Source organism: Molossus molossus, unplaced genomic scaffold, assembly GCF_014108415.1.
Source record: "Molossus molossus isolate mMolMol1 unplaced genomic scaffold, mMolMol1.p scaffold_m16_p_6, whole genome shotgun sequence".
NCBI classification, from domain to species: Eukaryota; Metazoa; Chordata; class Mammalia; order Chiroptera; family Molossidae; genus Molossus; species Molossus molossus.
The window spans coordinates 64145163-64217251 of record NW_023425399.1 but is presented as its reverse complement, the minus strand read 5'-3'; the positions used below and the strand labels follow the sequence as shown (position 1 = coordinate 64217251).

Here is a 72089-nt window from a genome sequence, read left to right as displayed (position 1 = left end):
CTAGTATTCTTGCAACAATTTGTAACTGTACTTTTTTGTTTTGACATGATTTAAGTAACTAATACACTTAAAGAAAATATTATTAGTTTAAAATCTAGAACTATTGTTACTTTCATTTGTAATTCTAAATATTATTTTCTACATAATGTAAGAGACTAAAGTATATTTTTTAATTTTATTTTCTAAATAATAGTTTATATTCAATTTTGTGTGTGTTAGTTTCAGGTGTACATCATAGTGGTTAGACGATCATATACTTTACAAAGTGCTGCCCTGATATTCCCAGTACCCACCTGGCACCATACATGGTTATTACACTATTACTAACTATATTTTTCTATGCTGTACTTTATATCCCCATGACTGTTCTGTAACTACCAATCTGTACTAAGAGATTAATACATTAAAGAAATTATTTATGTTCTGGGTCACATGATGTATAAAGACAGTAATTTTGTGAATCAAAAGGGATGAAGAAGAGCTTTTTATACGTTATGGAAGTTAAGCTAGTATAAATTTAAGTTAGAGTGTGCTAAGTTTAGGCTGTTCAATTTAATCCCCATGGTAAACAGAAAGAAAGCTATGGAATATAAACAAAAAAAAAAAAATAAGAAAGGAATTTAAATGTTTTACTACAAAAAATATTGACTAACCACCAAAGAATACAGTAATGCAGGAATTAAGGAACAGAAAAGCTATAAGAAGTATAGTAAACAAATAGCAAAATTATAGAAGTAGAACCCTTCTTATCAATAATTACTTCAAATGTAAAAGAGATTTTCAGAATAAATAAAAACACATGAACCAACTATATACTGTCTACAAGAGACTCACTTCAGATCCAAAGACACACCTAGTTCAAAAGTAAAAGGATATTTTTTTAAAAATCCATGAAAATGGTAACTAAAAGACAACAGAAGTATATATAATACAGCAAGAAAATATAACAATTATACACCTTTATGCACTTACTGAAAGACCATCAAAATATATGAAGCAAAATCTGAGGTAATTTAAAAAAGAAATAGACATTTTTACAGTAATAGTTGGAGATTTCAATATTCCATTCATGATAATGATAGAATAGCCACACACAAGAAAGTAAGAAAATAAAGGACTTTGACAACATAATAGATCAATTAAATCTAATAGACATATAAAGAACACTGTACCCAACAAGACTAATATATACAATTTTTCAAGTGCACATGAGACATTTTCCAGGATAGACCATATTTTAGGCCACATATTAAATATAACTAGATTTAAAAGATAGATATCATTAAAAGTATCTTCTCTGACCACAATGGGATAAAGTTAAAATTTAATAACAGCTGTAAAATTCAAAAAGTCACAAAATTGAGAAAATTAAACATGTTTTTACACTAATGGATTAAAACTTACAGGACACAGCAAAAGTAGTATTAAGGAGAAATTTATAGCTATAAATGTTTATATTAAAAAACAAGATCTAAAACCAACTTAAAGAACCAGAAAAATGAAAAGCAAACTAAACTCAAAACTAGCAGAAGGAAGGAAATAATAAAGAGTAATAAAGAGATAAGTAAAATAGAAAAACAATACAGAAAGTCAATGAAACCACAATTTGGTTCTTCAAAAAATTAATCAACACAATCTGAAAATCATTAGCTAAATGGAGTTAACAAAAGAGAAAATATTGAAATTACCAAAATCATAAATAAAAGGGATATTACTGCCAATTTTACAGAAATAAAAAGGACTATAAGAGAATACTATAAACAATAACATGCCAACAAATTAGATAACCTAGGTGAAATGAAAAATTTCTTAGACACAAACCTACTAAGACTAAATCACAAATAGAGAATCTCAATAGATACACCTATAACTAGGAAGAAACTTGAATCAGTAATCAAAAATCTCCCAACAAAAGAAAACTCTGGATCTCACACCTTCACTGGCGAATTCTACTAAACATTTAAACAAAAACCAATAAAATACTTCTCAAGATTTTCCCAAAATAAATTAGAGGTAGAACACTTTTTATCTCATTCTATGAGGCCAGCATTACTTTGATTTCAAAGTCAGACAAAGACACTATAAGAAAACTACATCAGAATGGCTGCCATCAACAAATCATCAAACAAGTGCTGGTGAGAATGTGGAGAAAAGGGTACTCTAGTACACTGCTGGTGGGAATGCAGACTGGTGCAGCCACTGTGGAAAACAATATGGTGTTACCTCAAAAAATTAAAAATTGAACTGCCATTTGATCCAGTGATCCTACTTCTAGCAATATACCCTAAGAAGCCTGAAATACCAATCAGAAAGAATATATGTACCCCTATGTTCATAGCAGCACTATTTACAATAGCTAACCTCTGGAAACAGCCCAAGTGTTCATCAGTAGATGAGTGGATAAAAAAGTCGTGGTACATATACACAATGAAGTACTATGCAGCTGTAAGAAAAAAAGATTTCTTATCCATTAAGACAACATGGAAAGTATTATCTTAAGTGAAACACGCCAAACAGAGAAAGACAAATATCACATGATCTCACTTATTTGTGGAATATAATGAACTAAACAAATGGATGAACAAAATAGACCCAGAGACATAGAAGTAGGGTACAGATTGACAATCCTCAGAAGGGGTGGGGGAGGAAGGGATAAACCACAGAACTTATATGCATGTATGCATAACCGATGGACATAGACAACAAAGCTGGGGATGGGAGGTGATGGGGGGATGGGGAGGAGGGTGTCAATGGGGGGAAAAAGGAAAAACATCTGTAACAAAAATAAATTAATAAAAAAATTAAAATAAAAAAAAATACAGACCAATATACTTTATGAACATTGATACAAAAACCCTCAAAAAAATACTAACAAACTAAATTGAGGAGCATAATAGAGGATTATACACCATAACCAAATGGTATTTATTCCTGGAATGCAAGAATGGTTCAAAATATAATAATTGATTGAAGTAATACACCATATTAACAGAATGCTCAATTTATGTAAGAAAAAAAAAAAAAAGCATTGACAAAATTCAAAACTATTTCATGATATAAATACTAAAAAAAAAAAAAAAAAAAAAAAAAAAACTAGAACTAGAAGGATAGTACTCAACATAATAAATATTACATATGAAAAGCCCGCAGTGAACATCAGATCAAGAACAAGGCAAGGATGCCTGCTTTTACCACTTCTATTCAGAACAATTTTGGACATTCTAGCAAGAAAAAAAGACATCCAATTTGGAAAGGAAAAAGTGAAATTATTCTGTTTACAGATGATATGATCTTACATGTAGGAAAAATATTCCTCAGGAAAGCTATTAGAATTAGTAAATAAATTTAGCAAAGTAGCAGGATAAAAAGTTGACACACTAAAATCAGTTTTGTATCTATACACTAAGTAAACAATCTGAAAAAATTACAAAAGAGGCTATATTTTTAATAGTATCACAAAAATGAAAAATTTAGGAATTAACTTCACCAAGGAAATAAAAGACTTGTACATTGAAAACTACAAAACATTGCTGAAGTAAATTAAAGTATACATAAGTAAAGGGAAATACATCCCGTGTTCATGGATTGGAAGACTTGCTATTATTAACATGTCAGAACTACCCAAAGCAATTTACAGATTCAATACAATACCCATCAAAATTCTAATAATGTTTTTTTTGTAGAAATAGGAAAACCCATCTTAAAATTTATATGGAATTTTAAAGGATTTTGAAGAGCCAATTTAATCTAGAGAAATAGCAAAATTGAGAAATTCAATTTTCTGATTTCAAAACTTACAACAAAGCTACAGTAATCAAAACAGTGTTGTACTGTCATAAAGAAAGACATATAGAGATGAATTCTGGTTAAGATAGCAGAGTGAGGAAATGCTGTGGTTGCCTCCTCCCATGACCACATTAAAATTATAACTAAACTCCAGAACAACCATTATTGAGAACCACCTGAAATGAAACAGAAGTTCTATAATGATAGATATTAAGAAGAAACCACATTAAGACTGATAGGAAAGGTAGAGACATGGAACAGCCTGTCTTGGTTCATACTAAGGACTTTCCTAAAATCTCTCAAAGGCTCACAAACCCTAAAGAAACAGCATATGGCCTTAGTGTGTTCCATACCTCTTGCTAAGGGCCCCAAAGCCTGGGACTAGTGGCAGCCAGCCTTGGTTCATAACTTAGCCTCTCCCAAGCACCTCTAAGCCCAGCACAAGTAGCAACCATCTGAAAATCAATTAGTAGTTCATACAAGGTGGTCCTGAGCAGGGCACAGACAATGGCTGAACTTGGCCTTCACCAGAGCCCCTTTCAAGGGGCCCCTGAAACAACACACTTGGTGGTCAGCTTCAGACCACACTGGAGAACCACCCAACTAATTCCACTAAAGATATACCCACAGGGTGGACTCAGCAGGCACCGGAGCCCAGCTAATGTGAATCCTATTCTTCAGGTCAGCCCCTGAACAATAGCTCCTGCACTGTAGTCATGGCCAGTGTTCACAGCCATTCCTCCCATAGACATGCCAACAACAATCAAGGTTCAACTACAACAGAAAAGCACACACTCCCACACAAGGGACACACCTGGAACACCCAGTTCAGGTGACCAGGGAGACTGTGCCACTGGGTCCCACGGGACACTTACTACATAAAGCCACTCTTTGAAGACCAGGAGACATAACATCTCTCCCCAATGCATAGAAACAAACACAAGGAGACAACCAGAATGAGACAAAGAAACATGTCCTAAATAAAAGAACAGAACAGAACTCTAGAAAAATAACTTTAAAAAAATGGATACAAGCAATTTATCAGATGCAGACTTCAAAACACTGGCTATAAGGATATTCAATGACCTTAGGGGAAAACTAGATGAACTCAGTAAGAACTTTAACAAAGAGATAGAAAACAGTTTTTCAAAGATAGAAAACAAAAAAGGACCAGTCAGAAATAAAGAGCATAGAAACCGAAATGATGAATATATTGGAGGGAATCAATAGTAGATTGGATGAAAGATATAATTAAACAAAAAATTAGAAGATAAAGTAGCAGAAAACACCCAATGAGTACAGCAGAAAGGAAAAAGAAAAATGACAGTTTAAGGTGCCTCTGGGACGAGCATTGCAACATTTGTATCTTAGGGATACCACAATGAAGCGAGAAAACAAGGAATTAAAGTAATACTGAACAGAAAATTTTTCTAAGCAGATGAAAGAAATAGACATACAAGTCCAGAAAGCACAGAGTCCCAAACAAGATTAACCCCAAGAGGTCCACACCAAGACACATATGATTAATATGTCAAAGGTTAAAAACAAAGATCAAATATTAAAGTACCAAGAGAAACACAATTAATGACCTACAAAGAAGTTCCCATAAGACTTTTGGCTGATTTCTAAACAGAATATTTGCAGACCAGAAGGAATTGGCATGAAATATTAAAAGTGATGAAAAGCAAGGACCTAAAATCAAGATTACTCTACCCAACAAAGCTATCATTTAAAATCAAAGGGCAAATTCCAAAATGGCAGCGGAGTGAATGGAAGCTACACAGACCATCTCCCAGGACCAAACTGGAATTACAACGAAAATAAAGACAAATTGTCAGGAAAAAGCAACAGAAAAGAAGCTTGGAGGACCATATAACCAGGGACACTGACTCAAACCAGGTAGGATTGCAGAGGTGCAAGAGGAGGGTTGGGAGCCCACGGACAGCAGCAGCCTTAGCTGTGAGCAGCGTCCTTGGGTTAAACTCCCAAGTGGCTCCACAGCGCAGAGCCGGGACAAATGCTAAAATAGCCACAGCCACTCACCTTGAGCTCCAGCAGAGGGAAGGCAGACTGGGCTGGAACTGTGTGGGAACACTTGGGATTTGGAGGGCGCTCAAAGCTTTTGCTGAGTTGCGGCCAGGCAGGACAGTGGTCATCTTACTCTTTCCCAGGGCTCTGGGGAGAGGTGGTGGCCCCTCCCTTGGAGATACAACCCCACCTGGTGGCCATTAAGATGTAAATTGAGGCTCATTAACAACCAGCATCTGCCCCACCTCTGGAAATTCTCTTATGCTGAGGAGTTTTTCATTCAACTGAGAAGCCAAGGCTCTTCGAGTAACTGTGATTAATAGCCTCCAGGCAAAAAGCTAGAGAATAACTCAACTATTCCTGGGCTTGCAACTCAGCCCAGGAAGGTAAGACTTGACAGTGGTGTTTAACATGGGTCCTCCCACACTCATCCAAACCCAGTTGAGAGTGCTACAAATAGCAAAACACCAATACCCACAGGGAAAATTTGACAGGCTCCAAAGACCACTGAGATAGCCAAAATGGTGAAACAAAGAAACAAATGCCAAATGAAAGAACAAGAGACCTCCACCGAAGATGAGATAAATGAGGTACAGTTAGGCAAGTTAACAGAACTAGAATTCAGAGCCATGATCTTGAGGAAGCTCAACAGCATGTGTAAGGACATGAGCACCATGAGTAAAGACAGAAAAGTTGGAAATTAAAAACCACCAAGAAAAAATGAAGAATGACATATCAGAAATAAAGAACACATTGGAAGGTCTAAACAGCAGAGTACAGGAAGCTGAGGACTGGATCAGTGAATTAGAAGACAGGGTAGAAAAAATCAACCAATCAGAAAAACAAAAGGAAAAAACAATTAAAAAACAGGAAGACAGCTTAAGAGAACTGTGGGACAACTAGAAATGTAATAATATTTGCAACATAGAAGTCCCCAAAGAAGAAGAAAATAAGCAAGGGTGAGAGAATATATTTGAAGAAATAGTGACAGAAAACTTTCCTTATTTGGTGAAGGAAGAAGTCATTCAAGTTCAAGAAGCACAGAGAGCCCCAAGTAAGAAGAACCCAAACATGCCCACACCAGGACACAAAGTAATCAAAATGGCAAAAATTAAAGACAAAGAGAGAATCCTAAAAGCAACAAGAGATAAGTGTAAGAACAAGGCGATGCTGAGTAACCAGAAGCGTGCAGGTTTATTGAGGGAAAGACCTGCCAGGCTACCTCTAAGGAGAAAATAGCAACCGGATTGTATAGACTAGGGATTTTTAAACTCAGGATTGAGGGGGTGGTCGTTCAGCCAAGGAGACATGGTAGTCTTTGATTGGTTGGGCCTGGGGTCTCCCGAGTTCTTGATTGGTCAGGGGCTGGGGTCTCCTGAAACTTGTTTTTCTTGTCGAGAGACCATTTGCAGTTTTGGGTGGGTTAGGGTGGTTCTGTCATTCCGTTCCACCTGACTGGAGTGATGAGTTTTGGTTTTCTGAAATGAGAGGCTTAGGTCAATAATATGGAAGTTAAGAGCTAACATTTCCCGACTCTTAGTTAATATAAGTTGAAAAAAGTTTGTGTTGATTGGAACTTTGGGTTGACCTCTAGGGAGGGCCTCTCAGGCAAGAGTGTTCTTCTGTAGCTACTTCCTGCTGTTCTCCCTATGGGTTGCTCCTCCTGGGAGGTCAACCTGGGGTAGTAGGGTGTAAGTTTAGAGTAGTAATTGGTGGTGGGTGACCCTGGAGAGCTTGGTCACCTGTGCACGTAGAAATTTCAGAAAACATGGGAGAAGCAGTAAGAGAAGAGAAATTATTATTAGTGGAGTTATAAGTGGGAGTAGGATGTTAAAGAGGGGGTTTGACCACCATTGGCTTAGTGGTGATGCTTCCTCGGGCCTGCGATTGTGGAGCCTCTCCTGGAGTTTTTGGAGAGAGTTAATATTTTCCTCTACTATACCAGATTTGTTGATATAGTAGCAGCATTTTTATTGAAGGAAAAGGCATGTACTTCCTTTCTCAGCAGTGAGGAGGTCCAGGGCCCATCAGTTTTGGAGGGCAACTTCTGCTGGGGAGGTGAGTTGTCATTGTAGGGAGGCAGCCGAGTTTTTGAAACCTCTGTGTAGATCAGCCTGAATTTTTTCAGTCATTTTAAGGCTGTAGCAGAGTCCAGCTTCCCCAATTCCTAGGGCGGCTATGGAGGAGAAGAAAGAGAGGCCTACAAGAAAAGGAAGAAAGATGGCCCGCTTCTGGCAGGGAGTTTGAAGGATTCCGGCTACTTCGTCCTCAGTGTAATATAGAAGCTATGGGGTGAGAATTGCCAAGATACATGGGCCCGGAGAGGTGGTGTTGATGTGGTTGGAGTGTGTTTACATCAAAAGAAAGTTCCCTGAGGACTTGTAAAGTCAGAGGTAATTTGATGAGTTTGATTGTATCTTGGGTGGGAGATGTCTTTATAGTAGCATAGATTATTGGTGTTATTTGGGGTGTATAAGGGCACATGGTCTAGGGAGAATGAAGAGGTGGGGTGGCATTTAGAAATGTTGAGAGGGTATAAGAGTGGGATTGCAGCCACTGGTGGTCGATCCAGGAAGGCACAAAGGAGCATTGAGAGGGCTTGACTTTCTGGGTTAAGTTTAGAATTTAGACTCCCTTTTTTACTAAGTTTAACCATGAAAATGGGGTTTGTTTGTTAGAAAGGTGCTCAGTTTGGGAAGTTTCCTGGGCTAATATTTTGTGGGTGAGGTCTTCTAGTTTCTGGAAAGATGTTTTTTGCGGGACATATTTCTGGCTGATGATTATATGGTATTTAGTCCATCCCTTGATAAGGGTTCCTTTTTGGCCTTGTTTCCACTTATAGTCCCAGGGGTCAGAAATGGAGAAAGTCCAGGGGCCGGTGGGTGTTTTTATATGCCTGTTGTCTCTTTTAGGACATGTGGTAGTTAGTATATAGTTGTTTTGGAGGGCGAGGTATATGGCAGAGGGTTCGCAAAGCTCCATTCCTTTGAATGGTTGTGTTTTGTCAGTGTTGGGAGTAATGGTGATGGTTGATGAGCAGCCCATGAGGGGGCAGTCTGTGGAGGCGATTATTTGGTAAAGGGTCTGGGTGGAGGATATATTAAGAAAGAACCTCCAAATGTAGGGTTCAGGCCTTGAGGTCAGAGGAAGAGATGTGAAGAGGACAAGAGAAAGAAGTAGGGAAAACATGTTAAATTAAAAGAAAGAGGAGGAGGAAGGTGTAGAAGTTGGTCTCCAAGGCTGTAAAAATCTCAAAGGGTTCCTTGCCAGAAGAGGTCTTGGATCCAGGTGAGGAGGTCGTCTATATTAGCATTTGGTTTGACGACAGGGAGGATTGGAGTGTTGTAGGGGGAGTTATTGGGGATTAGGAGTCCTGAGGCTAAAAATTTGGAGATGAGGGGTTTTAGGCCCTGTAGATGTTTTCGAGAAATGGGGTACTGGGATATATTAGAAAAGAGAGGGATGTTTTTAAGGAATATTTTGATGGGGGTCTGGTGAGTAGCTATGGAGGGCTGGCTAGTGTCCCAAACTTGGGGTTTAACAATAGAGGGGGGTATGGAAAAGGAAGCGGGGTTATGGGAGGAATCGGGGGTGTGGCTGTCATCCAGCAAGCAGAATATTCTGATATTTTGAGAAATGGTTGTAGGTCTCTTTGGAGGGAAGAGTTAGAGGGTAGTATGGAATTTGCTTAAGATATCCTGTCCTAAGAGGAGGGTGGGGCATTGGGGCATGACTAGGAATTGATGTATAAATGAGGTTCCTTCTAAAATACAAATTACAAGAGGGATAATAAGGGGGCAGGAGTGCTGATCTGAGACTCCCACTATGAAGGTTAAGAGCTGAGAAGGCCATTAAATTCTGGGAGGATGGAGATGGTGGCCCCAGTGTCTATGAGGAAGGAGATTTTCTTTCCTGCTATGTGAAGGTTCACCCTGGGCTCACTGTTGGTGATGCATACTGGGGCCAGTGTCCCAGGGCCTCCTCAGTCCTCTGTCTCCAGTCCCAGAAAGTCTGTTACTGTCTTAGGTGGAGCGTTGTTGGGGATGGTCAACCCGAATGCTCTTTGGCACTTGGGGCAATCAATTCCCCAGTGGCCCTCGTGGTGACAGTGTGGGGAAGGACCCGGTGGGGGGCGAGGGTTTGGGCACTGTCTCACCCAGTGGCCCATTTGTTTGCATTCGAAGTAGGAGCCAGGAGGATTTGACTGAGGATGTTGTCCCCTAGAGCCTCGGCCCCTCGGACCAGTGTTCCTTTGAAGGGCCTTCGCTAGCATAAGGTAGTTCTGTTGTCTTTTCTGTTGCTCTTCCCTCTCTGTTTCCTCCCGGTTGTTAAAGACCTTAAAGGCAATATGTAAGAGCTCTCTCTGAGGCGTCTCAGGCCCGTCCTCAAGTTTTTTGAGTTTGCGTCTAATGTCAGGGGCAGATTGGGAAATGAAATGGGAATGGAGGAGGGTGGTCCCCGCTGGGGTGGTGGGGTCTATAGGAGTGTATCTACAAAAGGCCTGGGAGAGTCATTCTAGGAATTCTCTCAGATTTTCTTGGGGCCTTTGAATGATTTCTTTGATTTTTGTCATAATTGACGGCCTTATTGGCTAGTTTTTCTAAGGCCTGAAGAAGGTAGTCTATAAGACAGTTGCGTTCGCTATGATTAGCATGGCTAATTTGATAATTCCAATTTGGGTCATTGGGGGAAACTGCTTCTCCCTCTAGAGGAAGGTTATTGTCCCAGGCATGTGCCTCATCTGCTACTTGCTGGGCGGTCACCCACACCCGATCCTTATTGTGTGCAGAGAGGGAGGAAGTAAGAATGATAGAAAGATATGCCAGGTAAGATCATACGATTGAGTGAGGTATTGGAACTCCTTGATGTAGGTCGGGATCAGAGGAGAAGAAGCGAAGGCAGCATTCTATTTGGGCTAAGTCAGAGAGGGAGAAGGGGATGGCTACATGCACTATTCCCTCGGCGCCAGTTACATCCCAGGGTGGATATAAACCAGTCTGGGGAGGTTTATGTGGGTGGAAAAAGGGGGGAGATATAGAGGAAGTCATGTCTGGTGGAGGAGAAGAGACATTCAGATAAGGCGGAGGTGGAGAGCAGTTGGTGCTGCTGGAGAAGGGGGTGCATTTGGGGCAGGAGGAGGAGGAGTTGAGGTCGAGTGGTCTTGAGGGTCAAAAGAATCTGTAGAAAAGAGGGGGATTGGGGATCAGGCTAGAAGGACTTGGTGGGTGGAGCAGGTAGAACAAAGGGAAGGGTGAGAGCAGAGGAAGAAGAAAGCCTGCACCTAAGGAATTTCTGAGTCTTTGCCTGTCCGGTGGCAGAAATTATCTAAGTCTCTTAGAATATTGAAGTCAAAAGTGCTATTTTCTGGCCATTGAGAGTTATTGTCAAGTTTATATTGGGGCTGGCTGTATTGCAGAGGAATATGAGTTTGCAGGGCCTCAAATCAGAGAGGCTGAGGTTTTTTAGGTTTTTCAGTAGGCAGACAAGGGGGCTTGAGTGAGGCAGTTTTGATTGAGACGACCCTATTTTATAGAGAGGAAATGACAGGAGAGGGCATCCCCATCTCCAATCAAGGCCTCGGGAGGACAAGCCAAATGAAGAAGGAGTTGTCAGCCTGACTTGAATACCCGAGAGCAGTGAGGGGTCTGACTAGGTACCTAGATTTCAAGACGAGAGCGAGATGGGCATGCCACTTGTTAGACAGGGGTGAGTCAAAATCGAAACCGTGTGTAGGTAGAAAAATAAAAGAGAATTTCAAGACGAGAGCAAGACGAACAGACCACTCAGTGAATTTTGAGATGAAAACAAGATGGGCGGGCCACCCAGTAGCAAATGTAGGTGGAAGAATAAGGGAGAATAGGGAAGGAGAGAAAGAGTGTGAGAAAGGGACAGTGAGGGTGCCTAAAATTTAGAAGGTCAACTGAGAGGAGAGGGGGAAATTCCTTACCTTCTGGTTCAGCAGGAAGGAGGGGGTCCAGGACGAGTTGGAGCCAGCCAATCAACCCAAACCACAGTCCACCCAGAATCTGGGAGTTAGCCCAGACCAGCTTCTGCAGCCCAGTGCTTCCCCAGGTAGTAAGGGTGATCTGTGCTGGGGATCATCTAGGCTACCAAGCTCCTGCCCCGGGTTTCGGCAACATTATGTAAAGAACGAGGTGGTGCTGAGTAACCAGAAGAGTGCAGGTTTATTGAGGAAAAGTCCTGCCGGGCTACCTCTAAGGAGAAAATAGCAACCAGCTTGTACAGACTAGGGATTTTTAAACTCAGGGTTGAGGGGGTGGTCGTTCAGCTGAGGAAACATGATACTCTTTGATTGGTTGGGCCTGGGGTCTCCCGAGTTCTTGATTGGTTGGAGGCTGGGGTCTCCTGAAACTTGTTTTTTCTTGTCCAGAGACCCTTTGCAGTTTTGGGTGGTTCCATCATTTGTTCCACCTGACTGGGGTGATAGGTTTTGGTTTCTTGGAAGGAGAGGCTTAGGGCAGTAATATGGAAGTTAAGAGCTAACAATAAGCAACAAGTTACCTACAAAGGAATCCTCATTAGGCTCTCAGCTGACTTCTCAACAGAAACACTACCGGCCAGAAGGGAATGGCATGAGGTAATCAAGGTCATGAAAAACAAGGATCTGAATCCAAGACTACTCCACCCAGCAAGGCTATCATTCAAAATAGAAGGTCAAATGAAGAGCTTCCCAGACAAAGAAAAAAGGCTAAGGGAATGCATCAGCACCAAAACAGCACAGCAAGAAATGTTAAGAGGACTGCAGTAATTAGCAAAAGAAATGGGAAGAAAAATACAACCACACTAAACAAAAGTGGCAATAAATAAGTACATATCTATAATCACCTTAAATGTAACTGGATTGAATGCTCTGATAAAAAGACTCAGAGTAGCTGATTGGATAAAAAAGCATGACTCATATATATGTTGTTTACAAGAGACCCACCTCACAACAAAACACTCACATAGGCTGAAAGTGAAGGGATGGAAACAAATCTTCCAAGCAAACAGAAAGAAAAAAAAGCTGGGGTAGTGATACTCATATCTGATAAAATAGATTTCAACATTAAGGCCATAACTAAAGACAAAAAAGGCCACTACGTAACATTGAAAGGATCTATCCAACAGGAGGATATAACCTTAATAAACATATATGTACCCAATATAGGAGCACCAAAATATATTTAAAATCTTCTGGAAGACTTCAAAGGAGAAATCGATAGCAATACAATCATAGCAGGGGAATTCAACACACCATTGACATCACTGGATAGATCCTCTAGACCAAAAATTAGCAAGGAAACAGAGACTCTAAATGAAGCACTAGACCAAATGGATTTAATAGATATCTATGGAGAATTACACCCCAAAACTGCAGAATTCACATTCTTCTCAAGTGCACATGGGACATTCTCAAACATAGACCATATGATAGGACACAAACTAAATCTCTACAAGTTCAAGAAGATTGAAATCATATCAAGCATCATCTCAGATCACAATGGCATGAAACTAGACATCAATTGCAACAAAACCATGCAAAGACATTTGAACACATGGAAGCTAAATAGCATGTTACTGAACAATGAATGGGTTACCGAGGAGATCAAGGAAGAAATTAAAAAGTTCCTGGAAAGTAATGAAATGAACACACAACAACACTAAATCTATGGGATGCAGCAAAAGCAGTTCTGAGAGGGAAGTTCATAGCACTACAGGCCTACCTCAAGAAGCAAGAAAAATTTCTAATAGACTACTAACCTCACAACTTAAAGAACTAGAAAGCAAACCAAAAGAAAACTCCAAAGCAAGTAGAAGGAAGGAACTAGTAAGATCAGAGCAGAAATAAATGACATAGAGACCAAAAAAAATAATTCAAAAAAATCAATGAAACAAAGAGCTGGTTTTTCGAATAGATAAACAAGATTGATGGACCCTTAGCTAGACTCACCAAGAAACAAAGACAGAGAACCCAAATACACAAAATTAGAAATGAAAGAGGAGAAGTAACAACTGACACCACAGAAATACAAAAGATCGTTAACAGCTACTATAAATTATACAGCAACAAATTTAACAATCTAGGCAAAATGGAAAAATTTCTAGAAACACATAGTTTACCAAAGTGGACCAGGAAGAGATAGAAAATTTGAACAGACCAATAACAACTAAGGAAATTGAAGATGTAATCAAGACTCTCCCAGCAAACAAAAGCCCAGACCCAGATGGCTTCACGGGGGAGTTTTACTGAACATTCAAAAAAGAACTAACACCCATTATTCTCAAACTATTTTTAAAAAATTCAAGAAGAAGAAAGACTTACAAACTTGTTCTATGAGGCCAGCATAATTTTAATTCCAAAACCAGAAAAAGACACCACAAAGAAAGAAAACTTCAGGCCAATATCCCTGATGAACATAGATGACAAAATCCTGAACAAAATACTAGCAAATCAGATCCAGCAATACATCAAAATAATGATTCACCATGACCAAGTGGGATTCATCCCAGAGATGCAAGGCTGGTACAATATTTGCAAATCAATAAATGTAATACAGCACATAAACAAAATGAAAGATAAAAATCATATGATCATATCAATAGATGCTGAAAAACCATTCGACAAAATCCAGCACCCATTTCTGATAAAAATGCTCAGCAATGTGGGAATAGAGAGATCATATCTAGACATAATAAAGGCTATATATGAAAGACCTACAGCCAACATCATACTCAATGGGCAAAAACTAACAGCAGTTATCTTAAGAACAGAAACAAGATGAGGATGCCCACTTTCACCACTCTTATTTAAGTACTGGAAGTGTTAGCCACAGCAATCAGACATAAAGAAAAAATAAAAGGAATCCAAATTGGAAAGGAGGAAGTGAAGTGTCATTATTTGCAGATGACATGATATTATACATAGAAAACCCCAAAGACTCCATCACATATCTCTAGACTTAATAAATGAATTGACAAAGTAGAAGAATACAAAATTAATGTCAACAAATCGATGGCATTCTTATACACCACTGATGAACTCACCGAGAGAAAAAGTAAAAAAACAACCCATTTACCATCACAGCAAAAAAAATTAAGATACCTAGGAATAAACTTAACCAACGAAGTAAAGGACCTATTTGCAGAAAACTACAGGACGTTGAAAAAAGAAATAGAGGAAAATATAAAAAAGTAGAAGCACATACCTTGTTCATGGATTGGAAGAATTAACATCATTAAAATGTCCATACTACCCAAACCAATCTAGAGATTCAATGCTATCCCCATCAAAATACCAATGACATATTTCACAGAACTAGAACAAATACTCCACAAGTTCATATAGAACCAAAACAGACTGCGAATAGCCACAGCAATACTGAAAAAAAAAACAAAGTTGGAGGGATCACATTACCAGATTTCAGGTTATAATACAAAGCCACTGTAATCAAAATAGCCTGGTATTGGCACAAGAACAGGCAGATAGATCAATGGAACAGAATAGAGAACCCAGAAATGGGCCCAAGGCAATATCCTCCATTAATATTTGACAAAGGGGGCAAGAGCATACAATGGAGTAAAGACAGCCTCTTCAATAAATGGTGTTAAGAAAATTGGACAGCTATGTGCAAAAAAATAAAACTAGACCATCAATTTACACCATACACAAGAATAAACTCAAAATGGATAAAAGACTTAAATGTGACTCATGAATCCATAAAAATCCTAGAAGAAAATGTAGGCAACAAAATTTTGGACATCATATGCAGCAGAATTTTCACTGATACATCACCTAAGGCAATAGAAACAAAGGAGAAAATGAACACATGAAACTACATCAAACTCAAAAGCTGCACAGCAGAAGAAACAACCACCAAAATGGAAAGACAACCCACTCTATGGGAGAACATAATTGCCAAAGATACATCACATAAGGGGTTAATTTCTAATATATATAGAGAGTGCTCATACAGCTCAACAAAAGGAAAACAAAGAACCCAATTAAAAAATGGGCAGAGGAGCTAAATAGACATCTCTCCAAACAGGACAAATGGCCAAGAGACATATGAAGAAATGCTCAACATCACTAATCATCAGAGAGATGCAAATTAAAACAACTATGAGGTATCACCTCACACCTGTCAGAATGGCTGCCATCAACAAATCATCAAACAACAAGTGTTGGCGAGGTTGTGGAGAAAAGGGGACTCTAGTACACTGCTGATGGGAATGCAGACTGGTGCAGCCACTATGGAAAACAATATGGTGTTACCTCAAAAAATTAAAAGTTGAACTGCCATTTGACCCAGTGATCTCAGTCATAGGAATATACCCTACAAAGCTCGAAACACCAATCAGAAAGAATATATGTACCCCCATGTTTGTAGCAGCACTGTTTATAATAGCTAAGATCTGGAAACAGCCCATATGTCCATCAGTAGATGAACAGATAAAAAAGCTGTCATACATATACACAGTGGAGTACTATGCAGCTATAAGAAAGAAAGATCTTATTCTTTGAGTATTATCCTAAGCGAAACAAGCCAAGTAGAGAAAGACAAATATCACATGATCTTACTTATTGTAGAATATAATGAACATAACAGTCTGAGGAATGGGGTAATCCCAGAGACGTGGAGTGGGGTATAGACTGACAATCCCCAGAAGAGGGGATGGGGCAGGGAGAGATAAACCACAAAACTTATATGCATGTATGCATGAATAATGGACATGGACAACAAAGCTGGAGACAGGGTGGGGAGGGTGGGGGATGGGGGTCTCAGTGGGGGGGAAAGGAGAAACATCTGTAACAAAAATTAATTAATATTTAATTAAATAAAAAGCACACACAGAAAAAGGACATTACAGGCCTATCTCATGAAATAAAAAAGAATCTCAAATGAACTATCTAACATTACACTTAAATGAACTTGAAAAAGAATAACAAAAAAACTCAGAGTAGAAGGAAAGAAATAATAAAAATCAGAGCAGAAATAAATTAAATAAAGTCTAAGAAAATTACAAAAGGTCAATGAAACCAAGAGTTGGTTCTTTGAAAAGATAAACAAGTTTGACATGAAAAGATAAACAAGTTTGACAAACCTTTAATCAGACTCATCAAGATAAGAGAGGGGACTCTAATAAATAAAATCAGAAATGAAAGAGGAAAAGTAACAACTAACACCAAAGAAATACAAAGGATTGTAAGAAAATATTATGAACAACTACATGCCAACAAATTGGACAATCTGAAATGGATAAATTCCTAGAAACATAAAACCTTCCTAGACAAAATCAGGAAGAATCAGAGAATCTGAATAGACAGATTACAACTTGTAAAATTGAAGCAGTAATAAAAAAAACTCCCAATAAACAAAAACCTTCAACCTGATGGCTTTATACATGAATTTTATCAAACATACAAATAATAATAACAATAACTGACACCTATCCTTCTCAAACTATTCCAAAAAATTAAACAGGAGGGAAGACTCCCAGGCTCATTTTACAGGGCCGGCATTTTCCTAATTCCAAAACCAGATAAAGACATGACAAGGAAATAAAATCATAGGCCAATATCCCTGATGAACATAGATGCTAAAATTCTCAACAAAATATTAGCAAACCAGATTCAGCAATACATTAAAAAGATCATATACCATGATCAAATGAGATTTATTCTGGGGATGCAAGGATGGTACAATATCTGCCAGACAATAAATATGATACACCACATAAACAAACTGAAGGCTAAAAAACACATGAGCATGTCAATAGATGCAGAAAAAAAGCATTTGATAAAATCCAGTACCCATTTATGATAAAAACTCTCAGCAAAGTGGGAATAGAGGAAACATACCTCAACATATTGTAGTCCATATGTGACAATCTCACAGCCAACACCATACTCAATGGGAAAAAACTACAAGCGTTCCCCTCTAAGAAAAGGAACAAGACAAGGATGTCCACTTTTATCACTCTTATTCAATATAGTACTGGAAGTCCTAACCACAGCAATCAGACAAGAAGAAGAAATAAAAGGCAGCCAAACTGGGAAGGAAGAAGTAAAATTGTCATTATTTGCAGATGACATGACATTGTATACAGAGAACCCTAAAGATTCCACCAAAACACTTCTAGAACTGATAAATGAATTCAGTAAAGTAGCAGGCTATAAAATAAATATCTACTAATAAGTTGCATTTTTGTACACCAATAATGAACTATCTTCAAGGAAAATGAACAAACAAAAAATCCCATTCACAAGTGCTTCAAAAAGAATAAAATAACCAGGAATAAAGTTAACCAAGGATGTAAAAGACCTATACTCAGAAAATTATGAAAAACTGAGGAAAATACAAATAAGTGGAAGCATATACTGTATTCACAGATAGGAAGAATTAACATTATTAAAATGTCCATGCTACCCAAAGCAATCTATAGAGTCAATGCAATTCCTATCAAGATACCAGTGGAGTATTTCACAGAATTAGTACAAATGTTTCAAAAATTTGTATGGAATCACAAAAAACCCCTGAATAGCAACAGTAAGCTTGAAAAAGAAGAGCAAGTTTGAAGGAATTGCCCTACCTGGTATCAAACTATACTGGAAGGCCATAGTAATTAAAACAGCATGGTACTGGCATAAAAACAGACATATAGATCAGTGGAACAGAATAGAGAGCTCAGAAATAAATCCATGCCTTTATAGTCAATTAATATTTGAGAAAGGAGGCAATAACATACAATGGATAAAAGATGGTCTAATCAACAAATAGTATCGTGAAAATTAGATACATGCAATAAATGTAACTAGACCACCTTCTTACACTGCACACAAGAATAAACTCAATAGAGATCAAAGGCTTGAATATTAGACTTGAAACCATAAAAATCCTAGAAGAAAACATAGGCAGTAAAATCTTGGACATTTCTCATAGCAATGTTGTTTCTGATATACCTTCTTGGGCAAGGGAAACCAAAGAAAAAATAAACAAATGGGACTACGTCAAACTAAAAAGTTTTTGCATGACAAACAAAACCATCAATAAAATAAAAAGACAAACCACTAAATGAGAGAACATATTCACCAATGATACATCTGATAAAGAGGTACTATCTAAAATGTATAAAGAGCCCTGGCCGGTTTGGCTCAGCGGTTGGAGCGTCGGCCTGCGGTACAGAGAGACCCGGGTTCGGTTCCCGCTAAGGGCACGTACCTCGGTTGCGGTTTGTCCACGGCCCTGGTTGGTCGTGCGGGTGGTGACCACTCTATGTGTCCTGTCACGTCGATGTTTCTCTCTCTCTCTCTTCCTCTCTCTCCCTCCCGCTCTGTCTGAACAAAAAAATGCAAAAATGTCCTCGGGTGAGGATAAAAAATAAATAAATAAATAAAATAAAATGTATAAAGAATTTACAAAACTCAATACAAAGATCAAACAATCTAATTAAAAAATGGGCAAACGACCTGAATAGACACTTCAAAGAGTGCATAGAGAAGGATGCTCAGTGTCACTAATTATCAGAGAGATGCAAATTAAAATCACAATGAGATATCACCTCACACCCCTCTGAATGGCTAGCATCAATAATTCAACAAACAAGTGTCGGCAAGGATGTGGAGAAAAAGGAACCCATGTGCACTGTTGGTGGGAATGCAGATTGGTACAGCCACTGTGGAAAGCAGTATGGAGTTACCTCAAAAAATAAAAAATGGAACTGCCTTATGACCCAATGATTCCTCTTTTGGGAATTTATCCGAAGAAACCCAAAACACTAATTCGAAAGAATATATGTACCCTTATGTTTATTGCAGTGGTATTTACAATAGCCAAGATTTGGAAGCAGTCCTACTGTCCATCAGTGGATGAGTGGATAAAAAAGCTGTAGTACATTTGCACAATGAAATACTACTCTGCTCTAAAAAGGAAGAATATTTTACCCTTTGCAACAGCATGGATGGACCTGGAGAACATTATGCTATGTGAAATAAGCCAGCTAGAGAAAGACAAGTACCATATGAATTCACTCACGTGGAATAGCTAAAATGTGGAAGCAATCCATTTGTTCCTTACTGTATGAATGGATAAGCAATTTAATTCTACATATGAACTACCACAAACTGAACTACCAAGCAAAATAGAGACAGATTCATAGATAGAGAGCAGGCAGACAGCTCAAAAAGGTCGGTGTTGGGGCTAGGATGGTGGAAGGATTGAGCAAAAAAGAAAAAAGAGAGAGAGAGAGAACTCATGGTCTCTATGAGTTTGTCTCTATCTTACATGGTCATGGATAACAGTGTGGTGATTGTGGGGGTGTAGAGGGATGAATAGAGGTGGAAAAGGGCACAGAGGGGATAAATGGTGATGGAAAAAATTAAATTAAATTTAAAAACAACAGAAAACACCAAGTGTTAACAAGGATGTAGAGAACTTGGTACCCTTATGCGTTATTGGTGGTAATGTAAAATGGTACAGCCACTCTGAAAAACAGTATGGCGGTTCTTCAAGAAATTTAAAAAAGTACCTTATAGCCCAGCAATTTTCCTTCTGAGTATATACCCAAAAGAACTGAAAGTAGTGCTCTGGAGAGATATTTGCACTCATGTGCATAGCAGCATTATTCACAATAGCTAAAATGTGGAAGTGTGGGAGACATTTTGCATGGCGTCAATTTTGTTAAAATCTGCTCTGCCATCACCTGCCCAAGGCAGGATATCCCTCAGGGCCAAGGGATTGTAGAGAGAGCACATCTGTCTTTAAAGATCACCATTAATAAAATAAAAAAGGGGGAATGGTACCCCACGAGGGGGTCACCCAGAAATATTCTCTCTCATGCCTTATTTATTCTCAATTTTTTAAATTTGGACACTGATGGGCAATCTGCTGCTAATCGCTTTTGGCATACAGAAACCCAAAAACAATTTGCCTCAGTGCTGTGGAAAGATCCGCTAACCAACTCTTGGCATGGCCCAGACCCAGTTCTCATCTGGGGCCGAGGTTCTGTATGCATTTACTCTAAGAAAATGAAATCTGCCAGATGGCTACCAGAGCGTTTGGTTAAACAGATTGATCAAGTTAAAGGAATAACAGATAACCATATAGATAACTCCAGGGATGAAAATTCGCCCTGAGAGGCTTTTTCTGTTTTTTCTTTTCAGGAATGGACCGGAAGGCTGAAATCTTACTGCAGGGATACTACTGCATCTTTGCCTGCTTGTGGAAGGAGGTTTGGGGCCTCCTCCACACCCTGACGAGCTCCTGAGGGCCTTGTTTGGCCCCCCATGCGACTGCCTTGCAGGAATGCTGCTGCTTAAAAGAACTTTTCAATAACCCCCTTTGGAGCGGGCTAAATGGGGTGTATCTTCTCCCTCTGTTGGGCCCCTTACTTGGCCTTTTACTGATTGTGTCACTAAGACCCTTCCTCTTCAATAAGGTGATGGCTTTCATCAAGCAGCAGATAGATGCCATTAAGATGCAATCTATACAGGTCCACCACTATCATAGACTTGAAATGGCCGACAGAGAAGCTCACTCTAGCTGTGAGTCAATAAGCTATGACTATGCCCGAGATGGCAAATAGTCTCAAAAACCTCATCACCTTGGTGCGCTGAGCTGGTTAGCCAGAGACGGGCAACTGGAACTCACACGCGTCGCCAACCACCGCCTAAGACAGGAACAAGGCCTTATGCTGCCTTGCTTTCCAATGACGGGTAAGGACAGGTTGGCACCGTGTGCAAGTTTCCTGACCTAAGACAGGCACAGTCCCCTCAAGGTATTATTTCGGCCTTAAAAAATTAAAGAAAAGGGGGACCTGTGGGAGACATTTTGCATGGCGTCAATTTTGTTAAAATCTGCTCTGCCATCACCTGCCCCAAGGCAGGATATCTCTGCATTCTGCATTTCTTTATCTCTGTATTTTGCATTTCTTTAAGTAACCATTTACTCATCAGCCAGTCTTTACTGACCTTTTGTTCCTTTTGTAGTATTTCCTAGAATTGCTTTGGGCAAGCCTGGTGCTTGGCAACAGGCACTTCTTGCCCTATATATTGTATGAATTACCCCTGAATAAAGGAGACTTGATCAGAGCCCTGTCTTGTCTCCATTTCTCGTGTCTCTTGTCCCTCCTCATCCTCACTCCCCCTCTAGAGTCCTCGTTGCTCTACCTGCAGGACGGGTCATGGAAGCAATCCATTTGTCCCTCACTGTATGAATGGATAAGCAAGATATGGTATATCCATATAATGGAATATTATTCAGTCTTAAAAAGGAAGGAAACTGCAATATGTTACCACATGGATGATACTTGAGGATATTATTCAAGGTAAAATAAGTCAATCAGAAAAAGATAAAACTATATGATTCTAGTTATATGAGGTACCTAAAGTAGACAAAATCACAGACAGAAAGTAGAGTGGTGGTTGCCAGGGGCTGTGGGGAGAGGAGAATTGAAAGCTATTGTTTAATGGGTACAGAGTATCAATTTTATAAGATGAAAAGGATTTGGTGTGGGTAGTAGTGAGGGTTGCACAACATTATGAATGTGTTTAATGCCATTAAACTGTACACTAAAAATGATTAAGATGGCAAATTTATGTTATGTATATTTTACCACAATAAGAAAAAAACTGAGGGAAAAAGATAGATTTATATGTAGCAACATGGAAAATCCCTAAGATATATTAAATGTTTTTAAAAGTTGAAGAAGAATGAGTATCATATTATGCTATCACTTGGTATAAATAGAAAAATAAAAATATTGTATCTGAATATGCATTAGAAATTACTGGAAAAACACAAAAAACATTATTAAGGGAGTTTACTTTTTTTTTTATCCTCACCCAAAGACATTTTTCTATTTTTTGTTCAGATAGAGTGGGAGGAAAAGCGAGGGGGAGAGAGAGAGAGAGAGAGAGAGAGAGAAACATCAATGTGAAAGGGACACATCGAGTGGCTGCCACCCACACAACCCAACCAGGGCCGGGACAAGCTGCAACCGAAGTACGTGCCCTTAGCAGGAACCAAACCCGGGTCTCTCTGGACCACAGGCCGACACTCTAACCGCTGAGCCAAACCGGCCACGGCTAAGGGAGTTTACTTTTACAGAAAAAGATTAAAATTGAAAAGAGGTAAGAAAATAATGAGATAAATTTTGGATTTAGAAAGCATTTTGGGTTACAAAAAGCTTTTCTTGGAAGAAGTGGTGGGCAGACTAATACCGCCCCCGCCCCACCATGATATTTGTCCTAATCCCTGGAACCTGTGAATATGTTACTGTAAACGTGAAAAGGGACTTGCAGATGTGATTAAATGAAGGATTTGGAAATGGGCAGACTATCCTGGATTATCCAGGTGGGTCCAATGTAATCCCTGAGTCCTCATAAGGCAGAGACAGAGAGTCAGTGTGAGAGGAGGGGATGTGACAAGGAAAGCTGACATCAGTCAGGAAGAGATGGGAAGATGCTGTACTGCTGGCTCTGAGGGCCGGGGAGGGGGTGGCACTCAAGCCAGAGTGCAGGTGCCTCAGGAAGCTGGGAAAGGCAAGATGTGGACTTTCCCCTGGATCCTCCAAAAGAATACAGCCCTGCTAACACCTTGATTTTAGCCCGGTAAGACCCAATTTGGACTACAAGATAAAATATTTGTTGTTTTAAAACACTAAGTTGTAGAAATTTGTTATAGCAGCGATAGGAAACTGACAATAGCAATAGGAAAATTTCATTCTTTCTCTTATTTTTCCCATTTATTTTCAGATAGAGTTGGAAGGAGGAAGAGAGGGAGAGGAGGATGGAGAGAAAGAGAAACATCAGTGTGAAAGAGACCCATCAATTGGTTGCCTCCTGCACAACCCGACCCCAACCAGGGCCAGCGACCGAACCGCAAGTGAGGCACATGCTCCTGACCAGAACTGAACCCGCAACTCTTTGGTCTATGGGCGCTCTAACAGCGGAGCCAACCCTGCCAGGGCAAAATGGAAAATATAGTATCTTTTTCCAAAGGAACTTAAGAAAATGTATTACTTCTGAATTTCCGCTATCAAATACACATAAAACACTTTTAATAGTTCACATGGAACCAATTATCTCAGTATAGGTTTGTCTTACTTATGCACAATAATGGTTGCTAGAAAATATGGGCTTTGGAGTTAGACAGACTTGACTTCCCATTCTGTACTTGGCACTTGGTCTCTCAGTGACCTTGGGAAGGTTACCTGTCCTCTCATTAAATTGGTGTAATAATGCTTCCACTAAAAGACCAGTGAGTTAATGTGTGGAACATGCCTGGTACATTGTTGCCTCAGAGTATATGTCTTTTCTTGCCCCTGCTTTGTGTTAACCTATTACTTTTTTGGCACACATAAAATAATATTTATATTTTATCTGTAAAATGTGAGTCCCATGGTGTACTTAGTGGATAATTAATAAGTGAAAGGAATATGGAAACGTGAAGGAAACTAAAACCACACCTGCCCTTAAAATTATTTTTAATATATGAGGATTATAAGAGGCGTGTCCTAAAATAGCAGCAGAAGTTAGAATGTGATTAAGTGCCACAAAGTACAACAGGAGAAAGGAGGGGAGCCAGAGAAGGCAGAGATGACTTCAAGGATGGGACAGAAATATCCATCTCTTTATGTTCTCCGATGAAATTAAATCAACTAAATATAAATCAAGTCTTCATTTCCCTAACTAGTGGGACATTTCATCCCCAATATTATTCATTACACTCCCAGCTTTTCCTATCTTGGTAAATTACTCCTCCCTGTTGTCCCCCACCTCCGCCTCAGAGTTGCTTAAATTTAAACTCAAGCTACACTCCTTGATGCCTGTCTCTCCCTACCCCTCATCACATCTCTGATTATTAGCAAGCTAGACCCTCCTAGGCCCACTCAGCCCACATGCATCCCCACCTGGCCCATCACCTTACCCCCTGAACCACTTCCTGCCTGGCCTCCCTGATTGCCCTCTAGCTTCATCTGCTCCCTCCACAGAGCATCCAGAGTGATCTTTTAAAAGGGGATTTCAGGTCATGCTACATTCCTGCTCAAACTCCCTTCCCCCCATGACTTCCTATCTTCTGTGGGATGACACGGTCTCTTATCCTAGCTTATGAAGCCTTCTGTGCTACTGGCCCTGCCTCCCTTCTCACTGCCCTCTCCACAGGAGGTTCCTTTTGGTGCTTCACATGTTCCCAGCCTACATGCTTTGGCCTCTGTCCTAGCTGTCCCTCTGCCTGAGATGGCCTTCCTCTGTCATCGCATGGCCACCTCTTCAACTGAAGAGTCATTTCCTCTGAGATCAGACTCCGTCACTTCACTGGATTTTAATTCTTTCTCAGTAGAGCATTCACTGCTTCCTAGAAGATGTCTTTCTCATGCACATATTCTGAATGATAAACTCAGTGAGAAAGAAAATCTATCTTATTCATCACTGAATTTCCAACCCTTATCCAGGAAGTATTTTATGAATAAATATTTCCCTCTGACATTCTCAGGATCTCAGCCAGCTCAGTCCCTTCAGGCCTAGCAATTTTGTAGATGCTCTGCCATCCTTGGGGCTCAGGAACCCTTGTGAGGCAGGGAAGCCCCCTGTCAGCCTCTAGCCTCCTAAAGTGCCCTGGTGGGCAATGGGGCACCATCACTTCCGCAGCAGCTGCCCGTGACAGGATGGGAGCCCCCTCCCACCTTGCCCACCGTCACTTCTTCAGACTCATTTTCGTTAGTTTCCAGGAAGTTTTTAATTTCTTTCTTGATCTCCTTGGTAATTCATTCATTGTTTAATAACATGTTATTTAGCCTCCATGTATTTGAATATTTTTGCTGTAATTGATTTCTAGTTGCATGCCATTGTGATCTGAGAATATGCTTGATGTGATTTCAGTCTTCTTGAACTTGTAGAGACTTAATTTGTGTCCCAACATGTGGTCTATCTTTGAGAATGTCCCATGTGCACTTGAGTTGAACATGAATTCTGCAGTTTTGGGGTATATTCTCTGTAGATATCTATTAAATCCATTTTATCTAGTGCATCATTTAGAATCTCTGTTTCCTTGCTCATTTTTTGTCTAGAGAATCTATCCAGTTATGTCAGCGGGGTGCTGAAATCCCCTTCTATCATTGTATTGCTATTGATTTCTCCTTTGAAGTCCTCCAGTTATTTAATATATTTTGGTTTACCTATGTTGGGTGCATACATGTTTACCAAGGTTATAGCCCCCTGTTGGATAGATCCTTTCAATATTATGTAGTGGCCTTCTTTGTCTCTAGTTATGGCCTTTATTTTAAAGTCTATTTTATCAGATATGAGTATTGCTACCTGAGCTTTTATTTCCTTTTCATTTGCTTGGAAATATTTTTTCCATTTCTTCACTTCCAACCTATGTGAGTCTTTTTGTAAGGTGGGTCTCTTGTAAACAACATATCTATGAGTCATGCTTTCTTATCTTTTGATGTCTTTGATTTAACGTGGGTCCTCCGCACTTATCCAAACAGCCTGGTACTGGCACAAGAACAGGCATATAGATCAATGGAACAGAACAGAGAGCCCAGAAGTTGACCCAAGACATTATGCTCAATTAATATTTGACAAAGATAACAAGAGCATACAATGAACTAAAGATAGCTTTAGTTCTTTAATAAATAGTGTTTGGAAAATTGGACTACATCAAACTATAAAGCTTCTGCACAGCAAGAGAAACAAGTATCAAAATGGAAAGGGAACCCATTGTATGAAAGAACAAATTGCCAATGATACATCAGATAAAGGGTTAATATCCAAAATATATAGAATACATATACAATTCAACAAAAAGAAGACAAATAACCCAGTTAAAAAATGGGCAGAGGACCTAAATAGACACTTCTCCAAAAAGGACATACAAATGGCCAAGGGACATATGAAAAAATGCTCAACATTACTAATCATCAGAGAGATGCAAATTAAAACAACAATGAGGTATCACCTCACACCTGTTGGAATGGCCGCCATCAACAAATCATCAAACAACAAGTGTTGGCAAGGGTGTGGAGAAAAGGGGACTCTAGTACACTGCTAGTGGGAATGCAGACTGGTGCAGCCACTATGGAAAAAAATATGGTGTTTTCTCAAAAAATTAAAAATTGATCTGCCATTTGACCCAATGATCCCACTTCTAGAAATATATCCTAAGAAGCCTGAAACACCAATCAGGAAAAATATATGTACCCCATATGTTCATAGCAGCACTATTTACAATTGCTAAGATCTGGAAACAGCTCAAGTGTCCATCAATAGATGAATGGATTAACAAAAAGCTGTGGTACATATACACAATGGAGTACTCTACAGCTGTAAGAAAGAAAGATCTCTTATCCTTTGAGAGGACATGGAGGAACCTGAAGAGTATTATGCGAAGCGAAATAAGCCAATCGGAGAAAGACAAATATCATATGATCTCACTTATTTGTGGAATACAATGAACAAAATAAGGTGATAAACAAAATAGACCCAGAGACACAGAAGTAAGGTACAGACTGACAAACCTCAGAAGAGGGTGGTAGGGAAAAGGAAGAGATAAACCAAAGAACTTCTATGCAGGTATGGGTAACCAATGGACATAGATCACTACATGATCCAGGGGGATAGGATCATGAGGAGGGTATCAATGAGGAAAAAGAGGAAACATCTCTAACAAAAAGAAATTAATAAAATAAAAACAACCTAAACATCCAAAAATAAGAGATTACTTACAATGGTGAAATATAGGCAGATCTCAAAAATTATGTTATAGAACAATTTCTCATGTTATAGAAAGATGTTTACTCTGTAGATAACATTTTCAAAAACATTATGAAACAACATGAGCCCATTTCTGTAAGTATGTATACATACTTAGGAAAGAACATACTTCAGAATATAAAGCCAATGTTAGCCTAATTGTTGCTCAGTTGTGGTACGGAAGGTGATATTAGTTCTGCTTACATTTTTTTCCTTCCATAAAATGAAGCAATGGTACCTACTTTAGAGATGTTTGGATGCTTGCGTTAAACAAAGTGGCTATGTGATATGCTAGTGGATTTATTATTCATGGAGCATTACAAGATGGTGATGATAATAGCATGACCATCTGGGAAGATTCTCAGGGACCCAGCTCTAACCACAGATCAATGTTTGTGCAGGGGCAGGCCAGTGCAGTTGCAGGTTCGAGCCCAGTAACCTCAGCCAGTGAGGAGCCAGGGAGGTCCATTTGGCCTCCATCTCGGAGATTACCTTGCACATGGTCTCCAAGAGAACAACCATTAATCTACTATCTGTCTCTATAGATTTGCTTTAAGAATCATTTCTTTTTTGTTGTGGTGATAAAATATACAAAACAAAATATACCATTTTAAAGTGTACAACTTAGTGGCATTAAGTACATTCACAATGTTGTACAAACATCATCGCTAGAAATTTTCATTGCTAGAAACTTTGTACCCATCAAACAATAACTCCCTGGTTTCCCCACTCCACCCACAACCCCTGGCAATCACCACTCTACTTTGTCTCCATGAATCTGAATACTCTAGATCCCTCATATAACTGAATCATACAATATTTGTCCCTTTGTATCTTGCTTATCTACTTGGCATGATGTCTTCAAGGTTCATCCATGTTGTAGCCTGTGTCAGAATTTTCTTCCCTTTTAAGACTGAATAATATTCATTGTATGTATGTATGACATTTTGTTTACCCATTATCCATCGATAGACTCCTGGGTTGCTTTCACCTCTCAGCTATTATGAATAATGCTGACATAAACATTGTCATAAAATATCTGTTTAAGTCCCTGCTTTCAATTCTTTTGAGTATATATCTAGAGATAGAATTACTAGTCACATGAAAATTATATTTTAACAATTTGAGGAACCGCCACACTGTATCCCACAGCAGATGCACCATTCTACATGCCTGCCAATAATGCACAAGGGTTCCAATTTCTCCACATCCTCCCCGACAACCATGCTTGGTATTTTGTTTGAATTTTTGGTTTTGGTTTTTTATAATAGCTATTCTAATGTATGTGAAATGGTATCTCATTGTGGTTTTGATTTCCATTTCCCTAAAGACTAGTGATGTTGAGCATCTTTTCATGTGCTGATTGATCATTTGCTTATCTTTTTGGGAGAAGTGTCTATTCAGGTTCTTTGCCCATTTGTAAATTTGGTTGTTTGGTTTTGTTGTTCAATTATAGGAGTTTTTTATATATTCTGGATATTAATCTTTTGTCAGAACTATGATTTTCAAATATTTTCTCTCATTCAGTGATTTGCCTTCTCATTTTCTTGATAGTATCCTTTGATGCACAAAATTTTTAATTTTGATAAAATCCAATTTATCTATTTTTTTCTATTGCTGCATACACTTTTGGTGACAGAAATATTGTTTTTTACTTTTTTGCTTTAGGAATAATTCCTTTTTTGTTGTGATGGTAAAATATACAAAACAAAACATACCATTTTAAAGTGTACAACTTAGTGGCATTAAGTATATTCACAATGTTGTACAAACATCATCGCTAGAACTTTTCATCTCTAGAAACTTAACTGTGAAAATCAAAGAAACAAACAAACAAAAAATGCCCTGCTATCATAGAAGACATTCTTATCTTTCCACTTGGAATAGTTTATTTTTTTTAAGTAAGAACTCCGAAATATTTAGTTGCTTTGACCATGTGACTTGGCATAAGGTTAAACAACAGTTGTTGCTGTTACTGAATATTTACTATGCACCAATTTGTCAACACAATCAGAGAAAGAAATACAAGCAGTTGTCATCTTTGAAGTTCTCTGTCCTAAGTGCGATAAAAGGCATATTTATTAGTAAAAACTCTTTCAGTTGCAAGTGACAGAAAATCAATTTAAAATTGTTTAGACAGAAAAGGAATTCACCAGAAGAAATTTCTTCTGGGGAAAGAGAAGAATATATTTATTTATAATGTTTCTTTAAAAAAAAAAAAAATAATGATTGAGGTAGGGATGGGAGTAGGGAGGAGGGTGTCAATGGTGGGAAAAGGAGAAACATCTATAACAAAAATTAATTAATTAAAAAATGATCTGAAATGAATATAAAATACTAACATGTGTGTTGGAGTACTGAGTAAAAGGATGTATTTTTTAAAGTATTTATGCATTAAATTAATTTCCCCCTTTATTGGCAGAACTTCTTAATGAGTATCCACTTATTTCCTTAATGCTCTAATTGTTTATCAGAGAATTTTATGGATTGCCTTTCTCCATTGCTAGTGAGAGTAGAGTTCTTGGGGTGTCACTGGAATAGGCATTTCCCGAGGTCACCATGGGAGAATGAGGTGAGGTAGAAAGCTTTATTTGCATGGAATTATATCCTTGGGTTCCAAAGTCCCATTTCCCTTAAACCAGTCCTGGAAGAAGTATAGGTGGGGATTCAGCAGAGTTAAAAGCAAGGCCAGTGTCCAAAGTTTCCATGCCATTGTGGAGTTGCGTCCAGCACGGCATCAGATGAGTTGTAGTCCATCAGTCCATTGTGCGGGGTTCACATCACCATGAGCCATGTGGGCAAATGCAAGGGAGCACACCCCCTGCAACAAGAGAGGTAACCAAGAGAGAATAGAATTCCTTTGTTTATGAGCTTATGTATCTCAAATCTTCCCGTGCTTGCAGTGACCACACCTACTCTGGCCAATGACCTGTTCCCCGGTGTGACTGACAGGCAAGCACCTCTCCTCTGTCACCCAGACCACATTGGGCATGCGTCTAAACCTCAGCTTCCCTTTGCTCCTTCCCTGTTTTTAATACCTCGGTTATTACAACAATATCAATGATATGACGTGCTACCAGTACATGAAATTTTAAATTATGAGAAAAGGGTTTTTAAACCACTTTTCCTTTCCAGACAAATGAACAGAACTGGAAAAAAATATGAAACAAAACAGGGCGAGGGAAGTTGGTTACTGGCTCATATAACCAAATTGTTGACTAGTATAATAGTTTTAACTAGATCCAGAAGCTAGATCTCCTGGGGAGGGAGGAAAATATATTTACCCATAATGTTTCATGTTTTAAAAACCAGCCCCTTGCGGCTGGTTTAACACAGCCAGCTTTTCATGAGCAGCTACTGTGTCATGACTGTGGAGCCAGGTGCCGGCATCCTGCCGTCCAAAGCTCCCAGATAACTGACATGCGGCCAGTCATGGGGGCTAACATCTCAGACTCTCCAGAACAGCAGCCTCCCACTGGACTATCCAGACTGTGGGTTTGGGTTCAAAAACTGTGGTTCTCAGAAACTCTAAAAGTTTCGATGACAGAAGTTGACAAAACCAAGGTGCAAGCACAGAGAAGTGTGGTTGCTGGGTCGAGAGACCTCCCAGGAGAGACAGCATTCCACTGGGCCTCTGAGATTTCTGAGAGTCAGAGAGGATGGAGCATGTTCTAGGCAGAGAAGGGGGGCAGAAAGGCACGTTTAGGAGGGAATGCCAGGTGTGCAGCCAGGTAGGATCCCGTGCAGGGAGAGCCATGGGAGACAAGGCCACAGAGGGAAATGGAGCTGGGTGACCAGAGCCTTAAAGGCCTGACCCTAATGGACAACAAGAAACTGCCAGAGGTCAACAAAGGAATGGCATGTGATGTGTGGCCGTCTTTGGGAAGGGAATGAGACTGAAAGCACGAGACCTTCTCATAGCAGAGGGGAGAGAGACTAAGGCCTGAATTAGAGCAGGGGGTACGTTATGGAAAAGGGTTGACTCTGAGGGAGAACCAGTGGGTCCTGTGGATGCTAGGAATTTAGCATATAAGGGAGGGAGCTATATTAACAGAAAAAATTACCAGCACATACTCATAAACAGCTCTTATTGAACATTTTTTCTGGTAGTTTTCTGTAGAAAAATTTCTTCCAGATGATTGTACATCCTGTTCCATTTGAAACCATGGCCTATTTGGTCCCGTTCCAGGTGCCCAGGAGCACATGACTCACAACAGCCCTTCCTGCTTCCAGCACACAGTCCTCCTCACCACAGCTGAATTACCCATGGTGCTCGGGAGAAGAGAAAAATTGTCCTTGATTGGCTTCGAAGAGAGTCAAGGGAAAAGACTGCTGAGATGCTAAGATGGGAGGTCCTGAGGAAGAAGCTGGTGCTGAGAGCCTCCTGTCCACGGATGGCAGGGCCAGTTCCAGGAGTGCCAGGACAACCAGTTCTGTTCCACTGGCACCACCAGGAGGCAGAGCTGTGTGCAGGAAGGAAGCGCAAGATCAGGCTGGCACAGGGCCTCATCTTGTTCTGAAACACCTCGGTGGTTATCTCATTTTGTATCTCGGTTTCTTGGTGATGGCACTTATGCCGGGTGGGTAAGGTGACTGACTTGGAGCACTGCCATGGACAATGTGAGAGAGGATGTTGCCCTGGAGAAGGCATGCAGGGGCACCTGCACAGAGAACTTCTAACACATCATCCAGTTGGGCATGGTGATAATTGATTGAGGTTCTTCAGAAGCAGCTGCAGAGTTCTCATTTCCAAAGCCAGGTCATCTCGTCCTCTGCTGACTTCACATCTTGACTGAAGAAGAACTGTGCACTAGATGCCAAACACATATTCTTCACACATTCTTCCTGAAGAATGTGATTTATTCTAGCATTTTAAAAATCTGGTTCATCTCATCATCTGTTATTATATTTTTGTCATCATATATACTTAAACACATTTCTTTAGTGGGTTTAAAGTGCTTTTATTTTATTCCCTTAATAAATATTTACTTCAAGATGACAGCCAGATGGACTTCAGGTAGAAAAAAATAGTTTATCCTTTGAGCAAATTTATTATTGCTGAATTTTCTTATATACTGTCATAAAGGCCAGTCTCTTACCAAACATTAATTTTATGACTTTATTTGTACTTCACATGAATGTCAAACTCCAATTCACTTTTCTATCAACTCATGGACTGAATGGTTTTATTTCCCTTTGCAGAAAAGAAATGTTCTATTAGGCGTGAATTTATAGCAGGCTTAAAAGTTAGTTGGCTTACTAGAAGATTGACTCCAGGAAGAGGTGGCGGTAAAAAACAAATCGACTTCACGGTGGTACAAGACTATTAGTATTTTCAATTGTGGAATTTCCAGTGAAAACCTTAGATTTGTTATGTCTTTGTTTATTAACTGTATTCAAACTAACCATAATACCAAGTACCTCCTAATCTTCACTCGACCAAGTCTCAATATCTCATGTCCATCTCCCATCCTCATTCTGCTCCATATCTTGGGTAATGATGCCAGCAGGGATGGATGGAGTAGAAGCACCACAGTTACAAGGAGATCTCAGGGAGACGGTGTACACCCACTTGTGTTCAGCTGCTTTATATGTACCAGTGTCTCCAGAAGCATCTCTGAGCAGGCCCATGTAGATCTAAAATTGAATTTCATTTCTTCTTCTTAAACTAATCTTTCTGAACAGTTTCTCCAGCTGCAGACTTTTACATCATAGGGGCTAAAGTAACTTGTACTAAGAAGAATGAATAATATTTATTATTTTTAAAATGACGCTAGAAGGAGGAAAGATGGCTGAAGCCTAAGGAAGTTCCGTCCACTTGCTCCAAGCACAGGATCAGACTTGGGGCTAAACTGCATAACATTTAACTTTTAAAAAAATCCCTGAAAGTAAGCTGATTGGAAATACTGTGAGTGGGGAGCATGGAGAGGAGACAGGAGAAGATATGAAGTGGGTGAGAGAATACCCAAATGCTCAGTGCAGCTGGAAAGACAGAAAATGTGCAGCAGTACATCTCCTGCCTCCTGGAAGCAGGGGGACTCAGCCCCCCACAGAGATCCCCAAAATAGAGCAACAGAGAAGGGAAGGGGAGCCCACATAGCATCAAACAGTCATAATAAAGGTGATTAGACCCACAGCAGGGGACTCAGCACTATCTCAGAACGGCAGACCTGAGGAGGGGTCTCAGCAGATCACACAGCAGTGAATCTGAGGGGCCCAGAATTCACTGAAAGAACTTTGATGGTGGCTAGACACAGTCACATTCCTCCCCAACTTGAAGGAAGAGGAGGCATCTCTTCTTCCACCTCTGGAAGAGCTCTGGGCTGGACATTGGCACCCCAGTGGCAGGGCCTTGAGGAGTTGGGGATTCAGACATCTGGCCAGGTGAGAAAACTGGGCAAAAGCCTCGCCCACCGAGAGCCAGCCACACTGAAAGGTTAAAACCACTCAAGCCCTGGCCACTTTGGCTCAGCAGTTAGAGCATCGGCCCACAGACCAATGAGTTGCGAGTTCAATTCCAGTCAAGGGCACGTACCTCGGTTGCATTCCTCACTGGCCCTGGTCAGGTGTGGGAGGCAACCAGTCGATGTGGCTCTACCATGTCGATGTTTCTATCTGTCTCTCTCTTTCCCTCCCTCCTACTCTATCTGATAATAAGTAGAAAAATATCCTCAGGTGAGGAGTAAAAAAAGAAAAAAACACTCAAGACTGCTTTTGCTGTGTCCCATAGATTTTGGTTGGTGTGTGTTTATTTTCATTAGTTTCCAGGAAATTTTTTTATTCCTTCCTTGATCTCATTGGTAACCTATTCATTGTTTAATAACATGCTATTTAGTCTCCATGTGTTTGAATGTTTTGTAATTTATTTCTATTTTCATACCGTTGTGATCAGAGAAGATGTTTGATGTGATTTCAATATTCTTGAACTTGTTGAGATTTAGTTTGTGTCCTAGCATGTGGTCTATCTTTGAGAATGTCCAGTGTGAACTTGAGAAGAATATATATTCTGCAGCTTTGGGATGAAATGTTCTGTAAATAACAACTAAATGCAGCTGATCTAGTGTCTCATTTAGGGTCTTTCTTTCCTTGTTAATTTGGGTTTAGAAGGTCTATGCAGTGATGTCAGTAGGGTGTTACAGTCCCCTACTATAATTGTTTTGCTGTCAGTCTATCCCTTGAAGTCTTCCAGAAGTTTTTATATATATCTTGGTGCTCCTATATTGGATGCCTGTATGTTTACCTGGGCTATATCCTCTTGTTGGATTGATTCCTTTCATATTGTGTAATGACCTTCTTTGTCTCTTATTATGGCCTCGTTTTGAAGTTTATCTTATCAGATATGAGTAACGGATACTATACCAGCTTTTTTTTCATTTCTGTTTGTTTGGGAAAAAAATTTCCATCCCTTCGCTTTCATCCTGTGAGTCTTTTGTCCTGAAGTGTTTCTCTTGAACACAGCATATATATGGACCATGTTTTCTTATCCATTCAGCTACCCTAAGTCTTTTGTTTGAAGTATTTAAGCCACTTACATTTAAGGTTATTTTTCATAGGTATTTAATTTTGTTGTTGTTGTTGTTAATTCTTACCCAAGGTATTTTTCCATTAACTTTTAGATAGAGTGGAAAGGAGTAAAGGAGAGAAAGAGTAAGACAGAGAGAAAGAGAGACATTGATTAGCTGTCTTCTGCATGACCCTGGTGCTGGGGATCAAATCTGCAACCCAGGTTTATGTCCTAGACCAGGAATTGAACTTGTGACCCTTTAGTCTGTGGGAAAATGCTCTAACCACTGACCAAACTGGCCAGGGCTGTCATTTTAATTATTTATACATGTGTCGTCCCCCTCCTTTCATCTTCTTACAATAGTCTCTTTAGCATTTCTTGCAGTGCTGGTTTGAAGGAAGTAAATTCCTTTAGACTTACATTGTCTGCAGTGTTCCTTATTTCACCTTCAATTTTGAATGACAGCCTTGCTGGATAGAGTAGTCTTGGGTCAGTCCCTTGCTTTTCATTACTTTATATACTTCATGCCACTCCCTTCTGACCTGCAGTGTTTCTATTGAGAAATCAGCTGACAGTCTGATGGGAGCTCTCTTATAGGTAACTTTCTGACTCTCTCTTGCAACCTTTAAGATTATTTTTTTGTCTTTAATGTTCACCATTTCAATTGTGATGTGTCCAGGTGTGGGTCTTTTTGGTTCATCTTGATTGGGATTCTCTGTGTGACTTTTTCCTTCAACAGGTTAAAAAAGATTTCTGTAATTATTTCTTCAAACAGGTTCTTTATTCTTTTTTCTGATTCTTCTTCTCCTTCCAATAAAAATAAAAACAACCACTAGCATCAACGAAAAGATAAAAAGAAAAAAAAACTACACACACACACACACACACACACATACACACACAGAAGAATATTAGAAGATGTAAGACCAAAAGAGTTAGGAGAGGGAAAATAATAATAATAATAATTAGAAGAAGAAGAAGAAGAAGAAAAGAAGAAGAAGAAGAAAGCAAGAAGGCAAAGACCAGAAATAAGGTAAGCATAAAAAATAAAAGGTAGAAAATAATGACTGAAATGATAATTACAATAATAATTTTAGAAAGTAATAATGCTAAATTGAATAAGATATAGAATAGATGCCCTGGCCAGTTTGGCTTAGCGGTTAGAGCATCGACCTGTGGACTAGAGAGTCCTGCATTAGGTTCCCGCTAAGGGCATGTACCTCGGTTGCTGTTTGTCCTTGGCCCCAGTTGATGTGTCTCTCTCACATCAGTGTTTCTCTCTCTCTCTTCCTCTCTCTCTCCTTCCTGCTCTATCTGAAGATAAATGCAAAAATGTCCTCGGGTGAGGATAAAAATATATATATATATATCAGGAAAGAAAAAATTGGGAAAAGAAAAGAAGAAAATTAAATGAAAAATAAAAATTTAAAAAACACACATACCAAAACAACCACAAAAATAACATCAAAAACACCTTGGATCTGCTATTTATGGATCTCACTGGATTTTGCTCTGCTGTTGTTGGATCTGGCCCCTGAGTGTGGGTTCCTGTCCTCTTGAACAGTTCTGTGGTGCAGGCCAATGTGAATCACTGTCCCTGCCTTGTCCTAGGTGTCCTGGCTGAGGCCCTGTAGGATGTGGGTCTAGGTAGTCCTGTGAGCTGGGCTTCCCTAGCCCAGAGGCTGGGTCACCTTTGGGGCTCACCACATGTATGTATTTGTTCTGGGCTACTTTCCCTTCCCCCATGGCAAAGGCTCTATGGGGTATCAGGACACAAATTGAAACATGTGTGTTAGGGTTGGTGCCTGTAGCTTATAGGAGGAACAAACAGTCTCTTCCTCTCCTTCCAATGCTTCAGCTCTGCCTGTGTTGCTGTCACCCTTGGTCGCCATCCCAAGCTGGGGAGAATAGGAAAAAAGGAGAAAAAATTAAAAATAGACAATGCCCTACTTGGCTCTTTAATCTTTCAGCAAGGCTGGCTATCACTTGGGGGTTGGGGAGGCTTCTGCCCAGGTTCCCACCTGGCCAGACATCTGAATTCCCAACATCACCAGGACAAGCCCCTGGGATGCTGATTTCCAACCCAGAGCTGCTCCCCAGGTCAGGGCAGGGACTCCTCTTTTCTCAAGGTGGGGGGGGGGGCATGTCTTTTTTCCTAGGTGCTCTGGCTAGCCCCCCTCAAAGTTCTGTCAGCAAATATGTAGCCCCTCAGAGTCACTGTTGCATAATCCATTCAGACCCCTCTCAGGCGTGCCATTCCACTTTGGGGGCTCTCCGGCTCCCACAATCAGGGGAGCTTCCCAGGATGGTGTTGTAAACACACATTGGCTTTCAGCCTGGGATAGTGCTGAGTCCCCTGGTGAGCCAAATCACCTCTGATTCCCACTGTCCAGTGCTACTATGCTACATGGACTTCCCTTTCCTTCTCTGTTGCTCTCTTTTGGGGATCTCAGAGTGGGGCTGAGTCCCCCACTCCCAGGGGGCAAAAGCCGTGCTGCTGCAAGCTCCCTGTCATTCCAGCCACACTGCAGAGCTGCGTGAGTTCCCTCACCCACTTCCCGTCTCCTCCTGTCCCCTTGCCACACTCTTTGCTCGCAGTATTTCCAATCAGTATTTTCAGGTGGATTTTCAAGTTGAATGTTCTGCAGTCTAACCTCAAGTCAGTCTGTGCTTGGAGCAAGTGGACCTAAGCAAACTTCCTTAGGCTTCAATCATCTTGCCTCCCTCCTGAACCAGGCTTTTAAATCTTGGGTTAAATTATTGGCATTGCCCTGGCCAGTTTGGCTCAGCGGTTAAAGCATCGGCCTGCGGTCTGGAGAGACCCGGGTTCGGTTCCCGCTAAGGGCACGTACTTCGGTTGCAGTTTGTCCCCAGCCCTGGTTGGTCGTGCGGGTGGCAGCCACTCGATGTGTCCCTTCACGTCGATGTTTCTCTCTCTCTCTCTCTCCCTCCCACTCTATCTGTACAAAAAAAATGGAAAAATATCCTCGGGTGAGGCTAAAAAAAAAAAAAAATACAGAGTACCTAATTGGATAAGAATGCATGACTCATCTATATGTTCTTTATAAGAGACCTACCTCACAACAAAAGACTCACATAGGTTGAAAGTGAAGGGATGAAAAAAAAATTTCCAAGCAAATGGAAAGCAAAAAAAAAAAGCTGGTGTAGCAATACTCATATCTGACAAAATAGATTTCAAAATGAAGGCCATAACTAGAGACAAAGAAGGTCACTACATAATATTAAAAGGATCTATCCAACAGGAAGATATAACCTTGATAAACATATATGCACTGAATATAAGAGTACCAAAATATATTAAAATTTTTCTGGAGGACTTCAAAGGAGAAATTAACAGCAATACAATCATTGCAGGGGACTTCAACCCCCCCCCCCCCCCCATTGACACCACTGGATAGATCCTCTAGACAAAAAATTAGCAAGGAAACATAGACTCTAAATGAAGCACTAGACCAAGTGGATTTAATAGATGTCTATGGAGAATTATACCCCAAAACTACAGAATTCTCATTCTTCTCAAGTACACATGGGACATTCTCAAAGATAGACCACATGATAGGACACAAACTAAATCTCTACAAGTTCAAAAAGATTGAAATCATATAAAACATCTTTTCAGATCAAAATGGCATAAAACTAGAAATCAATTGCAACGAAAACATGCAAAGACATTTGAACACATGGAGGCTAAATAGCATGTTACTGAACAATGAATGGGTTACCGAGGAGATCAAGGAAGAAATTAAAAACTTCCTGGAAAGTAATGAAATGAACACACAACAACACTAAATCTATGGGATGCAGCAAAAGCAGTTCTGAGAAGGAAGTTCATAGCACTACAGGCCTACCTCAAGAAAGAAGAAAAAATTTTAATTGACTGTCTAACCTCACAACTTAAAGAATTTGAAAGAAAACCCCAGAGCAAGTAGAAGGAAGGAACTAGTAAAGATCAGAGCAGAAATAAATGACATAGAGACCAAAAAAACAATTCAAAAGTTCAATGAAACAAAGACCTGGTTTTTCGAAAAGATAAACAAGATTGATGGACCCTTAGCTAGACTCATCAAGAAACAAAGAGAGAGAACCCCAATGCACAAAATCAGAAATGAAAGAGGAGAAGTAACAACTGACACCACACAAATACAAAAGATCATTAAGAGCTACTATGAACAATTATATGGCAACAAATTTGACAATCTAAGCGAAATGGACAAATTTCTAGAAATACACAGTCTCCCAAAACTGGATGGGGAAGAGATAGAAAACTTGAACAGACCAATAACTACTAAGAAAATTGAATAGGTAATCAAGACTCTCCCAGCAAACAAAAGTCCAGGCCCAGATGGCTTCACGGGTGAGTTTTACCGAACATTCAAAGAAGAACTAACACCCATTCTTCACAAACTATTTCAAACAATTCAAGAAGAAAGAGGACTTCCAAACTTGTTTTATGAGGCCAGCATAATTCTAATTCCAAAACCAAAAAAAAAAGACACTACAGACAAAGAAAACTACAGGCCAATATCCCTGATGAACATAGACACCAAAATCCTGAACAAAATACTAGCAAATCGGATCCAGCAATACATCAAAAAAATTATTCACCATGACCAAGTGGGATTCATCCCAGGGAGGCATGGCTGGTACAATATTCGCAAATCAATAAATATGATATACCACATAAACAAAATGAAGAATAAAAACCACATGATCAGCCCTGGCCAGTTTGGGTCAGCGGTTGGAGTGTCGGCCTGCGGTACAGAGAGACCCAAGTTCGGTTCCCGCTAAGGGCACGTACCTCATTTGCAGTTTGTCCCCGGCCCTGGTTGGTCGTGCGGGTGGCAGCCACTCGATGTGTCCCTTCACATCGATTTTTCTCTCCCTCTCTCTCCCTCCCGCTCTATCTGAACAAAAAATGGAAAAATGTCCTCAGGTTAGGATAGGAAAAAAAAACAAAACACCACATGATCATATCAATAGATGCTGAAAAAGCATTCGACAAAATCCCACATCCATGCCCTGGCCGGATTGGCTCAGCGGTTAGAGCATCGGCCCGTGGTCTAGAGAGACCCGGGTTCAGTTCCCGCTAAGGGCACGTACCTCGGTTGCAGTTTGTCCCTGGCCCTGATTGGGTCGTGTGGATGGCAGCCACTAGATGTGTCCCTTTCACATCGCTATTTCTCTCTCTCCCTCGCTTCCTCTCTCTCCCTCCCACTCTATCTGAACAAAAAAAGAAAAAAAAAATCCCACATTTATTTCTGATAAAAATGCTCAGCAATGTGAGAATAGAGGGATCATATCTCAACATAATAAACGCCATATATGAAAGACCTACAGCCAACATCATACTCATTGGGCAGAAACTAAAACCATTTCCCTTAAAAACAGGAACAAGACAGGCATGTCCACTTTCGCCACTCTTATTAAAAATTATACTGGATGTCTTAGCCACAGCAATCAGACATGAAGAAAAAAATAAAAGGGATCCAAATTGGAAAGGAGGAAGTGAAACTGTCAATATTTGCAGATGACATAATATATTTTTTTTTTTTTATCCTCACCCGAGGATATTTTTCCATTTTTTGTACAGATAGAGTGGGAGGGAGAGAGAGGAAGGGAGAGAGAGAGAGAAACATCGACGTGAAGGGACACATCGAGTGGCTGCCACCCGCACGACCAACCAGGGCTGGGGACAAACTGCAACCGAAGTACGTGCCCTTAGCGGGAACCGAACCTGGGTCTCTCTGTACCGCAGGCCGACGCTTTAACCACTGAGCCAAACTGGCCAGGGCGCAGATGACATAATATTATACATAGAAAACCCTAAAGACTCCATCAAAAATCTACGAGAGTTAATAAATGAATTTGGCAAAGTAGCAGGATACAAAATTAATGTCAAGAAATCAGTGGTATTCTTATACACCAATGATGAACTCACAGAGAGAGAAACTGAAAAAACAATCCCATTTACCATCACGGCAAAAAAATTAAGATACCTAGGAATAAACTTAACCAAAGAAGTAAAGGACCTATTTGCAGAAAACTACAGGACATTGAAAAAAGAAATAGAGGAAGATATAAAAAAGTGGAAGCACATACCTTGTTCATGAACTGGAAGAATTAACATCATTAAAATGTCCATATTACCCAAAGCAATCTATAGATTCAATGCAATCCTCATCAAAATACCAATGACGTATTTCACAGAACTAGAACAAATACTTCAAAAGTTCATATGGAACCAAAAAAGACCCCAAAGAGCAATTGCAATCTTGAAAAAGAAGGACAAAGTCGGTGGGACCACAATACCAGATATCAGGTTATACCACAAAGCGACTGTAATCAAAATAGCCTGGTACTGGCACAAGAACAGGCATATAGTTCAGTGGAACAGAATAGAGAACCCAGAAATGGACCCAAGGCAATATGCTCAATTAATATTTGACAAAAGTGGCAAGAGCATACAGTGGAGTAAAGAGAGCCTCTTTAATAAATGGTATTGGGAAAATTGGACAGGTACATGCAATAAAATAAAACTAGACCATCAACTTACACCATACACAAAAATAAACTCAAAATGGATAAATGTGACTCATGAATTCATAAAAATTCTAGAAGATAATGTAGGCAACAAAATTTCCGACATCATACGCAGCAGAATTTTCACTGATACATCACCTAAGGCAACAGAAACAAAGGAGAAAATGAACACATGGGACTACATCAAACTCAAAAGCTTCTGCACAGCAAAAGATACAATCATCAAAATGGAAAGGCAACCCACTGTATGGGAGAGCATAATTGCCAATGATATATCAGATAAGGGGTTAATGTCTAATATATAGAGAGTGCTCATACAACTCAACAGAAGGAAGACAAAGAACCCAATTAAAAAATGGGCAGAGGACCTAAATAGACACCTCTCCAAACAGGACATACAAATGGCCAAGAGACACTTGAAGAAATGCTCAAAGTCACTAATCATCAGAGAGATGCAAATTTAAACAACAATGAGGTATCACCTCACACCTGCCAGAGTGGCTGCCATCAACAAATCATCAAACAAGTGTTGGCGAGGGTGTGGAGAAAAGGGGACTCTAGTACACTGCTGGTAGGAATGCAGACTGGTGCAGCCACTATGGAAAACAATATGGTGTTACCTCAAAAAATTAAAAATTGAACTCCCATTGACCCAGTGATCCCACTTCTAGGAATATACCCTAAGAAGCCTGAAACACCAATTAGAAAGAATATATGTACCCCCATGTTCATAGTGGCACTATTTACAATAGCTAAGATCTGGAAACAGCTTAAGGGTCCATATAAAAAAGCTGTGGTACATATACATAATGGAGGACTATGCAGCTGTAAGAAAGAAAGCTCTCTTATCTATTGAGACAACATTGAGGGACCTCGAAAGTATTATCCTAAGTGAAGCAAGTATTATCCTAAGTGAAAAGACAAATACCACATGATCTCACTTATATATGGAATATAATGAATATAACAGTCTGAGGAATAGGGTTGACCCAGAAACATGGAAGTAGGGTACAGACCGACAACCCTCAGAAGAGGGCTTGGTGGGGGGATGGAAGAAATAAACCACAGAACTTATATGCATGTGTGCATAACCAATGGACATGGACAACAAAGCTGGGGACGGGGCAGGGGGGGATGGTGAGGAGGGTGTCAATGGGGTAAAAAAGGAGAAACATCTGTATCAAAAATAAAATTAAAAAAAAGAAAAAAAATGCATTTGAAACCAGAGTAAAAGCTTATTATCACAGAGATAATTAACTGTGTTTTGGTGGTTTTTATAGGCAAATAAATTGTCTTAGAAGCACTGTTAATTTGTATTAACTCCTAAATGGAATTAATGTCTACTGGCCTTCACATCTTGCTATGGGAGCACCCTGCTCTCTAACTTGTAGTTTCTTTTTTTTTTTTAAAAAAAAACTCATCTTTATAGTTCAATATATTACAGATATTCCCTCCCTTTTTTCCCCATTGAGCCCCTCCTCCCCAATCCACCCCCCTCCTTCCTTCCCCACACTATTGTAGGTGTCCATTGGTTATGCATATATCCATAGTAGTTCTTTGGTTTATCTCATCTCGCCCGACCTCCCTCCCCACTTCTAACTTGTAGTTTCTTAATTGGGATCCATTCTCTTCCTTTGCATAGGGCAGGGTAATCTATCTCCAAGAAACTGCCAAGGTCAAAGTTATTGTAAACCCACACAAATTGCCACCCTCTCTTGCTTTCCAACACTATAATACAATTTTCTGAGCTAAATTAAGATGTCTTCATTTTTTTAAAAAGAGACAAATATTTTATATATTTGGAAGAAACATTTTCCTATTGCTATGTTCACTTCTTTAGCAGAATTTTGCATAAAAATAATTTTAATTTTTTAACTTATTTCTAGAAATAATTACATTTGCTTGTAAATCATTATTTGAGCCCTGGAGTCTTTTAAAAGCAATTAATATCTTAAACAATATTGTTAGAAATAAATTACAAATTATTATTGTTAGCTAGATTTTTTTCCCTGTTGCTGATGTCTTTCAAAGTTACATTTACAATTAAAAAGTTCTATGGACGTTGAGTTTAATATAAAGGTAAAATTTTAAAGATATTTTTAGAAATATAAAGAATAAAATAGCAGTCCTTGGGAATGTAACTGATATGTTCTTATCAAATTGGAGGTTGGACAACTCAGTGGATTAAAGCCTGGAGGATAGGATGTCTGGTTCCAGCTCTCACTGTGATGAGTGGTATCATCAACAATACTATGTCTTCAGGTGTTGTCACTTTCTCCAAACTGAACCAAACCACACCTTATCTTTGTGGATAATGTTCCTGCCATGGTCATATATGGCAAAGGACTCTTTTGGAATATTAAACCAAATGCCTACCTAGAGAAATTCAAAACAGAGCCTCCAAATGATTTTTATTCAGTCTCGATTCAAAAGGTAGCTGATACAAAAAACCACAAATTTCTGGTTGTTTATTTGTTTGTGTGTTTGTTTGTTTTAAGCAAGAACTTTAGGAAGATGAACAGCTGTCGACAGGAGTAAATCTGAGAAAGCAGAAACCTACGTTTTCCGTTGTCTCTTATTCTGAAAGACATAAGAACATAGAAAGGATTCATGAGCCAGTTACCATAAATATAAACTAAATCAATGTGGATTTTTTTATCCTGCCATCATAAAGTTGAGTTTTATTTGTTTACTTAAAAGAGCAAAGAGCATTCTTCTTTTATCGAAAGATTTATTAAAATAGTTACAAGGAATATTGATGTAGGACCAAGGATGATGGATATTTGCTTTAGGCAAACACACTTCTAAGCTTCTAATACAGAGGGGTATGTTTGCTTACTGAAAGTTGAATATGCTTAGTAGCTTGGAGTTACCCTGCCAACAATGACCTCATGGATCTTGCTGTACAAGAATAAATTATTGTGCAGATTGTCTTTAACTCAAGAAAATATCTGATGCACCCACATAACAAAAAATTATTTTGCAAGTAACATAAATAAGTGATCAACTGTTTTAACTGTAAAAGGTAATATAGAAATTCAAATTTCTATGACATACTGAATGTGAAAACTTTTTATAAAATATAAAATAATATATAAATGCAAGGTATTATCACTATTTTTAAACAGAGCTGGAAAATAAAAAATTTTAAGTAATGGTGACATATGTAAATGTAAAAAGGCAAATATTTTAAAGTTGATCTGGATGATTTTTATATTTGTGACTTAAGACATATAGATATTAATAATTGACACCGTTATTTGAGGAACATCACTGCTCTTAAAGTCCACTGGTAATTTTTCTTTTCATATCTACCCTGTAGGTTTTCCCTCCTCTCTCCTGACTCTTCCTCATTTCTCCACATGCCAGAATCCCCAAATTCCACCTTTCAGGAAAAAACTGAAATTTTCTGATTCTTCATTCTGCAGAGTACTCTAAACTTTAAAAAAATATATATACATGTTTTTATTGACTTTTTTAGAGAGAGAGGAAGGGAGAAAAAGATAGAAACATCTATGTGAGAGAGAAACACCCATTGGCTGCCTCCTGCAGGCCCCTACTGGGGATCGAGCCTGCAACCGGGGCATGTTCCTCTCAGTCCATGGGACTATGCTCAATCCACCGAGCCACAGTGGCCGGGCTAATTTTTCTTTATCTCAGTCATCCCCTCCCAGACAAGATGCAACCTGCTGTCGATGGGCCTGTCTCCCCCCAACTAATGCTGCTACAACCTCGTTGGCAGAAACAGAAGGGTACTAACGAGTATGCTTGGCCTTTGCGATTTCTCTAAGTAAACTGTGGTGGCTCACACTAATGGACCGCCTAATCTGATTTTGCAGGAATTCAGAGTGAGCCACCCAAGATGTGCCTCACTGGTGTGTGAAATATTTTGAGCTAAAAGCAATGGAGACCCTGTGGACCCCACTCCTTCCCTTAACTATCTAGATTAATTTAAAGTAGGGATCTGGCCCAGGATAAGAGTTATCACAAGAAATGACTTTTTATCTGTCTATATTGTAGGGCGAACTATTGATTACTGAACATGTGCTCTTCTTGCAATGACCTTCTGAACCCCAAGTTGCCTTACCTCAACCCTAACTCAAAATGTCATACTTCAATTTCCCTTTTTGTCTCTAAACCTCTCAGGTATGTGGGGTCTCTGACTCTCTCATCTGTGCGGGGTTCCCTTACATAGGTATGTCATTAAATTCAGTCATTTTCCCTTATTAATCTGTCTCATGTTTATTTGATTATTAGACCAGCTGAAAGAATTTTAAAAGTAGAAGAAAGTTTCTTCCTCCCCTTGACCTAGTGCTATAGAGGATCTGGTTGCAAGCAGAGAAGGAGGCAGGCAAAGCACAGGTCTGAGTGCAATTATCAGCTACTACCTTTTGATTAGAGTCACTCTGATGGAAGGAGAAGCCTCTTACAGCACTTCTTGGTGCTGGAGTAGTGACCTTAACAACAGGTCTCCCTCTAATTGGTCTAACAACAGGTCTCCAACACAACATTTTTCTTATGATAAAGAATAATGAAACTTTGCAGGCCAGAAGAGAGTGGCAAGAGATGTTCAAAGTGATGAAAAGCAACAACCTACAACCAAGATTACTCTATCCTGAAAAGCTATCATTTAGAACTGATGGACATATACAAAGTTTCCCAGACAAAAAAAACTAAAGGAGTTCATTACCACCAAGCCAGTATTATGTGAAATGTTGCAGGGTCTTCTTGAAGGAGAAGAACAAAAATATAAACAATAAAATGTCAATAAATACATATGTATCAACAATTGAATCTACAAACAAAGTGAGCAAGCAGAACAGAAACAGACTCACTGATACAGAGAACTTCTTGATGCTTGCCAAATGGGAGGGGGCAGAGGAATGGGTGAAAAAGATGAAGGAATTAAGAAGTACAAATTTGTTGTTAGACTGAGGAACCTCAAAAGGAAGGGAGGTCACAAGAGATAAACCAAAGAATTTATATGCATATATGCATAACCAATGGTCACAGACAACAGTGTGGGAAAATGCAGGAGTGGGTCAATAGGTGAAAAAGGAGGAACATCTGTAATACATTCAACAATAAAGAAAAGTTTAAAAAGAAAAAAAAAAGAATAATATAAGGAGCAAGTAAAAAAAAATATGTGATGAAAGTGAAACTTAATAAAGACACCAGAGAAATTTTTATAATTAGTTGTTTTTCATTGGTCGTGCATACATGCATGTAGGTTCAGTGGTTTATCTCTTCCTCCACAACGCACCCTGCCCCCGAGGCTTGTCAGCCTGTACCCCACCTCCATGTCTCTGGGTTAATTTTGTTCAGCAATTTGTTTGGTTCATTATATTCCACAATAAGTAAGATCATGTGATATTTGTCTTTCTCTGCTTGGCTTGTATCGCTTAAGATGATACTTTCCAGGTTCTTCCATGCCATCCAAAGGATAAGAGATCTTTCTTTCTTACCGCTGCATAGTATTCCATTGTATATATGTACCACAGCTTTTTAATCCACTCATCTACTGATGGACACTTGGGTTGTTTCCAGATCTTAGTTATTGTAAAAATAGCTGCTATGAACATAGGGGCACATATATTCTTTCTGATTGGTGTTTCAGGATTCTTAGGGTATATTTCTAGAAGTGGGATCACTGTGTCAAATGGAGGTTCAATTTTTAACTTTTTGAGGTAACACCATAGTGTTTTCCATAGTGGCTGCACCAGTCTGCATTCCCACCAGCAGTGCACTAGAGTACCCTTTTCTCCACACCCTCGCCAACACTTGTTGTTTGATGATTTATTGATGGCGGCCATTCTGACAGGTGTGAGGTGATACCTAATTGATGTTTTAATTTGCATCTCTCTGATGATTAGTGATGTTGAGCATTTCTTCATATGTCTCTTGGCCATTTGTATGTCCTGTTTGGAGAGGTGTCTGTTTAGGTCCTCTGCCCATTTTTTAATTGGGTTATTTGTCTTCCTTTTGTTGAGCTGTATGAGCACTCTATATATTTTGGAAATTAACCCTTTATCCAATGCATCATTGGTGATTACGGTCTTCCATATAGTGGGATCCCTTTCATAAACCACAGAACTTACATGCATGTATGCATGACCAATGAACATAGACAACAAAGCTTGGGGAGGAGCGGGGTGGAAGGGGAGGAGGGTGTCAATGGGGGAAAATGAGAAACATCTGTAACAAAAACAAATTAATAAATAAAAATTTTTGAAAAATAAAAAAGTAATAAAAAAAATAAATAAATTCTACATATTATACTATACATGTAGAATCAACAGAGAGGTTGCAATAAATGTAAAGTTTATATTAAAAAAATAGTTGCTTTTTGGAGGAATAAAACTACATAAAAAAAAGTAAAAGTCCTCAGGATTGACAAGTAGGAGGAAGCTATTTCATTATACTCCAGGAAACTATATAGGTTAGCCAGAGGTGGGGGTGGGGGTGGGGGAGGAAGTGGCAGAGAGGGAGCAAAAGCAGGGAGAGTACCCACCAACTATGGAGTAGTTTGTGTTCTTGTGACCACAGAAGTGAGGTAAGCTAAGAGCAGACACAACTGGAGTGGGACTCAATGAAACACAATGAGTCAGAGTCTAAATCTAAACTGTTCCACTCCTTGTTGCCTGGTTACATATGAGACCCTTTCATGATGTTAATGAACTATAATGAGGTGAGCCACAGAAATCAAAGTAAACAGTAATTACAGGCAGGGCTACACGGGGTCTGGTTGCTCCACCAGGGGAAACATTTGGGGAGGAGTTCAGTGGTAATTTGTCTCTTAGGAAAAGGAGGAAGGGGAAGGCTTTGACTTACTGAAACTGTACTTGAGAGAGCTACTGGATTCTGCTGATCTGCTCTTTGGAGGCTGGTGTGCTATAGCGTTGCAAATGCACATGGCCTCACCTGTTCTAATACCTGGCTCCACCATCTCAAGGGAAGCCTGGTCTGGGATAAGGCCAAAGTTCACACTCCTGGGGCCCAGGTGAAGTTGTCCTGGGTTCAGAGCAATGCAGGCATCACCCCAGAGGGCTGAGCCAAGCAGAAGAGATAGTTGGCCCCAGGACATGCCCCTAAACAGTGGCAGCAGCTACAAATTATTTCTTTTTTTAAGATATTTTTTCATTGATTTTTAGAGAGAGAAGAAAGGAGAGGGAGAGAGAGAAACATTGATGTGAGAGCAAAACATGGATTGGCTGCCTCCTGCACTCCCCCTACCGGGGATCAAGCTCACAACCCAGGCATGTGCCCTGACCAGGAATCGAACCAGTAACTTTTCAGTGCATGGGATGATGCCCAATCAACTGAGCCACACTGTCCAGGGCTATTTCACTTTTTTAATCACATCTTTTTCTTTCCGGCTACATGTATAGCCCAATATACACGTCTTCTATTTGTAGCTCTAATTTGACTGTCCAGAAATTCTCTGAGCTCTGTGTTTTCCTATTATAATGTTTTCAATCAGGCATTCCAATTACTTTAAGAGTAAGTAAAACTGCTTGTTTCAAGCAGAAAAATTTTCTCATTGTTTTTCCTAAATTAGAAAACTATTTACACCTCATTTATGGTGTGGTGGGAGATTACACAAAGCAAAGCAATTTTCTGCTAAATTTTACCATTTTCTTTGAAATTTCTGACATGTTAGGATAAGCACAATTTAAATTTATTCAGAGATCACATTTTAACATTAAGCAAATTGAAAACATCTAAAAAGATCTCTTAAATATTCCTCTCTTCTGTCAAAATTTTCAATCTGAAATATCAACCATTTACACTTGACTTTGAAAGATTTAAAGCACACAATCATTGTAATCTGCTTTTTTAATGCATAATGACACCAGCATGGAGTGGTCAGGATTTTCTACACATCCACATTTGGTATTTGTTAGATGCTAAGAGCATTCATGGATAGCCTCTTAGTAGATAGGTAAGGAATGGTTTTGAAAGCATTCAAAACATTATATTCCATTATACACACACACAAACACACACTACACCCTGTTAGAACTAAACAAATTCAACAAAGTTGCAGATTACAATATCAACACTTACCAATCAGTTGTGTCTCTATACACTAACAATGAGCAATCTGAAGAGCAAATTAAAGAAAAACAATTCCATTTGCAAAAGCATCAAGTAACAACAAAACAGTTAGAAATTAATTTAACCAAGGTGGCAAAAGACTTGTTCATTGAAAACTACAAAATGTTGTTGAAAGAAATTAAATAAGACATAAATAAATGTCAAGATACCCTGTGTTCATTGACTGGAAGACTTAATATTGTTAAGATGTCAATACTATCCAATGTAATTTACATATTCAATATAATCCAATCAAAATTCCAATGCTGTTTTTTGCAGAAATAAAAATTGATCCTACAATTTATATGGAATTGCAAGGAATTCTAAATAGCCAAAATAATTTTTAAAAGGGAAGAACAACCCTGAGGTCTCATACTTCCTGATTTCAAACTTATTACAAAGCTACAGTGATCAAAAGAGTGTTGTACTAGAATAGAGACAGATATGCCAATGTTATAAAATAGAAAGCCCAGAAATAAGCCTCACATGACAGTTGACAAGGGTACTAAGACCATTCGAAAGGGAAAAAATAGTCTTTTTAGCAATATGTCATCCTGTACACCATGGTGGGAATGTAAACTGGTGCAGCCACTGTGGAAAACAGTTCAGAGGTTTAGCAATATGATATGCACTACCATATGATCCAGCAATTCCACTTTTGGGTATTAATCTAAAGGAAACAAAATTATTATGTCAAAGAGATATAGTGTCTTGTGATAAATGAATGGATAAAGAAGATGTGAGATACACACACACACACACACACACACAGAGTGAAATATTATTCAGCCATAAAAAAGAAAATCTCATCATTTGTGACATGAATGAAACTGGAGGGCATTATGCTAAGTGAAACAAGCCAGGCAGAGAAAGACAAATACTGCATGCTATCACTTATATGTAAAATATTTTAAAAAATCAAACTCTAGAAACAGAATAAAATGATGATTACTAGGTACTAGGGTGAGGATGGGGAGGGAGAAAAAGGGAGAGGTTGGTAAAGGTACAAGCTTTCAGTTACAAATGAATAAGTGCTGAGGATCTAATGTCAAACATGGTAACTATAGTTGACAATACTGTTTTGTATAATTGATATTTGCTGAGACTAGAACTTAAGTATTCTTACCAGTAAAAGGTAAATATGTGAGGTAATTAATGTGTTAATTATAAAGGTTAAGTATAATGGTAATCCTTTTATAATGTATACATATGAAATCATCATATTGTATATTTTACAATTTTAATTGTCAGGTATAACTTAATAAAGCTTAAAAATTAAAAATAAAGGGGGAAGAAATTCTGTAATATGCTACCACATGGATGAACCTTAAGGCCATTATGCTAAGTGAGATAAACTAGTTACAAAAGACAAATACTATATGATTTCCACTTGTGTGAGGGGCCCAGAGGAGTCAAATTCATGGAGACAGGAAGTAGAATGGTAGGACATTCTTTCTACTATCTTGTAGGAAAAGGGAATGGGGAATTGCTGTTCATGGATACAGAGTTTCAGTTTTGCCAGATGAAAGAGGTCTGGAGAAGGATGATGGTGACGGTTGCACAAAAATGTGAATGTGCTTAATGCCACTGAATTGTATACTTAATAATGATTATGCTGGTAACTTTTATGTTATGTGTATTTCATGATAATTAAAAATAAAAATAAAATAAAAATTTTTCTTGTATTCCTTCTAAGCTAGAGTCCCTTAATGTGACTTTCTCTGAGGCCCTTTACTAATAAAACCAATAAATAATAATGCAACACAATATCTTCCTGTTGTAACCTGTGGATTGAGGAGCCAAAGGCCGATCAGCTGGTATTTCTGCATTTCTGCTCATTGATGCTACAGGGAAGCAGATTTTTGACTCAATGTGATCGTTAATATAAAAAAAAAAAAGTCAAAATCTAACACTAAAAGATTAATAGTACAAAGGATAAGATACACAAAAACAAGGCAAATAAATGAAAGTCACATTAAACCATAAAATTAGAAAAGTTTGGGGTGAGGAAGTAGGAGTAGAGGGTAAAGCTGGCTCAAGGATGCTGCCAAGGTTCCCATAACACCTGGCCTGAATCTCCAGGAATGAAAGATGGACTCCTGCCCTGGGAGCATGTTTCTTTGTAGCTCTTACTATGAGACCCAGAGCTTCTTCCTCCATTGAATCAAAGCAGTAACTGAATAAAATTAAAGATAACATCTGTGGGCACCATTTCTTGATGGTCACTATGTTAGAAACATTCTGAACTCTCCCATGTACCACTTATCCAGCCCTAACTCTAGCTCAGCACCCCAAAGCATAGAACAGACTAGCACAGAACAGCTGCTCAAAAAATAGTTGATAAATTGCATAACAATGCTCTGAGGTAAATGATGCTTTTATTATCACCAATTTATGGACAAGAACTCTGGGACTCAGAGAGGTTAAGCTGCATGTCAAAGTCACCCAGTAGTGGATCCACTGTTCTAGCTCCCAGATCCAGCTCTCTTTTTCTAAGTTCCCACAAAGTCATTTGTTTCCCATACAACTGTCAAAGGGATCCTGTAAGGATGTAAATTAGTTCAAGTTACTCCCCTGCCCTCAATCTGCCAAGGCTTCATTCCCACTTGCCATAAATCAAATGAAAAGTTCTCTCCCTGGCCAGGAGGCCCTGCACATGATATGCAGGTTTCCAGGCCCTGGCCATCCCCACTACTGCTCCCCATCCTTCAGCTCCACCCAGCAGGCCCCTGCATTCCCTGCACTCTGCCTGCAGTCTCCGCCAGATGTCCACGTGGACTGGACCTCCACTTAGTTCAGGATTCTTTTCCTACTTCACCTCCTCAGAGAGGCCTTTCCTGCTCAGTTTACCTAAAGAGGCATCACAAACAGTTTTTAGCCCCTCATTCTGCTTTATGTATCCCAAATTATGCTATATGTAACTTGCTTATTGGGTATTTCCCTCTCAGAATAGAAGTTCCATGAGTTCTGATACTTCTCATAGTTTGGTCACTGCATTCCCCAGAGCCTAATATTCAGCAAATGTTTACTAAGCTAATGAATGAATGAATGAATGAATGAATGAATGAATGAATGAAAAGCATACTCACTCCATTATTTGATTTTGAGGACAGCAGTTGGCTTCTGCCCAGGACAACTTCCTATAGCCACAAAACTTGTACAATTTGTTGTTTAAGCACAGAAAGTTATGTCTTAACAGATTTGTTGAATATGGAGTTTCTGCCTCTGCACACATATATACTACATCATACCATATACCATCCCACATACTACATACCATATGCTGTGTACCACATACTATATCATATTATACAATATACCATATACCATATTATACTATATACCATATCATCTACATCTCATCTCATACACAGAACAGTTCCTATACTTATGCTATTCCTGTGTCCTTCGCCTTCCTTTCTCAGCCCCCTTCGCTCCCTAACAGCTCAGATTCCCAGGCTTTACGCCCTTGGATAGGTGCGGGCTGAATTACCATAGGCCAGCTAACTAGGGCATCTCAGGGGAAGTTCTCACAGTTCAGGAATCCAAAAGATATTTTTAGGGTAGAGGACAGTAAATGGGAGAGAGCAGAGCTCAAAGGAGCCTGGGTCTCTCTTCTTTACTTCAGATCTTCTCTGGATTCAGGATTACTCTAACAATACCTTCCTCATTTGTAGTGTTGTTGTTTTGGGCTAAATATAAGAGTATGTCACTAGTAAGACTTCTCCAAGTGGAATGAATGACCAGGGGAAAAGCTGGATGGGGGGATTTTCTGCATCACGGGAAGCCACCAGGCAGGGCAGGACCAGCTAGCTCAACATGGTGTCAGGAGCAGGCTGGAGTGGATGAGCTTTAGGGGCACTAACATTGCTAAAATGTTCTAGTGTTTGCCCTGTTTAATTGACTGCAGCTGCTCTTTTACAGGCTACTAACCATTAACTACTAACTATGCACCAGGCATACAAGACCATCTCATAATGACCTTACTGGATCTTCTTGTTCTTGCCTCTATCGGTTAGCTTTGCTGCATAACAAATCTGCCAATACTTAGTGGCTTAAAACAATCACCATTTAGTTGTTCACAATTCTGAGGCTTAACATTTTGAACTAAGCTCAATTGAGACAGTCTCTACTCCATATGATGGTGGCTGTACTTACACATGTGTCTGCAAATCATGCTGCATAAGAGTTTTAATATGAATGGGAAGAATTTGTGACAGCATTTGCGATCTGCCATACTTCCATTGTCTCAGAACAATGTCACATCTACAAGGAATGTAAGTCCAACTGGCAAAAAGAAACATTAAATTGCACAGCACACAGCAGCAACATGTTCTAGAAATTCTTCTTACCCACCCAACTCCCTCAAGTTTCAAACTTCAATGCAACTTTCAAAGCCTATTTCTATCTTGCACCCAGAATTCCAGTCCATGCTGACTCTTCAATTCCTCATGTCTCTTCCCCACCTGCAACATTCCTCCTGCCTTCCAGATAGTTTTTCTATCTTTTCCCTTCTTCCTGGTAGATAGCTCCCCTTCACTCATGAGCCTAATCATCACCATAAGAAACCATGGCAGAGAAATGCAAACACAAAATCCCTAAGAGGAATCAGGAAGGGTGAGTGACTGCATACATTTGTTTGTCATATACAGAGAAGAACACTAAAGTCTACCAAGACCATCATTTTTTGTGATGATGACTTTCAGGTTCAGAGTCATACGGGGCCTGAAGGGGACTATGAGCCACTGCTTTTTCTCAGACCTTACATTGTTATTGAAGACTATTTAAACAGTTCCTCTGCCCTGTCAGATTGCAATTACCAAGTTTAAGTTTATTTATTGTGCTGTTTAAGTATCTCAGCTTGTGATATCTAAATGCTGTGGGGACATATTTTAAAAGATAGAAGATGATTGTAACTACTAATGACCAAATTCTGCTATGTGCCAGTCTTTATGTTAGATGCTTTGTATTTGACATTTAAATTCATTTTTCTTCCCAAAAATCCTTAAAAGAAGGCATTATTGCCCAGCTGGTGTGGCTCAGTGGATTGAGCGTCATCCCATGGACTGAGAGGTCCCGGTTCAATTCCTGGTCAGGGCACATGCCTGGGATGCGGGCTCGATCCCCAATAGAGGGCATGCAGGAGGCAGCCAATCAATGCTTCTCTCTCACATCGATGTTTTTATCTCTTTCTCTTCCTCTTTCTTTAAAAAAAATCAATAAAAACATATCTTTTAAAAAAGGAAGGCATTATTACTCCATTTTATACTCCATTATTATTCCACTGAGAATTGATGCTCAGGGAGTTCAAAGTCTCTGAGGGAGTGGGGTCCTCCTGGTTTTCAGTCCATGGTCCTGACCCTGCTGAGATCTGGCTTCTTTTGAGAGAATATGTTCTTGATGGTCAAAGGATGCTTGGTAAAGACTTGTCAGAGCCTTTGGATCCCTGCCAAAAAGGTTGTATGGGATGACCAAGGGAGCGCCAGGCCCCGAGCAGAGCAGGAATGAGGGAGTCAATGCTAGGCAGGTTTGTACTTTGGTGCAGAGTAGCATCTCTCAACATGTGATCTTTGGTTGCTGACAGTCCCTGGTGGTCTGCCAATTACTTCTGGGCAGCTTGACAGTTTTACAGAATAAGATCGTAGAAAGAATGTGTTTATATACATTTAAATTTTGAATGTAAAATTAATTATAATTTTCAAAGAAATTCCACGTATTCTAAAAAATTGCTTGGCTACAAGGACTGTTGGCCAGGTCATCTCAGCTGTCAGTTTATACTTTGTCCTTGTTAACAGAGTTTGATGTTATTTTGGTCATTTCTGTTCATTAAATTGGTACTGTCTCTTATTTCAATTGTGTCTTCCATCTACAATTCACAGATGTGGAGTAGTGGTTGAAAAGTAGCTAGCTCATCAAGTATAAAACTAGTATTAAAAATAATAATGCTAAAACAACTCAGATAACATCTCAAAACAAATTTGGAGCCTGACTTTGGTGAGAATGTGAAATGTGAATGTGTACGCACTAGAGCAAGAGGGTCTCCAGTGAGATAATGTTGCTTAGGGGCCAACACTGGAAAGTACAGATAGATGCTGTGCTATCTATTATCAACTCTGCCAAGGAAAAGCATGAAACCCCTGAAGCTGTCATATCAGTTTTAAGACCCTGAGATCCCTTTGGTAAGCTTAGTAAGTTCCCCTAGAAAAAGTTCAAAATAATAATAATTTATAACAAAAATACATTCTGGTGTTTATGCAGAGCAAAAAACGACTGAAACAGCAGAAAGCACATCTAAAGTTGCATTCGCCGTAGCAAAAACAAGTGCAAACCACAGGATTCCTGGGAAGCCTGGGGAAAATGCTAAAGTTAATAGCAAATATTCTCAGAAGGAAAAAGAAAAATGACTTGGAATCTGTTTTGTTTTTTTTTGTCAAAAGATACAGTAGCGGCCCAGAGCTGTCTCTCCTGTACAGAGCTGGAGGGCAAGGCAGGTGATGGTGGGGTGAAGAAAACCACGGGACATCTGGGAATGTTCCTCCTGCTTAATGACTTCGAAGGACAAGTTATGCTCTGTGATTTGTAAAGGAAAAAGCACTCTAATTTCAATATAGTTCTTATCAAGACCCTATGTACTTACACTTAAATCATCACAAGCTTTAAAATGATTTCTATAACTGGCCACTCTAATTTACTCACCAGAAAACTATTAAGAACTTTTAAACCATAGTGTGGGCCTTTCTGGCCAGGGGCTAGCGGAGGGTCACTAGATTCTTTTAGCTCTCCCTCGGAGGCTCGGTGGCAAGTTCTAGACTTTCTCTCGGAGTAAAGAAGGAACACTGTCAGCCTTCAGGGCTTGGCAGTTAGAAAAGGCAAGATATGCATGAAGTGCAGCAAATGAGAGAATGCCAGGCCCTTCTGAACTCATGGAATTGAGCAGGAAAAGGGAAAGAGGGGTACGGAAAAGGTGGAGAAAGCAGGCATTTGGGGTCTCCTGGTTTATCTTCCTTCTTTGCCGCCTCTTCTTTGAAACCAAGCTTCGGTTTCACAAATGATCTGTTTTAATACTGTATTTGTTTAATTTGCTGTTATGAAAATTTTGTCAGTAAAAATCAATTGCTTTTAAAATTAAAAGTCTTATTAAATACATATTATTTTTGAAAGTTAAAATTTCTAAGATAAAATACCAAACTAAAAAAAAATTTTTTTTTCCAGCCAGTTTGTGTTTTATTGACCCATGATGCGCAGGCCTTGCCCGCGTACTGCCGCAGCGGGTGTAGCCGCTCCTTCCGCTCCTGCTGCTTGGTTTTCAGGTTTTCTTCATGCTTGTTGAGCCCGTGGCACCTGGCACACGTTTTCTTGGGCCGCAGGTCCAAGGGCTTGTACTTCTTGCCCTTGTAGAACTTCCTGAGGTTCTCTTTCTGAGTCTGGTTAATGACGGTAAGAACACCGGCAATAGATTTGCGAACAACTCGGATCTTAGAAAGTTTGGAAGCCGCGCCGCCTGTCACTTTGGCGACGCGCAGCTGAGACAGCTCGACCTTCAGGTGGTCCAGCTGTTTGAGCAGCTCCTCCTTTTTCTTGCCCCGAAGGTCTCGAGCCTTAATTTTGGCCATTACTGCAAGCCGCTACGGCCGACGCCTGCTTGGCGAGAAAGAGCCAGAAAAACTTTTTTAAATCATCAGGATCAGACACAGAAACACAACTAATTAAAATTATTTCAGTCTTTAAGTAAATCTTTGAAGAAAGTAAATAGAGATGTGGGAATAAAATGAAGCAATTCCAGATAAAAGTATAACATGCTGTATCACTGACAAGCAGGATATAATGAAATGCTTTAATTCCATATCAACCATTATTGATGCATTTCAAGAAAAACTGCAAGAAGAATTTCTATAGAAAAATAATGCATTAAACTAAATATATTTTCTGCCTGTCCAAGTACATGGTCATATGATTTGAACATTATATACCAGATACTCTTGTTGAAAATTCTTGCTGGAAATTATTCATCTCAAGAATGAGACTTTACCTTCTACAAATAATGCACATATAATGATCAGAAACTTATTACACACCAATTCTTCCCAAATAGAGAAATAAAATCACCAGATACTAATTATTTTATTCTATCTAAAAAACTCAGCATATTGTGTCTATTGTAAACTCTTTAGGAATGAAGAATGAAATGGATACAAAAATGGTCAGCCGTTGGCACATATGCTTGCTAAATACAAAATAAGTGAAATTCACATCTTCAATAATATTATTTAAAAGTAAAAACTATCTTGGAAAAAAATGTAACTGTCCATGCAACACATGAAAATGAAAAATAAATAAATAAAAAGATGGACACACTGAATGAATAATACACATGATAAAATTTTCCTGTAGGGAAATGTCTAATGTCAAAAGATGACTTAAAAACTTTTCTGAATATGATGATGGAAATTTTCTTCATTTGGCAGAAACCATGGCAAATTATAATAACATAATAACAGAATATTTAGCCCTGGCCAGTTTGGCTCAGCGGCTGGAGCGTCAGCCTGTGGACCAGAGAGTCTCGGGTTCAGTTCCCACTAGGGGCACATAACCTCCTCCCCCAAAAATATAATAACAGAACATTTACACATAACACAAGGATCAATGTGAAATATTACACATTATTTAGAGAATAAAGCACCAAACCCCACAGAAGTGCAATAGATGTGGTGAATAAAATAATTTTGAATAAGGCAAGAAATGTAAAATATTACGCATTAGATAAAAGCCCATATGTAGTCACATAGAGCAGACAATTATTGAACTCTGAACTTCAAAGACGCAAATACTCTGTATTCAAACATTTTGTGGGATTTTACCTAGCAGATGACATGGCTGATGAGGATTTATATATATTCTAAAAAAGACTAAAATCAAATTTAGACAAAAATATTTTACAAGCATAAATATATCTAGAAAATAGAATAGACTGCAACAGCAGAGCCACAAAACATTCTAAGGTATTCTACATTCCTTGCTTTGTACATTTTCAAGTATGTCACTGAACATTGCAGCAAAAATTTTTGACAACACTGAACTTTTTATAGTATCTGAGAACTACACAGCTACTTAGTTGTTTCAGTAAACATTGGATGTATTAAAAACACAATTGCCAAGCATAAATTTTAAACCATTATTAAATCTGAAATGAAAAGGCTGACAGGCCTCAGATTAATCCACTTAGAAATTATTGAAAATATAAAGAAAGATATGAGATTTTAAAATAGTTTTCACCTGCCTCAGCTGGTTTGGCTCAGCAGTTGGATCGTCAGCCTGTGGACAACTGAGGAATGAGTCGTGGGTGTGATTCCAGTCAAGGACATGTACCTCGGTTGTGGTTAGTCCCTGGCCATGGTCAGGGTCATGCAGGAGGCAACCAGTCGATGTGTCCCTCTCACACCAAAGTTTCTTTCTCTCTCTCTCCCTCCCACTCTATCTGAAGATAGATGGAAAAATACCCTTGGGTAAGGATTTAAAAAATAAATAAATAAATAAATAGCTGTCATCTGTATTTTCTCAGTACTAATTTGGAATTGTGTTTAAAGTAAAATTAATGTTATAAGCAAAGTGATGTAGTAACAAAAATTTAATGTACTAATGTTCATGAAGGCATCAAAGAAATTAAGACATTTTTTTGAAGAAAAATGCAGTGATTTTTAATGTTATTTAGGTGAAACAAATTGCAGTCTTCTGACACTGAAATCAAATTCTCTAATGTAGAATATACTAGAAAAAGGAAGAAGACTCATTTTGACTACAGATCCTATAATTTGTGACCCAAAACTACATTTCCAAATTAATTTTTCCTTTTTCCATATTAGATACAACAATATCCTTAAAAGAAAGTTATATGGAAGATCCAAGATGGCAACAGAGTAGGTAGAAACTACACTCATTTTCTCCTAGGACCAAACTGGAATTACAACTAAAATATAGAACAATGAACCTGAATAACCAACTGAAGACTAGCTGAACTGGAGTCTTATAACCAATGATTTACAGAAGAAGCCACATCAAGACTGGTAGGAAGGGCGGAGAAGTGAAAAGGGCTGGCTCTGCTCCCACAGGTGGCAACTGAGGTTCCACAAGGATATCTCAGCTGTGGGAAGTTTTCCCTGAGGAGTGGGTGTCTTAACCACATCCTGGGTTCCCCAGCCCAGAGCACCAGAGTTTGGAAGAAAAACCCACATAACATCTGGCTATGAAAATCAGCAGAGATTCTGTGTAACATGGAGAGACAGGAGCCTACTAGAGTCCCAGGCACCCTCTCAAAGGGCCAATCCACAAAATCTCATTCACAGCCACTCACCCTGTGCTCCTACAGGGGCAGGAAGAAGTAGACCAGAGTTGTGTGAGGAGAGATGGGGGCTTTTGGCTCTGGGAGAGAGCTGAAAAGACAGTCTCCAGGATCCCTGTGCTAAGTCCCTCTCCCAGACTACAGATGCCATCTTTACTGGGTGAAGCACCCCCCTCCTCTAGTATCAGCCTGGGGGAATGCAATAACCCTACCCTCTGGACTCCCTGTCACCCTGTATGGAGCTCACATGCTGCTGAGGAGTCAGCTTCCTGAGCAGAGGTGTAGAGGTCTGGGCAGAGTCAGGCGATATCAGTGACTGAGTTATATGACTTGGGAGGCAGAAACCACTCTTCTCTCCCTCCCCCAAGCCTGATCGGCATTTCCCCTCATGGGAGATCCACTAGCTCCAATCTCCCAACTCCCAGAAGCCCCACCCTGCTGAGCTTGCGCTCCTAGCAGAATCTGTGACAGATGGGGTTCTGTGGCTATAGGATGGGAGCCATTTTTCCTCACACACCCAACCAGGGCAGAACTCTCCCTTCACATAGCCAAATCTTGGTCTGTTTGGGCCTGATAAATTCTGCTAGCCTCACCCTGTTGATTTCCCTGCTCCAACACAAAGGTCTGAAGATGCCCAGTGAATGACAGTTAAACTTGGTATACACTGGGATTTTTGCAGAGTGGCCTCAGACCCAGCACTGGCACAAAGTTTGAACCTGTACCAGTCTGGTGAACACAACTCACCTCTACGTAGTGACTCACTGAGAACATTCCTCATGAAACTTGAGTACCACCAGAGGCTCTTTCAGTGACTGAGCCCAAAAGGCAGGCAGAAGGTAGAAGCAGGTGTAAGAGAATTTTGGGTTGCCCTGAAACTTTTTCTGACCTGCCCCCAAACTTGGAACTGGTGGAAGCCAGCCTTGGTGCACAGCTTTGTCCTTCCCATGCACACCCATGCCTGGCAGAGGCAGCTAAAAACTGTGAGTCACTTTGTAGCTCAAAACAGGTTGCCCAGGGCCCAGTCAAAGGCAAGATCTGACATTGACCTACAGCAGAGTCCCTCTCAAGAGGCCCCAGAAAAAATATGCCCAGTGGCCAGCTTCCGACAATATCAGAGCATGATCCAGTTAGCTTCACAAGAGGCATATCCAAAAGGAGATCTCAGTAAGCATCAGACACTACAGAAGAGAATTATTCTTAGTGTGGTTAACACCTATGCAGTGGCTTGTACATTGCACTCAAGGTTGATCCTCATAGTTAGCCAGGCTAAGGGTTGAACCCATGCACAAAAAGGTCAATTACAATTAAGACTCAATTACAACACAAAGGTTCACATAACCCACACAAGGACATTCCTGGAACATCAAGCTCAGGGGATTACTGGATCCCACAGGCCACCTAATATATTAGGCCACACTACCAAAAATGGGAGATGTAGCAGATCTACCTTGTACACAGAAAAAAATACAAAAAAAGCAGCCAAAGGGGGGAGAAAAAGAAACATGTCTCAAATGAAAGAACAGAAGAAATCACCAGAAAAAAAGAGTTAAATAAAATGGAGGCAAACAATTTACCAGATATAGAGCCCAGAAAAATGGTTAGAAGGATGCTCAAGGAACTTAGAACAACAAAAACTTAGTAACAACTACAATCACATGAAAAAGGACATAGAAACCATAAAAAAAGAAACAATCAGAAATAAAGAATTTAGATCAGAGAAAAAAATTACGGTGGAGTAAATGAAAGCTACAAAGACCGTCTCCCAGTTCCAAACTGGAATTATAACTAAAATAAAGACAAATCACCAGAAAAAAAACAACTGAAGAGTAGCTGGAGAGAACCCTTATAACTAGGGACTGAAAGAGGACACCAAATAGAGCCTCGTAGGAACTGTGGAGGTGCAAGGGGGCTGGCTGGGTCTCCACACAGCAGCTGAGGGCTGTTTTAGCTGTGAGCAGTTCCTTCTGAGAAGTTGGGGTTAAAATCCCAAGCCAGCTCCACAGCACAGAGGGATGGCCTCCCAACACAGAGTGATGGGACAGGGAAAGGTACGCACATAACACCTGGCTGAGATCTGAGGCTTTGTCTGGCAAAGAGGCATGGGAATCACTGGAACCTCTCTGAAGGGCCAGAGCACTAAATCAGCTACAGCCACTCAGACTAGACTGGAACTGTGTGAAAAGAATTGGGGCTTCATGGCACAGGAGAGAGAGCTGGGAAGAAGGACACTAAGAGTTTTATGCTGAATCACTCCTTTATAGGATAGTAGCCATATTACTCAAAGGGCCCCTTTCCAGAGCCCTAGGGAAAAACAATCACCCATCCCTCAGAAATTTAATGCCACCCAGCTGGAAAAATGCAAATTGAGGCTCATTAATAGCTAGAGACTACCAGCAAGGAGGGGGTGGGGAGGGAAGCCTCCAAAAGATCTGAAATTTGGACCAGCTCTCAGTATTGAGGGTCCTGCCAGTGTTGGTTGTCAGTGTTAGGGGTCCTGGCTCTGAGGATTGAGCTGTGAAGGCTGAGGCCTGAGCCCCTTCCCCATGGCTTCAGTAGCCATCAGTGTAAAATAGCCCTCTCATTTAGCCAGGGGGAAAAGCAACTGCCACTCTCATGGGAATTTAACACCACCCTGTGGCTCTGGGAACTGAGCTGTGAAAGTTGAGAACAACAACCCATGTTGTAGAAACAACTTTCTTATCAAAGCAACTTTACCCAGGGAAAAGCAATTGCTGCAAATACTCTTACTTTGTCCACCTGAGGAATTTTTCATTCAACTGGGGGCTACAACCCAAGGCTCAACAAGTAACTGAGACTAATAGCCTGCAGGCAAAAGCTATAGTTTAACTGAACCTTTGCTTGGCCTGCAAATCTACCCAGCAAAGTAAGACTTGACATTGGTGTTTAATGTGGGTCCTCCCACACTCATCTAAACCCAGTAGAGGGAGCCACAATCAGCAGAACACTAACACCCACACTGAAAATTTGGCAGGCTCCAAAACCCACTGAGATGGGCAAGATGGTGAAACAAAGAAACACATCCCAAATGAAATAACAAGAGAATTCTACATAAGAAGGAATAAATGGAAGAAAATTAAGCAAGGTATCAGAAGTACAGTTCACAGTAATGATTACAAGGAAGCTCAACAACATGAGTAAAGAGCTCAACAGCATGAATAAAAGACACAGAAACACTGAAAATCAATCAACTGGAAATGAAAAACCACCAACCAGAAATGAACAATGACATCGCAGAAATAAAAAACATATTGGCCCGTCCAGTATGACTCAATGGTTGAGCATCGACCATACATGAAGAGGTCACCATTCGAGTCCCAGTCAGGGTACATGCCCATGTTGTGGGCCCAGTCCCCATTGGGATGGCATGCAGGAGGCAGCCAGTAGGTGTTATCTTCCATTGATGTGTCTATCTCTCTCTCCCTCTCCCTTCAGTTCTCTCTAAAAATGAATAAAGAAAGAAAAATTAAAACAAAAACAAAAACAAGAACACATTGGAAATAATAGCCAGCAGAATAGAGGAAGCTGAGGATCAGATCAGTGAATTAGATGACAGGATAGAAAAAAAAATCACCCAATAAGATTCCAGTCAAGATGGCAGCATAGGTAAACACAGTATCGCCTCCTCCCACAACCACATCAAAATTGCAACTAAACTACAACACAACCATCATTCAAAACTGCCTGAAATTAAGCTGAATGGAAGTCCTACAACTACAAAATTATAGAAACAGCCACACCGAGACTGGTAGGAGAGGCAGACACAGACAGGCTGGTCCCACACTCACGTGTGGCAGATAAAAATCAGGAGGGACACCTCGGCTGGAAAGGTCCTCCTTGAGGAGTGAAGGGGCCCCATCTTACACCAGGCACCAGCTCGGGTTTCAGTGCCAGGAGGAGAAGTCCCCATAACTTCTGGTTGAAAAACCAGCAGCAACTGAGGCTAAAAAAAGGCTAAGGCTGCTAGAGCCCCAGGAATTTCCTCTTAAAGGGCCTGAACACAGCCTTACTGGGACTTACTCCCTCTAAGCTCAGAGGGGAGGCAGCTTGAGGGGTGTCAGAGACACAGAGGAAAAAACTAAGCTGTTTGACCTAAGGATGAGAGCTAGAGAGGCAGCTTTCTCCTGGACTGTCAGGCAGACAGAGGCCATTTTCTTTTGGTGAGCCCTTCCCTGGGGTGGCAGACAACCACCATATCTGTGACTCCAGCAACTTGGCTCACATTATTTGTCCCACCCAGGTGATTCCCTGAGACCCTGCCCCACCCAACTTTCAGGCCCAACAGAGCTGTTTTTAAAGGCTTTACCATAGGATTGGCCTGTCTTGGATCCTGCTTCAGAAATTCCTAAAATATCTCAAACAAGCAACATCTGGTCTCAGTGAGTCTCTCATTAAGTGGAACCAGGCCTGACACAAGAAGCAGCCAGCCTTGGTTCACAACTTGGCTTTTCTTGGGCACCTCCAGGACCAGCACAAGAAGCAGCCATCTGCAGATCACTTTGTAGCTTATGCTGGGTGGTCCAGATAGAACACAAGCAGTGGCTAACCTTGCGCCAAGCCTAGCACAACCAGTGGACAGCTTTAGAACACATTGAAACACCATCACCCAACCACTTCCACAAGTGAAATACTCAATGAGCGAACTCAGTGGGTACCAGAGACCTGATGAAGTAAGCCTTGCTCTGTGTGGTGGGCCCATACACAGCTGATCCTCCACGGTAGTCAGAGGCCAGTGGTCAGTGTGCACAGGCAGTCCTTGCAGCAGATCAGCCTGAGTAAATCCCTCCCATTGATGTGCCAGCAGCAATCAAGACACTGACAATAGTGTGGGGAAGGCAAGAGGGGCACAGAATTGGGGAGGAGGCAGTCAATGGGGGAAAAAGGGGGGGACATCTGTAACACATTCTACAATAAAAATAAGTTTCTTTTTTAAAATCACCAATCAGAGAACCATAAAGAAAAAAACAATTAAAAAACAGGAAGACAGCTTAAGAGAACTATAGCACAATATGAAACATAATAACATCCACAACATAGGAGGTCCAGAAGAAGAAGAAAATGATCAAGGGTCAGAGAATATATTTGAAGAAATAGTGACAGAAAACTTCCCTAACTTGGTGAAGGAAAAAGGCATACAAGTACAAGAAGCATAGAGAGCCACAAGTAAGAAGAATCCAAAGAGGCTCAAACCAAGACACATAATAATTAAAATGCCAAAAATTAAAGACAAAGAGAAAATCCTAAAGGCAGCAAGAAATACGTAACAGGTTACCTACAAAGGAACCCCCCTAAGGCTGTCAGCTGACTTCTCATCAGAAACATACAGGCCAGAAGGGAATGGCAGAAAGTAATCAAGGTAATAAAAAACAAGAAACTGAATGTGACTGGTGAATCCATAAAATTCCTGGAAGAAAATGTAGACAGCAAAATTTCAGACATCACACGCAGCAGATGTATCAAAATGGAAAGGGAACCCACTATATGGAAGAACATAATTGCCAACAATACATCAGATGAGGGATACAGAACATACAAATGACCAAGAGACATATGAAAAAATGCTCAACATCACTAATCATCAGAGAGATGCAAATTAAAATGATTATGAGGTATCACTTCACACCTGCCAGAATGGCTGCCATCAACAAATCATCACACAACAAGTGCTGACAAGGGTGTGGAGAAAAGGGGACTCTAATACACTGCTGGTGGGAATGCAGACTGGTGCAGCCACTATGGAAAACAATATGGTGTTTCCTCAAATAATTAAAAATTGAACTGCCATTTGATCCAGTGATCCCACTTCTACTAATATATCCCAAGAAGCCTGAAACACCACTTAAAAAGAATATATGTACCTCTATGTTCATAGCAGCAGTATTTATAATTGCTAAGATCTGGAACAGCCCAAATGCCCGCCAACAGATGAGTGGATAAAATAGCTGTGGTACATTTACACAATGGAATACTATGCACCTATAAGGAAGAAAGATCTTTTATTCTTTTATATGACCTGGAGGGAAGTGGAGAGTATTATACTAAGCAAAATAAGCCAATCAGAGAAATACAAATATCACATGATCTCACTTATTTGTAGAATATGATGAACAAAATAAGCTGATGAACAAAATTGACTCAGACATAGAAGTGGAGATCAGTCTGACAAACCTCAGAGGAGGTGTGTGGGGTCAGGAGAGAAGAAATAAACCAAAGAAATGTTTGCCTATATGCATAACCAGTGGACATAGACAACAATACTGTGTGTGGGTGGGGTGGGGGAGTGTGGATTGGAAAGAGGATGTCAATGGGGGGAAAAGGAAAAATGTCTGTAACAAAAATAAATTAATTAATAAGAAAGGGGGGAAGAAATAAAGAATACAATAACTTAAGTGAAGAATATTCTCAATGAATAAATAGTAGGTGTGGATGAATCAAAAGATTGAATCAATGCTTTGGAAGACAAGTTAGCAGAAAACACCCAATCAGATCAGCAAAAAGAAAAGAGTGTTTTTTAAAACTGAGGATTGTTTAAGGGAATTTTGAGACAACAAAGTGAAATAACATCTACATTATAGGAGTACCCTAAGGGGAGGAGAGAGAGCAAGTAATTAAGAACCTATTTGAAAAAAATATGACTGAGCCCTGGCCAGTTTGGCTAAGCGGTTAGAGCGTCGGCCTGCGGTCCGGAGAGACCCGGGTTCGGTTCCCACTAAGGGCATGTACTTCGGTTGCAGTTTGTCCCCGGCCCTGGTTGGTCGTGCGGGTGGCAGCCACTCGATGTGTCCCTTCACGTCGATGTTTCTGTCTCTCTCTCCCTTCCTCTCTCTCCCTCCCATTCTATCTGTACAAAAAATGGAAAAATATCCTCGGGTGAGGATTAAAAAAAAATATATATATATGACTGAAAACTTCTCTAAACTGGTGAAGAAAAAAGACACACAAGTCCAAGAAGTACAAAGAGTCCCAAACAAGATGCACCCACACTAAACCACATCATAATTAAAATGCTAAAAGTTAAAGACAAAGAGAAAATCTTAAAATAGCAAGAGGAAGATAGTTACTTACCTACAAGAGAACTCTCATAAGACTTTCATCTGATTCCTCAACAGACACATTTCAGGCCAGAGGGATAGGTATGAAATATTTCAAGTGATGAAAAGCAAGGCTATTATTTAAAATTGAAGGAGAAATAAAGAGCTTTCCAGACAAGAAAAAGCTAAAGAGTTCATTACCACCAAGCCAGTATTACAAGAAAAGTTAAAGGGTCTTCTAGAAAAAGAAGAATGGGAAAGAGGAGGAGGAAGAAGAGGAACATAGTTATAAAGAATAAAATAGTAATAAATCTGTACCTATCAATAATCACTTTAAATATAAATGGCTTTAATGCGCCAATCAAAAGACATTGGTTAGCTGATGAGATAAAAAAAACAAGACCCACATGTATGCTATCTACAAGAGACCCATCTCAGAACATATGATACACAGAGACTGAAAGAAAAGGGATGGAAAAAGATATTTCATGGAAATGAAAAAAAAAAAAAATGCTTGAGTGGTGATGCTCATATCTCACAAAATAGACTTCAAAACAAAGGCTATAATAATATACAAAGAAGGACACTACATAAGGACAAAAGAATCAATTCAACAAGTGGACACAAGCCTTGTAGATATTTATGCACATAGGAGCACCTAAATATATAAAATAATTTTTATGGACATAAAAGAGGAGATCGATAAAAAAATAATAAAAAAATAGACTGAAAATCAACAAGAAAACAACATCCTTAAATTACACACTAGGCCAGATGGATGTAATTGATATCTTCAGAACAGTTTACTTAAAAGCAGCAGAATATACATCTTTTCAAATGGGACACATAGAACATTTTCAAGGATAGATCACATGTTAGGACACAAAATAAGTTTCAATAAATTTAAGAAGATTTAAATCACCCAGCTAGTATGGCTCAGTGGTTTAGCATTGACTTATGAACCAAGAGGTCATCAGTTCAATTCCTGGTCAGGGCACATGCCCAGGGCACATGCCACAGTGGAGGGCAGGCAGGAGGCGGCCAATCGATGTTCTCTCTCATCAATGTCTCTATCTCTCGCTCCCTCTCCCTTCCTCTCTCTCTCAAACCAATAAAGAAAACATTTTATTTTTTAAAGAAAGAAGATTCAAATCATATCAAGTGTCTTCTCTAACAATAATGTTATAACACTAGAAATTAATCACAAGAATAACACACAAAGACATGGAAGCTAAATAACATATTACTAAGTAATGAGATCAATGAAGAAATCAAAAGATACCTGGAAACAAATGAAAATGAAGACACAACAACCCAAAACCTATGGGTCACAGCAAAAGCAATCGTTTAAGAGAAAAATTCATAGCATTACAGGCATACCTCATAAAACAAGAAACATTTCAAATAAACAATCTAACTTTACACTTAAAGGAACTAGAAAAAGAACAACAAACAAAGCCCATAGTGAGTAGAAGAAAGGAAATAATAAAGATCAAAGCAAAAATAACAAAATAGAGCAAAAATAACTAAAAAAGTAATACAGCAGATGAATAAAATCAGAGCTGCTTCTTTGAAGAGATAAACAAGATTGACAAGCCTTAAATCAGCCCATCGAGAATTTAAAAAAGAGGACTGAAATAAATAAAATCAAAATTGAAAGAAAAGTAACAACTGACACAAAAGATATACAAAAGATTTTAACAAAATATTACTAACAACTAAATGCCAACAAATTGGACAATATGAAAAAAAAAAAAAAAAAGATAAGTTTCTAGAAACATACAACCTTCCAAAAATGAATCAGGGAGAATTAGAAAATCTGGATAGACAGATTACAACTAGGGAAATTGAAGCTGTAATAAGAAAAAACAAAAAACAAAAACCTCCCAACAAACAAAAGACCTGGACTGGATGTCTTCACAGATTAATTTTACCAAACATACATAAAGAACCTATTCTTCCCAAACTCTTCCAAAAAATTCAAGAGGAGGGAAGGCTCCCAAGCTCATTTTATGAGGCCAGTATTATCCTAATTGAAAAATCAGATAAAGACACTACAAAGAAAGAAAACCATAGGTCAATATCCCTGATGAACATAGATGCTAAAATTCTCAACAAAATGTTAGGAAACCAGATCCAGCAATACATTAAAAAGATCATACATCATGACCAGTGGGATTTATCTGGGGATGCAAGGTTGGCACAATATCTGTTTCACATCAATAGTTACCAAAAAAGCATTTGAATATATTCAGCACCCATATATGGTAAAAACTCATAGCAACGTGTGAATAGAGAGAATATATCTCAACATAATAAAGGCTTTATATGACAAACCCACAGCTAACATCATATTCAATATGGGGGGAAATGTTTCTTTTAAGATCAGGAACAAGCTAGTGATGTTCATTTTCATCACTCTTATTCAACATAGCACTAGATTTCCTAGCTGCAGCAATCAGTCAAAACAAACAAACAAAAAAAACAGACCATAGCAAGTAGAAATTCCAAAATGGCGGCAGAGTGAATGGAAGCTACACAGACCGTCTCCCAGGACCAAACTGGAATTACAACTAAGACACAGACAAATTGATGGGAAAAAGCAACAGAAAAGCAGCTTAGAGGATCATATAAGCAGAGACACTGACTCAATCCTGGTAGGATTGTGGAGGCGCGAGAGGAGGGCTAGGAGCCCACAGACAGCAGTGGCCTTAGCTGTGAGCAGCGCCCTTGGGATTTAACTCCCAAGTTGCTCCACAGCGCAAAGCTGGGACAAAGGCTAAAATAGCCACAGCCACTCACCTTGGGCTCCGGCACAGGGAGGGCAGACTGGACCGGAACTGAGTGGGGTCACGTGGGATTTGGAGGGGGCTCAGAGCTTTTACTGAGTTCCAGCCATGCAGGACAGTGGCCAACTTGCTTCATCCAAGGGCTCTGGGGAGAAGCAGTGGCCCCTCCCTTGAAAATTCAACCCCACACTGTGGGCCATTGAAATGTAAATTCAGGCTCAACTAACAACCAGCATCTGCCCCACCCTCAGGAAATCCCCTTACACTGAGCACCTGAGGGAGATTTTCAATCAACTGATAATCCAAAACTCTTTAAGTAACAGATGCTGATAGCCTCCAGGCAAAAAGCTAGAGGATAACTGTACCACTCCTGGACTAGTAACTCTAACCAGGAAAGTAAGATTGGACAGTGGTGTTTAATGTGGGTCCCCCCTCACTCATCCAATCCCAGAAGAGGGAGCCACAAACAGCAGAACACCAACACCCACAGAGAAAACTTTGCAGGCTCCAAAGCCCACTGTGATACCCAAAATGGTGAAACACAGAAACAAAAGCCAAATGAAAGAACAAGAGACCTCTACTGAAGATGACATAAATATGGAGCAGTTAGGCAAGTTAACAGAGCTAGAATTCAGAGCCATGATCTTGAGGAAGCTCAACAGCATGAGTAAGGACATAGAGATGCTGAAAATAAACCAATTGGAAATTAAAAACCATCAAGAAGAAATTAAGAATGACATATCAGAAGTAAAGAACACATTGGAAGGTCTAAACAGCAGAGTAAAGGAAGCAGAGGACCAAATCAGTGAATTATAAGACAGCGTAGAAAAAATCAACCAGTCAGAAAAACGAAAGAAAAAAAACGATTAAAAAACAGGAAGACAGCTTAAGATAACTGTGGAACAACAACTGGACACAATAATATTCGCATCATAAGAGTCCCTGAAGAAGAAGAAAATGAGCAAGGGTTAGAAAATATATTCAAAGAAATAGTGACAGAAAACTTCCCTAATTTGGTGAAGGAAGAAGGCATTCAAGTTCAAGAAGCACAGAGAGCCCCAAGTGAGAAGAACCCAAATAGGCCCACACCAACACACATAGTAATTAAAATGCCAAAAATTAAAGACAAAGAGAGAATCCTAAAAGCAGCAAGAGATAAGCAACAGATTACCTACAAACGAACCCCCATCAGGCAACCAGCTGACTTCTCACAAGAAACACTACAGGGCAGAAAAGAATGGCATGAAGTAATCAAGGTCATGAAAAAGAAGAATCTGAATCCAAGACTACTCTACTCAGCAAGGCTGTCATTCAAAATAGAAGGGCAAATAAAGAGCTTCCCAGACCAAAAAAGGCTAAGGGAATATATTAGCACCAAACCAGCACTGCAAGGAATGTTAAAAGGACTGCTGCAATTAGTAGAAGAAATGGGAAGAAAAATAGAACCAAACTAAACAAAAATGGCAATAAATAAGTACATATCCATAATCACCTTAAATGTAAATGGATGAAATGCTCTGATAAAAAGACACAGAGTAGCTGATTGGATAAGAAAGCATGACTCATCTATATGTTGTTTACAAGAGACCCACCTCACAACAAAAGACTCACATAGGTTGAAAGTGAAGGATAGAAAAAAATCTTCCAAGCAAATAAAAAGCAAAAAAAAAAAAAAAAAAAAAGCTGGGGTAGCAACACTCATATCTGATAAAATAGATTTTAAAATGAAGCCCATAACTAGAGACAAAGAAAACCACTACATAATATTGAAAGGATCTACCCAACAGGAAGATATAACCTTCATAAACATATATGCACCCAATATAGGAGCACCAAAATATATTAAAAATCTTCTGGAGGACTTCCAAGGAGAAATAGGCAGCAATACAATCATAGCAGGGGACTTCAATACCCCGCTAACATCACTGGATAGATCCTCTAGACAAAAAATTAGCAAGGAAACAGACTCTCAATGAAGTACTAGACCACATGGATTTAATAGATATCTAGAGACGATTACACACCAAAACTACAGAATTTACATTTTTCTCAAGTGCACATAGGACATTCTCAAAGATCGACCACATGATAGGACACAAATTAAATCTCTACAAGTTCAAAAATATTGAAATCATATCAAGCACCTTCTCAGATCATAATGGGATGAAACTAGAAATCGATTGCA

At 39.5% G+C, this 72089-nt stretch overlaps 1 protein-coding gene across 1 annotated transcript; it reads right to left on the bottom strand.

Annotated features, from left to right (window-relative positions):
* Positions 1-33022: 33022 nt before the first annotated feature.
* LOC118619229 (60S ribosomal protein L35-like) lies at positions 33023-57368 on the bottom strand. The gene is made up of 3 exons (XM_036245947.1): positions 56963-57368; positions 36902-36970; positions 33023-33205 (listed from the first exon to the last, which is right to left on the bottom strand). The coding sequence occupies exons 1-3, from the start codon at positions 57341-57343 to the stop codon at positions 33023-33025; spliced, it is 633 nt and encodes a 210-aa protein (XP_036101840.1). The 5' UTR covers positions 57344-57368.
* Positions 57369-72089: the final 14721 nt, after the last annotated feature.

Excerpts from the sequence above, each read along its gene's own strand:
- LOC118619229 (XM_036245947.1), bottom strand. The coding sequence starts at position 57,343 with ATGGCCAAAATTAAGGCTCGAGACCTTCGGGGCAAGAAAAAGGAGGAG. Across the intron at positions 36,971-56,962 it reads GCAAGGCCTGCGCATCATGG|CTTGGGATGGCGACCAAGGG; the intron begins GTCAATAAAACA and ends TATTCTCCCCAG. Across the intron at positions 33,206-36,901 it reads TGGAAGGAGAGGAAGAGACT|ATCTACATGGGCCTGCTCAG; the intron begins GTTTGTTCCTCC and ends ATTCAATTTTAG.